This window comes from Lagenorhynchus albirostris, chromosome 5, assembly GCF_949774975.1.
Source record: "Lagenorhynchus albirostris chromosome 5, mLagAlb1.1, whole genome shotgun sequence".
NCBI classification, from domain to species: domain Eukaryota; kingdom Metazoa; phylum Chordata; class Mammalia; order Artiodactyla; family Delphinidae; genus Lagenorhynchus; species Lagenorhynchus albirostris.
The window spans coordinates 117,607,981-117,680,069 of NC_083099.1; the positions used below are offsets into that span (position 1 = coordinate 117,607,981).

The 72,089-nt window shown below is 37.6% G+C and overlaps 1 long non-coding RNA gene across 2 annotated transcripts; it reads right to left on the bottom strand.

Moving 5' to 3' along the window:
* Positions 1-15,337: 15,337 nt before the first annotated feature.
* On the bottom strand, positions 15,338-56,184 carry LOC132520671 (uncharacterized). 2 transcript variants are annotated; one of them, XR_009540595.1, is made up of 5 exons: positions 56,012-56,184; positions 39,859-39,956; positions 33,721-33,878; positions 17,964-18,096; positions 15,338-16,020 (listed from the first exon to the last, which is right to left on the bottom strand). It is a non-coding gene; the product is annotated as an uncharacterized LOC132520671 (long non-coding RNA). The 2 variants fall into 2 exon arrangements; XR_009540596.1 differs by lacking the exons at positions 15,338-16,020; positions 17,964-18,096 and adding an exon at positions 22,260-22,384.
* Positions 56,185-72,089: the final 15,905 nt, after the last annotated feature.

A 72,089-nucleotide genomic window follows, 5' to 3' on the forward strand; every position in this document is an offset into this window, starting at 1 on the left:
CCATGATCAAGTGGGGTTTATTCCAGGAATGCAAGGATTCTTCAATATACGCAAATCTATCAATGTGATAAACCATATTAACAAACTGAAGGAGAAAAGCCATATGATCATCTCAATAGATGCAGAGAAAGCTTTTGACAAAATTCAACACCCATTTATGATAAAAACCCTGCAGAAAGTAGGCATAGAGGGAACTTTCCTCAACATAATAAAGGCCATATATGACAAACCCACAGCAAACATCATCCTCAATGGTGAAAAACTGAAAGCATTTCCACTAAGATCAGGAACAAGACAAGGTTGCCCACTCTCACCACTCTTATTCAACATAGTTTTGGAAGTTTTAGCCACAGCAATCAGAGAAGAAAAGAAAATAAAAGGAATCCAAATCGGAAAAGAAGAAGTAAAGCTGTCACTGTTTGCAGATGACATGATCCTATACATAGAGAAACCTAAAGATGCTAACAGAAAACTACTAGAGCTAATCAATGAATTTGGTAAAGTGGCAGGATACAAAATTAATGCACAGAAATCTCTGGCATTCCTATATACTAATGATGAAAAATCTGAAAGTGAAATCAAGAAAACACTCCCATTTACCATTGCAACAAAAAGAATAAAATATCTAGGAATAAACCTACCTAAGGAGACAAAAGATCTGTATGCAGAAAATTATAAGACACTGATGAAAGAAATTAAAGATGATACAAATAGATGGAGAGATATACCATGTTCTTGAATTGGAAGAACCAACATTGTGAAAATGACTCTACTACCGAAAGCAATCTATAGATTCAATGCAATCCCTATCAAACTACCACTGGCATTTTTCACAGAACTAGAACAAAAAATTTTGCAATTTGTATGGAAACACAAAAGACCCCGAATAGCCAAAGCAATTTTGAGAACGAAAGAAGGAACTGGAGGAATCAGGCTCCCTGACTTCAGACTATACTACAAAGCTACAGTTATCAAGACGGTATGGTACTGGCACAAAAACAGAAAGATAGATCAATGGAACAGGATAGAAAGCCCAGAGATAAACCCACGAACATATGGTCACCTTATCTTTGACAAAGGAGGCAGAAATGTACAGTGGAGAAAGGACAGCCTATTCAATAAGTGGTGCTGGGAAAACTGGACAGCTACATGTAAAGGTATGAAATTAGATCACTCCCTAACACCATACACAAAAATAAGCTCAAAATGGATTAAAGACCTAAATGTAAGGCCAGAAACTATCAAACTCTTAGAGGAAAACATAGGCAGAACACTCTATGACATAAATCACAGCAAGGTCCTTTTTGACCCACCTCCTAGAGAAATGGAAATAAAAACAAGAGTAAACAAATGGGACCTAATGAAACTTAAAAGCTTTTGCGCAGCAAAGGAAACCATAAAGAAGACCAAAAGACAACCCTCAGAATGGGAGAAAATATTTGCAAATGAAGCAACTGACAAAGGATTGATCTCCAAAATTTATAAGCAGCTCATGCAGCTTAATAACAAAAAAACAAACAACCCAATCCAAAAATGGGCAGAAGACCTAAATAGACATTTCTCCAAAGAAGATATACAGAGTGCCAACAAACACATGAAAGAATGCTCAACATCACTAATCATGAGAGAAATGCAAATCAAAACTACAATGAGATATCATCTCACACCAGTCAGAATGGCCATCATCAAAAAATCTAGAAACAATAAATGCTGGAGAGGGTGTGGAGAAAAGGGAACCCTCTTACACTGTTGGTGGGAATGTAAATTGATACAGCCACTGTGGAGAACAGTATGGAGGTTCCTTAAAAAGCTACAAATAGAACTACCATATGACCCAGCCATCCCACTACTGGGCATATACCCTTAGAAAACCATAATTCAAAAAGAGTCATGTACCAAAATGTTCATTGCAGCTCTATTTACAATAGCCCGGAGATGGAAACAACCTAAGTGTCCATCATCGGATGAATGGATAAAGAAGATGTGGCACATATATACAATGGAATATTACTCAGCCATAAAAAGAGACGAAATTGAGCTATTTGTAATGAGGTGGATAGACCTAGAGTCTGTCATACAGAGTGAAGTAAGTCAGAAAGAGAGAGACAAATACCGTATGCTAACACATATATATGGAATTTAAAAAAAAAAAATGTCATGAAAAACCTAGGGGTGAAACAGGAATAAAGACACAGACTTACTAGAGAATGGACTTGAGGCTATGGGGAGGGGGAAGGGTAAACGGTGACAAAGCGATAAAGAGGCATGGACATATATACACTACCAAACGTAAGGTAGATAGCTAGTGGGAAGCAGCCGCATAGCACAGGGAGATCAGCTCGGTGCTTTGTGACCGCCTGGAGGGGTGGGATAGGGAGGGTGGGAGGGAGGGAGATGCAAGCGGGAAGAGATATGGGAATATATGTATGTATATAACTGATTCATTTTGTTGTGAAGCTGAAGCTAACATACCATTGTAAAGCAATTATACTCCAATAAAGATGTTAAAAAAATAAATAAATAAATAAATAAATAAATAAAATAAAATAACATAGAACTGAAAAGAAACCTAAACATTTATCCATAGGAGAATGGTTGAGTAAATTATACAAGTAATGAAATACTTTGCAATCTATAAATATGACTAGCTAAATAGGTATAGTTTTATTACCATAGAAAGAACAAGTTATAAAATATTCATTCATTCAACACCTGAGTATACTTATATCAAAAATTATATAAAGTATACATAAAGTCTCATCCCCACAAGGAGGGCAAAACATGAAAATACTCAGTTTCAAGATCTGAAAACCTTGAATAAGCAAAAATAGACGTGACAAGAAGTGAAAGACTTGTGTCTCTAGTAAGGATGGAAAAGAGGAAGATTTTCCCATAGTCAGACTGTTTTAAATATGTTTTTGTGCTGAAGTTAGAAAATGGAAAGCTTTTACCAAAAGGGCAGGGGGAGGGGGAAGTCTGCCTTCTGTATCCATTCTTCCTTAGGCCCGATATGCGGAGTGAGAGACGCCTCAGTCAGTGGTGCGGCTGTTTTTCAGTACTTTCATATAAGATGAATTAACACCATTTCTCTTCTTGTATCTGTTTAGTTTGTTGAACTAAAATCTGAAGCAAGTTCAGGCAAGGAATTCAGTAATGGGACTCTTAGGGAATAAATAAATATGTATTTTTTAATGCAGTGAAACCTCAATCAGTTTTTCTGGGATAGAGAAAGTTTCACCTAATTGAATATCCAGTATTTATGTTTCATTCACCACCTATTAAAGGCTGCCTATGTGCTAGAATAGATGCCACATCTAGTCTGGTTCCTGCCTTTAAGGAGCTCATAGTTTAGTGTATTTCACTCTACTCTCCAGCAACAGTAAAACTAGTGTATGAAAGATTATTGAAGCTTTCTTTAAAGAATCAGACTTTTGTCGCCATCATTACTATTACTATTAGTTGTCTTTATAATACATAGTATATTTCTTAGTTTGTAGTGTCTCCAGGACATACTCAGTATTACTTTTGGAGGAAAAAAAAAATTGTACTATCAGGTGTCATTTGTCTAATTCTGCTAAAGTGAAAATGTTGAAAAATTCCAGGTAGCAGTTTTGGTTATATAGGCTCCAATTACTATAATTTTTTTTAATGTAGTTGTTTACTTTTCTTTTTGTCTGATTAAAAAAAAATGTCTAAACCTAAAAAAAAAAATCCTGAGTACCTGAATTGGCCAATAAACCAAACACTGACAAGTTCCTTGCCCATAAAAAACCCCCATTTGTGTAAAACTTTGCATATACTCATATGGACACATGCACATATATATACATACACATACACAAATATCAGGCAGGATATCCTTAAAAATATTGAGTCATTAGTTAAAAAAAAAACATGTTTTTCTCTCAGTGGTGGGACTGTAGCTGATTTCTACTTCTGTCTTTGAATTTTTTTGTACTTTAAAAACTCCTACACTTATTCAAAATCTAAGGCACTAAACCTTAGCAGAGTTCTCAGTTGAATGTGATTTCTCTTTAGCTCAGAATTACTTTATCATTCAGTTTGTGTCATTCTTGGGGACCTTGTATTCCATTCTGAATTATAATTAGTTTTGTACTTGTCATCTCTCTTTATAAGATTAAAAGTATCTTGAGCACAGTGACACCACCATGTGTAACTTTCTGTCCCTCATAACATCTAAAATAGAGCTTGGCATTTAGCGTGTGCTCAATAAATATTGTGTTTCATTCCTAATTTCACTCGCCATCAAATTGCACTGGGCATTAATCAGAGTAACTGCTTCACTCATATAGTTTATAGGTAATCAAGCACTACTTATAGCCCATGCTGAGGAACGGCCTTAGCGAGCTATGTTTTGTAATATATAACCTCAATCCTCCAGACACAGCTGACTGTACTAAGGGTGGACAATTGACCCAAAGACAGCCAGTCCAAAGACTGGCCACAGACATGATCTGGAATGAAAACTTGATTAATAGGCTATTCACAAGAGAAAAAAAATCCAATGGTTATAAACATAGAAAATGGTTCTCAGCTTTATTAATAGTCATGAAAATGCACACTAAAACAAAACAGAGACATGATTTCGTTACCACTGGATTATTTAAAATAAGAAGACAATGTCCTGTGTTGAAAAGAATAAAAAGAAATGGTCACTTCCATACACCATGGGTGGCAATGTAAATTTAGCCTTTTTGGAAGGCAATTTGAAGGCAAATTTTGGAAGGCAGCATCTATCAACATTTACATTGTGCTCATCTTTTGATGTGGTTATTCTGCTCCAGGAATACAACTTGCAGAAATATTCCCTTGTGCACGGAGATGAGCAAAGGGTGGTCTTTATAATCTTTTATAAGAAACACTTAAAACATTCCCTTCGTTAGAAAAGAAGAGTTATGTAAGCTATGTTACATCCATACTGTAGTAAAAGAGGCGGGGATTCAGTAAAGTTAATCAAATCCAATTCAATGTCCTTACCAAGACCCACAGTCCTGTGTAATCTGGCCTCTGCCTCTGTGAACTCATCTCCTCCCTCTTCCCTCATCACTTGCCCTGTTTCAAAATCATGGGCATTTGCCCATTCATATTCCTCTACTTGTATTATTCTTTCTCTAGACATTCTCTTGGCTGGTTCATCCTCTTCAAAAGCTCTGCTTGAATGTCACCCTGTATCATCCTCTTCAAAAGCTCTGCTTGAATGTCACCCTGTATCATCCTTCCCTACATTTTATCCCTCTTTATTTTTCTTCATAAAGTGTACCAGCTCCTGACATTAAACACTGAGCTACATATTAATTATCCATCTCCTTCACTAGAACCCAAACATCTATAGGCAAATAATTTATCTATTGGTTACTATCAAATCACTAGTGTCTAGAACAATATCTTGTAATGAATAAATATGTTAGATTAATTAATTAATTAAAAGGTATGTGGTGGAATTATGCATTTTAACATGGAAAGATATCTAAGGTATATTAATGTTGCCAAAAAATACAAATGATATGGTCCCTTTTATGTAAAGAATAAGTGTATATGCATGTATATATATATCAGTTTATATATGGATGTGTTTGTGTGTGTGTGTATTTGATACACAATTGCATGCAGGTATTTAGACAAAGAACTAAAATTATACACATCAAATTGTTATCTCTGTTAAGGAGAGTGTCAGTGGGAGGCAAGGAAAATGCAAAATTGCAAGTTATTTGAAATAGAATGAAAGAAAAGTAAGATATTAGTTCCTGTCCTATGGTGCTCAGCTAGCTCTTCCAGAGTCCCTAAAATTCCTTGGCCAGATTATTCAGCTTTTTCTGGACTTCTATGCATCTATCCAAACACAAACCCTGTGGTACACTGTGACTTGAGTGAGGCTCTATTCTTTGCTTAAATCACGTAAATTCCATATAAGAATGTATGTTCTTGACCTAGAGAAATAGTGCCATGTGTCAGAAAAGTGCCATGTAATGAACTCCATTTGTCTTTTAAAGAGGAGAAATAATCAAATTAAGCTCAATATTGGGCAACAAGGCATGGACGCTTTCCAAGGTGTCATCAAAACAATCTATATGGTTTTCTGTGTATGTTTATTTTTATGTACTAACTTCTTTCTTTCATTCTTTCTTTCTTTCTTTCTTTCTTTCTTTCTTTCTTTCTTTCTTTCTTTCTTTCTTTCTTTCTTTCTTTCTTTTGTTTGCTTATTTGATTAGCCATTTGCTGTTTTTAATCCTGCAGTTAGGTGTAACCTAATTGAGTGAATGTAAGGTGAATTATATTTTTTAAAAGCACAAAGGAACTAGAACAATACAAGAGAAAATGTTATAAAAACAGATGTTTCATGTTAAATTAAAATGCTTCCTCCTTCTGAATTTCCTTACTCAGCATGTCAATGTATCATGACAGATTACATTATGCACTGCATTTTATTCTCTTTAGAGCTTCTCTATGTGATGAAAGAGAGATTATGAATAAGCATTTCAGAGAGACATGGTATTGGTGTCCTTCTATCTCTTTAGTCATTAAAAGAATAGACCATTTATTTTTATTAAAAAAATATGAAATCAGGGCTTCCCTGGTGGCGCAGTGGTTGAGAGCCCGCCTGCCGATGCAGGGGACACGGGTTCGTGCCCCGGTCCGGGAAGATCCCACATGCCGCGGAGCGGCTGGGCCCGTGAGCCATGGCCGCTGAGCCTGCACGTCCGGAGCCTGTGCTCCGCAACGGGAGAGGCCACAACAGCAAGAGGCCCGCATACCGCAAAAAAAAAAAAAAAAAAATCATACCTGTAGTCCTATCATGGGATTTTATCATCTTTAAGGTTTTATGTGGGATCTAAATGAGACTGATCATTGTAGTCACTATAATCTTCTAATTTAAAAAACTGTGTTAAGTATCTATAAATGATCCCTGAATATGTTCACACAGTCCAACCACTGGTGTTACATTACGGAGAATACCAGTTTACTAAAAATTTCCAGATCGCTTTGTGGTTTTTCTCCTTCAGAGCATGAGGTTTATCAGTTGTGAATCAGCATAAATCTGAGCACATATGATTACAAATGCACACATGGCAAATCTTGGCTTTCACAATTCAAAGTGTCTACAGATAAAGAACTGCTCTTTTAAGTGCAAACTGAAAAAACAAAAAAATAAGGTATCACATCTCATTTGTAGATTGTGTTCCTTCCTCTGAAAGACACTGAAAGATGAGGTCACGCTGTTCTATTAAAGCATATTCCCTTTTACACTGAGGCAAAGATATGATTTAAGAGTTTGCTCATCACTATAGCCGTGCCTTTTATGCAGTGAACTATTGAAAAATAAATACACTGCTAATTCTTTGCAACTACTAGACTATAAATCAAACATGCCAATTAGTAAATGACCCTTATTCCTCATTTCTGCTTCTTAGTAAAGATTACTAGCTATTTGTGGCTACTACAAGAAAACATAGGTTTTGGGGAAAATGCTTTCGCCTATCGTTCCCCTAAGGCAGCTTGCGTAGTTTTGAAGCTCTCTCTGTAATTAAACAAACAGCTAGTTGAAAGGTGAAAATTTTAGTCAAACATTTTTTATAGGGTTTGTATTTTTATTCTTTCCATAAGATGCTAAGTGATGTATGTGAATGATTTTTTTTCCTGCTAAATTCACTAATTGTTTTGATGTAGGTAATCAGAGACACAAATTCATGAAGAAAAGAAATGGTCACACAAACTGAGGATTCGTTGAGATAATTCATCTTGGAAAAAAAATTTAGCAGTAACAATTAAAAAATTAATTCAGCCCAAGCATAATAATAACTCCTGTTTACTGACTATTTGCTGTTTACTGGCTACTAACCAGAATTTAGCACCTCTGGCCAGCTCAGAGCTGAGAGCCCACTGGATTTAGCAATAAGCAAGTCACTGTTGTCTTTGCCAAGATCAGTTTCTGAATCAGTTTCAGTGGGGATGGAAGACAGGTTTCAATGGATTAAGGAAGAGTGGGCGAGAAGGAAATAGAAATAACTGCCATGGAAACAAAATTATTCATAATAGGAAAAATAGAGATATAGCCCCAAAAAGCTGGTGGAAACCTAGACTTTAAGAAAAAATTTTTTGATTTTTTTTTTTTAAGATAAAGGCGAACTGAGCAGATGCAAATGAAACCTGGGATAATAGTTTTAAGGTACAGAAGAGAAATGCAGTAATCCACCGAACAAGGCAACTGAGGGATCAGAAAGAGAAGGAGGGTTTCAGGAGACGATATCCCTTCTGTGTTCAGATTCTGTCAGATCCTACTGCACATCTATCCTCGGGTATCCCACGAGCAACTCAAACTCAGCATTTCCATCCCATCCCCAAACTTGTTCATCTGTTTCTGCTTCCTTTCTTAACAAATGGCAACTTTATCCACCTACATTCCCAAACCAAAAATCTGGACATGATGCTGAATCATGCCTTTTCTTTATCCTCTCATCCTATTGCCAAGTTCTGTTTATCTTTTAAAAATAGGAATATTACATTTCTCCTGAGAATCTTTCCCTGAGAACCCAAGTCCAGGTTAGGTGCCCTACTATATCAGTCAGGATCCCATCAGAAAAACAGAAATTACAGCAGATATTACAGGAGAGGGGATTTAACACAAGGAATTAATTACACAGAGAAAGAACTGAGGAGCTGAGGTAACTGAGGACACGGGGAGGGGGTAGGGTAAGCTGGGACGAAGTGAGAGAGTAGCACTGACGTATATACACTACCAAATGTAAAATAGATAGCTAGTGGGAAGCTGCTGCATAGCATAGGGAGATCAGCTTGGTGCTTTGTGACGACCTAGAGGGGTGGGATAGGGAGGGTGGGAGGGAGACGCAAGAGGGAGGAGATATGGGGATATATGTATACATATAGCTGATCCACTTTGTTATAAAGCAGAAACTAACACACCATTGTAAAGCAATTATACTCCAATAAAGATGTTTAAAAAAATTAAAAAAAAAAAAAAGAATAACAGTAGAAAGCCAACTACCACCTCTAGAGATTGAGCAATGACTCAGAAAGATGGCTTTACTAGCACTTTGGTTTCTCCAGTTCTGCCACCTTCCATCCTCTCTTCAGTGCCTCTCTTTGGCCAAACCCAGCCATATTCCAGCTTAGCCTGGGAAATGCAGCCCAAAAGTTCAGATCTCCTCAGATACAGAGCAGAGCTGAGAAAGGCTAGGGATAGATATAAGAAGAGGTGAGTAAAAGACTCCTGGAGCACTTTCACCTTCATTAAATCTGGTCTATAAGCTCTCAGAGGACAGGGACCACTGCATAGTTCAGAGTCTGACATTCCATAAGTATCAAATATTTTACAGAATAAGTGAATGATTGATTAGCAAATGTAATGTCAGCATTTAATAAGCAGAAAATCTGTGCCTCTTTGTGTATATGTAACTTGCTGTCAAATAGTCACATTTATTGGTATAGTGGAGTTATAACTTGGCGAAATAGTATATACAGGGGTTATATTGCTTGACTTTTTAAAAATTCCCATTAGTACCTTAGACCTTTGATTCTATCTCATACAACTTGCTGGAAAACTGAAAGTTTTGCTTGATCTAATGACCCTTGTTGTTTAAAACTCTCCACATTATTTACAAATCTGTGTTTTAGCAATTACCATTAACCTAGTATATTCTACAAGTTTCTCTCTCCATCTAACTCTGGCAACTCCAAAGGCTTTAGTTAAAATCTTCATCTTTATTGCTAGCTCCTGCCAATGGACCAACTGTTTCAATTTCCACCAGTCTTCTGCCTGGTCCAGCTTCTATTTCTAACCACTTTCAACAGAGTCAAATATATCTCATCTGAAGGACTTTCTATAGAAGAATTTTCCTGTGGATCTTATCTCTGTGGTGCCTCTGTTACATGTGGCTACTTTTGTTCAAATATGTATTTAGGATGATTTGTAAGTCTTGTCAAAGTTAAACAAATCTGGACACTAAAGTGTAAAGGACAGAACTTAATTGGTAATGTGCTACTGCAATAGGGAAATGAGTCCGGAGTAAACCGAACTCAGCTCTGATTAGTACAGTGGTGACTGGACATTTTAGAGGAAGAATGAGGGGATAGGGAGAGGAGTGAGCAGGGGCTCAACAGAGTCAGGGAAGAGAAAATTTACAAAAATTAGGAAAAGGAGGTTGGTGCATGTGAAACCCATCTGGGATTATTAACCGGTGCTTATGGAGAAGTTAGGTGCCTATACACCCACAGAGGATGGGAGGCAGAGGCCCTGTCTTCAGGTGTTGGTTGAGACAAATAGTAAAGTCTTAGGGCAGCCTTGAGTTCTCTCCTGCAGGCACTTTAAGGGTGGGGGTGTTGGGGGTGGGTGGGAGAGGGACTAGGGTCATTGCTCTTCAAAACTGTGTTAATGTTTTATTCAAGTCTTCATAGGCCAAGGTTAGGCTTAATCCAGAAGAGTGCTCATAGGAGCCTGGCTCGAGTTTGGCCAAGGAGAACATTTTTGTCAGTCTTATGCCAAAATACATCCTCAGCTATTCACTCTCACCAGACACCCTCTCCACTGGAAAGGCAGGAGGAGGTCATTACAGATGGAGTTACATGCCTCCCCTCCCCATTTCTCACAGCACAAACTTTCTAAGAGCAGGGACTAAGTGAGGTTCCTTTTTGAACTACTTCTCCTGTGAATTTACCCATTTTTCTCCACATTCACTGTCACCCAGGGGTGGACCAAGTGGTCGGTGAGGTCTTCCTCAGGTGCAGTCATTTAAGGGATATATAGTATCTACTGAGAATTTTAAAACCTCTGCTTTTCATTATTGCCATTCTTAATAATGTCAGTGACAAAAGTATTCCTCCTCCCTGGAATCTTTCGTGGATCTAAATTCTAAGTAATTTCTCTGGCCACTGTTAAGTTTTAACAATAATATACATAAGCTTCAAGTTAGCACATTTTTACTACTTATCCTTCAATAAATATTGTAGTTTTACAGGGAAACTAATTTGGAGAATTCCCAGTTGTACACTCAGGTTTTAACACTTGTGGATTCAGCATATGATAAGCTTTCATTTCAAAACAACTTTATAATGGTTCAGAAATCAGTTGAGCTCTCTTTGGATGCTGTAGGTATTCTTTCATTTAAACAGTAGATTCAAAATATATGATGAAAACACATTGACTGTAAAAGATAAAGAAGCAGAACTTGAGTTACTTCAATTCTGTCATTCTGTGTGACCACTTAGAGTCTACATTTGTGTTAAAAACATTAAAAAAGTGAAATAGAAGGTGAACCATGAGGTACAACATTCCATTTGCTAAGTACAATTTTTAATTTATACATATTGAATAGCATCATTAAAATTGAAATGTATTCTTTTTAAATTAGTAATCATTTTAAAACTCAAAAATGGATCAAGAAAACAAAATGTTCCATCAGTTTTGTCACTGAGTTGCTGCCTACATTTTGGTTTTAAGAAAATTCCCTTACTAATTGTCAGGAAATTATTTATATAAGATATTATTATAGAATTATAATCAGATGATTAAAGTTTAAACTGTTAAATAGATATAAAAACAACTGAATGAGTAGCTGTGCATTTATCCATTTTGGTGCAACATTATTTTATCTTTCAATTATTTTTTATTGGTGTGACACAAAGTTCAGTGAAAGAAAGTCTTCCTTGCCTGTATTTCTTTTCTAGCCATTATCATTATAAGCTGTCTGTTTCATTTGATGATTATTTCTGAAAATAATTTTGTCACTTGGGGAGATATTTTAAAAATGAGACATTCCAGCGTTAAATGCACTAGGTCTACCCCTGCTGACACCCACCCTAATCACCCGCTGTCCTCTCTCAAACCACAGTGCCTGATTCCTATCTGCACTTCTTCATACAGGAGTCATAATGACCTTTTCAAAATACAGATCTGATCATACCCGCTCCCTTCTCTTTAAACACTTCCATGGCTGCGAAATGGTCTCAGGATAAAGACACAGATCCTTATCGTGACCCCACAAGTTCTGCCCCTTACCCATTACCTTTACCCTTACATCAATCACCTTACCTTTGCCCTTACTCCAGCCTCTCATCACTCTCTGCTCCACTCACAATGGCCTCACTCTCAGTCTCTTCTACTTCCACACTTGCTCTCTTCACAAGACCTTCGCAGATGCTGTTCCCTTTGGCTAAAAGCCTAGCCCCTCTGCTTTTATTCTGGTTCTTACTGATCCTGCAGAGTTTCATTAATTGTTAGCTCTTCAAAGACATATTCTCTGATCTCCCTTGGCTAGATGAAAACCCAACAGTTACAGCCTCACATAGCATCGTGCGTCTCTCCTTCTAGCACATGTCAGAGTTGCAGTTTTACTGGTGTTCGTATTAATTAATGTTTGTTCTCCTGTTTGCTCATCATAATATATCAAATGAAAGAAGGAAGGCAAATGAAAGAAGGGAAGGAGGGAGGGAAAGAATAAAGGAAGAAGGAAGAAAGGAAGGAAAGAAAAAAGGAAGGAAAAGGAAGGAAAGAAGGGAGGGAGGAAGGGAGGAAGGAAGGGAGAGAGGGAGGGAGGGAAGGAGGGAGAAAGGAAGGGAGGGAGGAAGGAAGGAAGTAGGGAAGAAAGAAAGGAAGGAAGGAAGAAAGAAAGAGAGGACGGGAGGGAGAAATTGAAAAACTCAGAGGAGAGAAAAAGGGAGGAAAGTGTAACAAAGAATAAAAAAAGGACATAGAGAATTAGACAAAACGATAACTGCTCAGTGTTGGAATGATGTGAGATAATTTGCAAACTTGAACATTTTATAGTAAATCTTTCGTAAAGTATATAGGAAAGGTTAATTCATTCAATACTTATTTAGTATAATCTCTCATACAAATCCCTTCTCCAAAATTACTTTGTAGGGTCTTTATTTTATAAAGATATGGTCAGAAGAAATGCATGAGAACACCAAAACAGAATAAAATGACAAAAACTGAAAAAATATATTTTCAAATTATATCACAAAGTGTTAATTTCCCTCATATGAAAGACCTTCTGAAAAATGAAAAGCAAAAGACCCACAGCCCTATAGGAAAGTAGACAAAAGATATGAGGAAAGAATTCACAAATAAACACAAAAACTTGCTCACATAACAGAATGTAATTAAAACTACACAGATGAGATTGGCATAAATCCAAAAGTTTGACAACATACTTTGTTTGGGTGGCTATAGGGAAATGGGATCTCTTATATTTTGTTGGTAAGAAGGATCTACAAGGATATAATCCTGATGAGGGAAATTTAGTATTAACTAGCAAAATTACATATGTATTTACCTTTAGGTCACCCTCCAATAAAAACCTTGTCTAAGCATCTGTTTCAAAAATACTGTGGGGAAAGGCATATGGGGTGAAGGGTTCAAGGCGTTCCATTTTACTCCTCTCTCTACTTTTGTTACTTGTAAATATCCTTAATGGAAAGGTTTTAAAAATTAGTATCTACTGGTGTTTTCTTTTGACTGCAGTATTCTAATGCCTTAGCTTGGGTTTCCCCCAAAAAACAAAGCCTAAAATAAAAGCTGCTGCATGAATGGACTTATTCAGAAATGCGATGGAGTGGGGATGGTAAACAGGGAAGAAGGGAGGGTCCTGACAAAGGTTCATTGTTGAGTTGGCCACCACAAGAGGTTGCTCAAATGGAGGGACTTTGAGAAAGCCTAATGGAATAAACCTCAGGAGCAGATGCTCTCAGCCTCAGGGAGACCCCAGGGCAGAAGGGGAGCAGCAACACACTTGTATTACCTGAGCCCACGCCCTGTTAGGGTATCCCTATAAGAAGTCCAACCTGTGTAGAAACAGTTCCTCATCTGTGATTGGACAAAGAGAATTCAATATGGTGCACAAGAGGTATGCACTACCAGGAAAAGGGATTATTCCCACTGCTAGAGGAGTTTTAAAACTTGACTTTGAATTGGTAGAGTGAAACGAATAATATGATTACTTTTAAAAATTTTGGCATTAAACCATCAAAACCCCAAATAGATCATCTTATTATTTCCAGTTTTACCAAGATATGCAGCTTTCTTAGGAAAGAATAATACATATTAAAGCTAGAGGGGTATATTATAGATGTTAAGAGTTCAAATATGTACCAATCTATAAGAATAAGCCAGCTGTAAATGGTTTTCAGTGAAACAGGCCTAAATATTTAGCATATTTAACATATTAAATATGCTAATGGGGGTGAGAGAGCATTTTATATATATACAATACAATATAACATGTGTACATATATTGATTTTGAAGGGAATGTAAGCTGGCATACCGTATGCTCCATAAGCATTATTGAGGCAATGATAGAACAGCCAAGCGCTCATTTTGAAATGCTGATTATTTCTCTATGCCAGACAGAAGTGGGAATCAAAATGATTTACTCTAAGAACTTTGACTGTATTACTGTGAAATCATTTATACACTATTAAATGATTTGAATACTCACCAAGTCTGTAAGTCCCAAAGCTTGTTCCTTCACATTTCTCTGCATTTCTTCCACCAAAGCCAGATATTATGTGAAATAATGAGTCTGGAATTCATAAGCTGATAAAATTTTTACTGGCTTCAATCATGTGGGCCAGTTAAAAGTTTGCAGTCTTCTCAGTATGGTCTTCCCATCTGTACTAACTTCTCATTGCTGTTGTAACAGGATTACCACAACTTCAGTGGCTTAAAACAACAGAAATTTATGTTCTCAGAGTTCTGAAAGCCAAAGTCCAAAATCGAGGTGTCAGCGGAGTTGTGCTTCCTGCTGAGGCTCTTGGAGAGAATCCATCCCTTGCCTCTTCTGTCTTCTGGTGGCAGCTGACATTCCTTGGCGTTCCTTCATTGTGGGTTCTGTCACTCCAATATCACCTCTGTCTCCACATTGCCTTCTCCTCTGTGCGTATATCAAATCCCCCTCTACCTCTTTTGTATAAGGCCACTCATGACAGTATATAGGGCCCATCAGGATAATCCAGAATTAGCTCTTTATCTTAATTATTCTCAGCTTATTCACATCTGCAAAGACTCTTTTTCCAAACAATGTAACATTTATATGTTCAAGAGATAAAACCTGATGTCTTTGGGGCTGCCATTCAGCCCATTACACCAACCATGAGTTAATCAACTGAAGTAATTTCTGTCTTACTTACGGCTGCTGTAGAATAACAATTGAAAAGGAAATTCTGCTCTCCCCATATTAATCTCCATCCCCGCCCTCAGATTTAGCCATATTTTGTTTCTAAGGTAGAGGTCATCACACTTTCTTTGCAAAGTCTCAGATAATAAATATTTAAGGATTTGCTGGCCATGTGGTTTCTGCTGCAACTATTTAACTTTGCCTTTATAGTATGAAAGCAGCCATAAACAATATGCAAATGAATGTGTTCCAATAAAACTTTATTTTCAAAAACAACCATCAGCCAGATTTGGCCTGTGGACTAAGGTTTGCTGACTCTTACAAGGTCTAAGCTTTTCTTGGGGAAAATGAAAATATTTCTGTATTTCAGGGTCTGTACAGAAATATCCCTGTGTTTCTGGAAGTGCCCTGAAAGAGGGAAGGGTGAATATGTTGAAACTGAGATAAGAGGAAGGCAAAGTGTGTCAGGCATGCAGGTGTGAGTGAAGCAACCCACGTCCAGGGGAAAGAGATGTGGCAGCTCCAGGAGTATATCAGGTTCCTATTGCTGCTGTAGGAAATGACCATGAGCTTATGGTTTAAACCTACAAATATATTATCTTACAGTTCTGTAGGTTAGAAGACCAACAGAGGTCTCACTGGATTAAAATCAAGATTCAGCAGAAATACGCTCTTTCAGGAGGCTCTAGGGGAAAGTCCGTTTCCTTGCTTTAAGCTTCTAGAAGCTGCCCACATGCCATGGTTCATGGTCCTCTTACTCCATCTTCAAAACCAGGAACAGCAGGTTGAGTCTTTCTCACATCAGATCACTCCAATCTTCTTTTCTGCCTCCCTTTTCCACTTTTAAAGATGCTTATGATTACACTGGGCCTACTCAGAAAATCCTAAAGTCAGTTGATTAGAAACATTAATCGTTTCTGGAACCTTAATTCCCCTTTTCCATATAATGTAACAGTCATAAGTTCTGGGAACTAGGATTAACATCTTTGTGGGATGATTATTCTGCCTCTCACAGGGCATGTGCGAAACCTGTATTCTACTCCAAGCAAAGCTCAGGAAGTGGCAAAACTTCTAATGGGGATGACTGTAGAGATACAAAGAGGCTGAAAAACACACTGTGGCCCTGAGAGCAACTACAAATTTCTTGTGTCAAAGAAGACCATGTGAAAAGGCATCTCTGGAACCCAACCAGAGCATCTCTGCAGCTCTCAATAGACTTGCCCAGCATTAAAATGAACAAAACAATGGTGGCCATCATGCACTAAAGACCAGGGACCTCTTCCATTTTCACAGAATAGTGTGAGCCCCAGCTTCTTAGATGAAAGTAAAGAGTAAGTTCTAATAATGACTGTTACTGGATGTCCTGCCAGTCAGATGGTTGGAAACACAGAGCAGGTTAAATCTGGCTAGAAAAATAGAAGAATATGACATCCTTATTATCTCTATTATCTCACAGAACTTACTCATAGTTACTACATTATCTTCCAAAGTATAGATGTTCAATACTTTGTTTGATGTTTCAAACAAAGTATTCAATACTTTGTTTGATGTTTCCCTTCTTTCTTCCTCTAACTTCCTAACATTTCAACCCAGCTACTCAAAAGCCTTTAAAGATTCAGCAATTCTGAGCCTGGCTTTAAAGATTCCTCCACTAATATCTGATACAATGCTACCTTTGCAAATTCATTACCAAATATCAACTTTTACACATCATGATTTCCAACATAATTTTAATATTTTGTGTTTCCTGTTAATGAGTATTTTTATAGTGCTTTCATGCCTTGAAAAGCTTTTTCCATCCCATCTTTACACTTCTAAAGCCATATTCAAGGTCATTTGCAAGTGCTATTTTTAAGCAAAAATCCTTCCTTGATCTTTCCAAAAGAATTATTGGAGACCCCAACTCTATTTGCATAAACCTTTAACTGCTAGAGTCTCCTAGCGGTGTCAGTCAGATGCTATCAGAAAACAATAAGTATTGCAGCAAAAAGATTTAGTATAGAAGCTGGTTATACAGGTTTGAGGGCTGACAGAGCAACAGAAAACACTGAAGATTACCCAGAGATAACATGCAAGCTACTACACATAAAGCTTGGGGAATAAAAAGGAGGAGGTTAAATTATTAGAATTTAGGATCTCAAAGCAGGGGGCTTGCAGATCTGGGACTCAGACCTCTAAGGAGGGGGCAATGCCTGGTTGCACTTGGTACTTATGAAGGAGAGCAATCAACTAGCTTTAGAATTCAAAGAAGCCAGAAATTGAAACCAGAGGCCATTGTTAAGACAGACTGTTACTACTGGGGTGAAATGTCACTGCTGCATGAATTGTCATGCTAAGGTGATAGCAGCTGGAACAGCAAATAGGAATAAGGAAGTCCTTGTCTCCTTCTTGTGTTCCCATCACTCTAGTGCTTCTTGGCAGAACCTAACAGGAAGCCAGCTGGCAAACAAGTCTGGGAAATACAGTTTGCTGTATCTTAACCCCAGATTGGTAAGGCAGATGTACAAATGTGGAATTGAAATCAGACAGGGCAGGCATTCTGGAAGATTAGTGAGGGAGATAATTTGCAGTAACAATTATTTCAGTACCTTTAAATTGTACCATATAAAGGTTGACCATGTGGTCAACACATTGATCTGGTCCAAATTCCAGTAATAACTCTTACTTTTCCACCACGAAGCTTCCTTTTACAATTATCCCTTTCCACCTGTAGCACTAAGAGTATCTCCAGACATGAAAACCAAAGATCTTGTAATCCACCAAAGCTGTCCTCCTTCTCACGTAATACTCATCCACTACCAAATCTTGTTCACCTTCTTTATGATGTCTTTATTGCCATCCTTATTACCATCACTCATTTCCCATCACTTTATATTTGGAAGGCTGCAAATTACCCAGCTGGTCTTGTTTCTTCCAATCTCAACAAGTCTTTGTTGAACAAGCACTCTGCAAAACAATATGGTAGTCACAGAAATAATTATATTGGAGAGATAATACTAGCACATGTTTAAAGATTACATAATCAGTGATATAATACTACCAGTGAATATTTTGGAATTCATAAACAAGAGGAAGCATTGAGACTAAAGGTAACAGAGCAAGACAAGAGATAGACATTGAGGAATTGTATAAATTGGTTAGGCAGAGGAGACAGGAGAAAAACCAAGGGAAGAGGACACTCCAGATTGAAGGACAATGTAAGAAAAAGCAAGAGGCAAAAATGATCATGTTGATAATTGGAAGGACACAAGGAGGTAGGACTAATCAGACCTCAGGATGCATGCAGGCAGTATCAGAAGGTCCTTGCTGGGATGTTAGCCACTTTGTGAATAGGTACAAATGAACTGTTGAGGACACATATCCAAGTTACTCTGGAAGTACTAGTAAATATATTCCTATTTCATAGAGTCTAACCAGGACAGATGCATCAGTGTCTCCAGTGTCTGAGCACTATTCCTGATTCTGAGATCACAGACTGATAGCATTAGTTTCTCTAATGTCCAAACAATTTTGTTTACTTCTGTTGACCCTAGTTTGCTTTACTCTTTGTTAAAACACTAAGTATTTCTATAACAACTTTAAGTCACGTGTTTCTCATTTTGTACAGGACTTTTCTTTTTAAAAGAAAATGATCACTTGAGTGTCAGTTAGGATGTTTTTGTCAGCAAGGAAGAGAAGACTCAAAAGATGACTGGAGGGAATTCCCTGACGGTCCAGTGGTTAAGAATCTGCCTTCCAATGCAGGAGACACAGATTCTATCCCTGGTTGGGGAACTAAGATCTCACATGCCATGGGGCAACTAAGCCTGCGTGCCACAACAAGAGAGCATGCACACCACAACTACTGATCCCCATGCTCTGGAGCCCTAACACCACAACTAGAGAGAAACCTGCACACCACAACTACAGAAGCCTGTGCACCGCAATAAAGAGCCAGTGTGCTGCCACGAAAGGTCCTGTATGCCGCAACTAAGACCCTACGCAGCCATATAAATAGATTAATTAATTAAATTTAATTTTTAAAAAAAGATGACTGGAACAAATAAGGAAAATACGGTCTGCATGACAAGAAGACCCAAGGAGGCATTTCCACAGTTAGTTATTTCAGAGAGCTTTTTATATCACTACAATGATCCCTTTCAGTGTGTCTCTCTTTTTTCCCTCATTGCAATTTCGTGACTATTTTGTCAAAATTTCACTTCTGTGATTCTTCTAGACTTTTAAATCTCTCCATATAAAACTATTAATTTTTTCTCTGAACTTCCTTACATCTGTTTTTCAGAAGTTTATATTATATGACTATCTTCTGTGTTATATTTCTGAGCTATCAGATACTTAACATAGGACACTTTCTTCCAAAATTCTGTTTTTTAACACAGGAAGCTTAAGTAAAAGAAAAAGTATCTGAACTGAGTTAAAATTTTGGCTTTTTTACTTAGTAGTTGAAGAAATGACTTAACTTCCCCAAGTCTGATTCTATGTATGTAAAATGAGAATACAAATATCTCCTTCATAAATTGTGAGAATTAAGTGATGATGTGTGTGTCTGTGTATATGAGTATGTTTGTGTGTGTCTGTGTCTATGTGTGTGTGTCACCTCGCTCTCATTCTTTTCAAATGTCTAAAGTGTTGAAATGTCAAAATGTGAAGTTCTTCAAAACTACCATAAAATAAGAGTTACAAATTCCACAGGAGCTTGTGGCAATTGGCCTTCATGATCTGAACTATCGCTGTCCTTTCTTCAGCCTGTAGCTTTCTTTCTTCAAGATTTCATTGAAGTCCCCTCAAGCAGTTCAAAGCATGTTTATGTGACAGAGTCCATCTCTGCCATATCTCTCTCAGGACCTTGGAAAGGTCGGACTCCCCAGGGGCAGGACCCCTCTGCAGACACTGAAACATTTTTGAAAACTGCAATAGTTAATTTGCAGTCCTGCTTGCCTCTTTCCTGTGTCATTTCAAGTTCACAGTTTATTATACAATTTAGATAGCTGTTTTCCTTTCCAAAGAAGAGAGATCCCTCTAGTGGTTCAAGTGAGCCTCTACTTTTCAGTGACCAAATGAGAACGGGGAGAGAGAGCTCATTTAATTTCTAAGAGAGATGAGAGTTGATGAGCTGGGAGAAGAGAGGTGAGCTGCAACGTTAGTTAGGAGACCCAAAGAAGCATGATTTGATGGGATATCTTTCTTTGCTATGTTGCCAGCAAGCAAGGAGTTTTATGGACCTTTGGAGACTTGTTAGATCCTTGCCACTGATTTTATCATTCTGATTATCATTTGTGATTTATTACCATTTTCTCATTTCTGTTATTTCAGCTCATTTCTCTCCTATCTGCTTCGCTTTTAGAAGATGTAAATTCCTCTCATATAACTGCCAAGCCCATATACTGCACCCCGTGCATAACTAGATGGAATTAGTTGAGGACAAAGAGTTGGTTATCATTCTTATGTTTGCATTAAAAGAAATAGTCGAGAAAATCCATGTGCATTTCCGGTTTTGTGACTTTTACCTCATTAGAAAGAGAGGGGAGGGCCATGGGGTCATTTTTTTCTCCCTTCAGTTCTAGTGAAGCAGTTAGAAAGATTTTTAAAAAAATCATTCTCCATAGTCAAAACCATTTAAAAGAGAAGTGCTAGTAACCTGCACATTACAAAAACAATGCCTGAGATTTAACTGGATCAATAAAATCTTACTATCTTACAATAATATTTTACCCAATTATTCTACTGTGGACATTTTGCCAAAGTAATTCATATGCTTGGTATTCAGCTTTTGAATGGTCTGGTCACTTGATTAAGGCTGAGTGTGCACTTCTGTCTCCTGCAACTATACCTCCCCTCCAACAGTGATCAAGTGGAAGATATAAGAATGAATGACACATCCACCATCCTGGGGTCGGTTCCTGAAGTGACCCTGGCAAGTAAAAAAGAAAAATATCCCATGTTCATGGGGATTTTGTGTCCCAGAGATTAAGGGACTGAGCAGTACTCATGCCAATGATCACTTATCTAAAAACTACTGTCACTGGTTACAGAGCATTGTTTAGATGCTAAGGCAATAAATCTTTTTTTTTTTTTTTTTTTTTTTTTTCGGTACGCGGGCCTCTCACTGCTGTGGCCTCTCCCGTTGCAAAGCACAGGCTCCGGACGCGCAGGCCCAGCGCCCATGGCTCATGGGCCCAGCCGCTCTGCGGCACGTGGGATCCTCCCGGACCGGGGCACGAACCCGTGTCCCCTGCATCGGCAGGCGGACTCCCAACCACTGCGCCACCAGGGAAGCCCAATAAATCATTTTTGAGAGTTAATGTGTTGAAACATATATTGTCCTTCAATGTAGTAATCAACAGCAATGGTGGGTTTTGTTCCACTTCAAACTACTGGTCCCTGGGAAATTGAGAGAACACAATGTTTCAATGTCACAGTATATTAGGTGTTTCAGAAATTCCCACTACTCCCTCTTCAGTTCATGTTGAATGAGTGAAAAAGCAATCAGTAGATGGAAGAGGCAAAATCAAAACCAAAAAAAGTGAACTGGCTAATTTCACAAAGACCACCACTACTTGATATTCTTCTTTGTCAATCTTCTGTATTTTAGCTGCATTATAAATTAACCCTATAGCTAGTGCTCATGATTCAATCTTCTTTTTGAAACATTATATCTCATATGTTTGATTCATCCCTATTATTTTAGTTATAAAATACCAACCTCATGATAAAATTTTAATGCCCTCAAAGTCCACCAGGGAATACTGATACATGAAGCTCCTAGACTAGATGCTAAGTGGGTTCTTTGGGTCCTTTCCATTCTAGGAGAAGGATCATGACACTGTGATGATGTTACTAGCTTTGGTATCACTTATTCAGCAAACCATGTTGAGTGCCTGTAGTGGATTCATATTGTGTCAGTTGAGTTAAGATGGAACCACATTTCCAGGAATTCTCTTCACTGTGTAATTCCAAGTTACTATGGGCCACAAGTGATATCTGCATAATACCTGAGAGGTGGAAGTGAAACAACAGCCTTGTTTTTTCTTTAATACTTGGAAGACCTGTGCAGGTTCTCTGCTAGGCACTATTGCAACTCACACACATGGTGCCCCCTGCTGGCTCGCCTTGATGGTGGAGGGCAGATCCCTGTCCACTGCTCCCCCTGCTCCCCCTCTCAGCTTCTCCAACTCCTGGGACAGGTGAATGCTTAGTTCTGTGACAAAGGACTCAAGCTTCCATTACAGGTCACCTGCAATATTAAAATTGGAGATATGGACAGACCAATAGGAGTTCTAGTCCATTCTTATGAGTTCCAGTCTCATCCCCAGGGGTTCCAGTCCCTCCTTGCTCATCATCTTTTCTTCCCTGGTGCCTTCCTTCCTAACTCAGATATAAAGACAACAGACTTTGATAGGCTCTTTAACAAGCTCCCACAATCATATAAGGTCAACTCCCTACAATAAATTCCTTGTGATATATCATTCCTAGTGGGTCTGTTTCTCTGACTGAACCCTGATGATACAGTGCCCACCATGAACACCACTACAACTGGTAGCAGGGATTTCAAAAATGAATGAGTCATTGTGGTGAAGAAGACTGTTTGTTAGGGCTACCATAGCAAAATACCACAGACTAATTGGCTTAAACAACAAAAATTTATTTTCTCACAGTTCTAGAGGCTAGAAATCCAAGATCAAAATGACAGCAGGTTTAGTTTCTCCTGAGGCTTCTCTCCTTGGCTTGTGGATGGCTGCCTTCTTGCTGTGGCTTCACCTGGTCTTTCCTTTGTATGCATGCATCTCGAGTGTGTCCTCCTCTTATCATAAGGGCACCAGTCCTATTAGATTAGGGCCCCACCCTTATGACCTTGTTAACCTTAATTACCTCTTTAAAGGCCCTATCCCCAGATACAGTCACATTGGGATTTAGGGCTTCAATATATGAATTTGGGAGGAACATTATTCAATCCATAACAAAGATAAACAAGTAAATGGGATACTGTAATTGCATGTGAAAATGTTAGGTGCAGTTACAGAATGCCATGGAAAGCCACAAGAGGGGTATAACACAGTTCTGGAATTGTGGGTTCAGAGATACGAGGATTAAACAATGTATCATCCAAAATGGGACCCTTGTGAGAATGAAAGGAGGCATTAAAAATAGACATTAATTGACAGATCTTCATCAGGCATATTCTAGAACTGTCCCAGGGAAACTAGGAGACATAGGTACCCTGTTCAGGGAAAACCCTGTAGAGAAAATAATATCTAGAGTAAGACCTAAGGAGGAACAGAAGTCAAGGAGACAGAGAGGTGGGCAGTACTCCAGGTGATCAGGCAGAAAGAGCATAATGAGCAAAAAACAATAAGCTGGAGGAACAGTGGCAAGTTTGAGGAACTACAAGATTCCATGTGGCTGAAGTTTAGCAAGAGCAAGGTAAGCAGGATTCAGAAGATAAAGTAGCCCTTTAAGGAGTTTGGAGTTGGTTCTGATGGGAGATATGGGCCATTACAAGTTTCAGTCATAGAAATGACATAATTTTGTTTACATTTTAGACACCTCTTTCAGAAAGTAGATCAATGGAATATTACTCGGCCATAAAAAGAAACGAAATTGAGCTATTTGTAATGAGGTGGATGGACCTAGAGTCTGTCATACAGAGTGAAGTAAGTCAGAAAGAGAAAGACAAATACCGTATGCTAACACATATATATGGAATCTAAGAAAAAAAATGTCATGAAGAACCTAGGGGTAAGACAGGAATAAAGACACAGACCTACTAGAGAATGGACTTGAGGATATGGGGAGGGGGAAAGGTAAGCTGTGACAAAGTGAGAGAGTGACATGGACATATATATATACACACATATATATACACTACCAAACGTAAAATAGATAGCTAGTGGGAAGCAGCTGCATAGCACAGGGAGATCAACTCGGTGCTTTGTGACCACCTAGAGGGGTGGGATAGGGAGGGTGGGAGGGAGGGAGATGCAAGAGGGAAGAGATATGGGAACATATGTATATGTATAACTGATTCACTTTGTTATAAAGCAGAAACTAACACACTATTGTAAAGCAATTATACTCCAATAAAGATGTAAAAAAAAGAAAGACATGGTGACTATAGCTTATAACACTGTATTCTGTAATTAAAATCTGCTAAGAGAGTAAAATTGAAAGGTTCTCACCAAAAAAAAAAAAAAAAGACGAATATGTGAGGTGATAGATGTGTTAATTAACTAGATGAGGGAAATCCCTTCACAATGTTTAGATATTGATTAAATCTCCACAATGCACACTTTAAATATCTTGCAATGTTGTTTGTCAATTATACCTAAATCAAACTGAAATTTTAAGGAAAAAAAGAGAGAAATTAGATTAAGACAGAAAACTCTCGCATTTCTTGACTCTTTTCTCTGATACCTCTTTTCCCCCTAGGACAAAAGGATATTGTTTTAAAGACCAAATAAGTAACAGCCTCAGGAAAAATAAGAACTTCCATCTACAAAACACAAATATGGACGATCTGCAAAAATCAAACAGGATCAGACAGACAAAGAAACCACCGTCCAATATATGAACCCCCAACATCTGGAGAGACTAAGGAGCCAAGTTCAAACGGCTCTCATTCACCAAGGAGGGGACAATTGGAGTGTCAATAATGATAACAACTAAAAGGAGTAAAACACATCAAATAAGTTTCAGTCTATAAGTCTAATGATATTGTAATAAAACTAATTGGTTGCCACTTTAGAGTAACTGTAAATTATTTTGAAAACTGTTAAATAATGAGAAAGAGTAAAGCATTTTTCTTGCCTTTCCTGTATGAACTGTACCAAGAGGTAACCAATACTAAATGAGAAAAAGTTTCTCTTTATAGAAATAAACCAGCTAATAAATGAGGAAGAAATTATTTAATTAGTACCTCACCATTTGAGTTAATGGAGGTAGGTATTGATCAGCAATAGCTGCTAAAACCACAAAGAAAAACAAAAAACCTTTAGGTGCCTCTTGATAGAAGAACAGAACATGCCCTGTGAATTAATTTTGCTAAAAAAGATTGAATTTGAATCTAATTAAGCCTCTAATCAAACCTTCAGAACAATTACTAATGTATAAGATGTTTAGAACAACACAGGTTACAATCAGCAAAATCAACCTACATTAAAAAAGAAATAGAAGAAGACAGTAGATTCGAAGTATGTTCAGCAACATACCTACCAGTCACAATGTGTAGATTTTACTTGTATCCTGATTCAAAGAATAAACTGTAAACCAAAGTTGTGTTATTAATGCCACAATTGCAAATCTAAATATTGACCAAATATGTGATGACTAAACATTTTGAGTTTGGGGATAGATGAGACGATATTTCTAGAGAGCAGTTGCATCCATAAGTCCAAAGCTCTTAATAGACATCTGGACTAAAAACATAAATGTGGGAATTGGAATCATCTATGGGTTTTTGCTGGACACATGGAAGTTTATGAGATATTAGGTTATATATAGAGTAGAGTTTCTCATTTTTGGCACTGTTGAGGTTCGAGGTCAGAGAATTCCTTGTTGTGGAAGGCTATGCTCTGCCTTACAGGATATTTAGCTGCATCCATGGCCTCTACGCAACTAGATGCCAGTAGTTTTCCTCCATCCAGTTGCCATAACCAAAAATGTCTCCAGACGTGGCTCCAAATTGCCTCCCATTGAGAATCACTGATGTAGAGTGAAAAGAGGAAGGATGAAGACTTGAAGAATCAAAAGGACCTGTAATCAAGTTACATCTCCACCATTGCTAATTCTGACCCTCTCTCCAGGCCTTCCTCTTCTCATCCCTAAAATGCAAATGACATCATCTCATCCGCTAAGTAGCTGTGGCAATTATTTAACATGGAGAACACTTACTTCATAATGAGAACACCTGTGACATGCCTCCCTTCAAACCTGCCCATTGCTATTGATTTCCTATTCTTTCCTTTCTCCCTCAAATTTCTTGGTCCAGTTTAGCTCAAAAAAACTCCAGAACACAACTTCTTTTCCTCTTATGGCCAAGAAACCTGAAGTTTGACTTTATAGCTATTGCCAAGCTGCTTAAGGATCCCTCAGAAATTGACTGTAAACATCCACCTTCACCCTCTTCCCAACCCTCCACATGAAGGTCCTTTGCAGGAAGAGAGATAAGTAAATAACCTCAAACAGCAAAGATGAGTTACTGTTGTCTCTGGAGTCCGAGATCAAAGCCCACACGTACACCTCCCAGAGAGCTCCCTAAATTTGACTAAGAGACAGCATAGACTCACTAAAGCTCTTTAGATTAAAAACTAAAGAAAAATATATTTTTTCAGTGAATGAAAAAGATTTCACCAGGGGCAAGTCACTCTGTCATAAATGAGGCTCCATGTCTTACTTGGGCTTTGAGAAAAGGGTCTTATGTTCATGCTTTACCTCTATTTACCCAACATGATTTCCTTTTAGCAGTAATTAGTTCTATTTATTAACAGCTTTACTGGGATATAATTCACATACCATACAATTCACCCATTTAAAGTGTGTAATGCAATGGTTTTTAGCATATTCACAGAGACAGGCAACCACCACCCCAGCAATTTTAGAACATTTTATCACCACAGAGAGAAATCCCATACCACTTAGTTATCAGCTCCCTACCCCCAATTCCCTTAACGCTAAATGACATTTTTCTGTTTTATATTTCAGTAATCCATTTCTGTCTCTATAGATTTGCCTATTCTGGAAATTTCATGTAAATGGAATTATGTAGCCTGTAGTCTTTTGTATCTGGCTTCTTTCACTTATGAAATTATGAAAATACAATATTTTTAAGATTCATCCGTGTGGTAGCTTATATCAGAGTTCCATTCATTCCTTTTTAAGGTGGAATAATATTCCATTGTATAAACATAACACATTTTGTTTTTCTGTTCAATAGCTCATAACCATTTGAGTCATTTCCATCTTTTGGCTATGGTGAATAATGCCGCTATAAACATTCATGTACAAGTTTTTATTTGAGCACCTGTTTGCAATTCTTTTGGGTATATGCCTAAGAGTGGAACTGCTGAGTCATGCGAGGAACAGCCAAACTGATTTCCACATCAGTTAACTCTTACCTGAAAAATAATTTTAGAAAGTAGGATAACATTTCTTATGCCAAAACAAGATATCCCTGCTCAGTTTGGTTGAGTACCTAAGTCAAGTCTCCATAGAGGAGAGATGGTAGACATGTAAGGCAGACATGCCAACATTTTGAACTATTCTGCATTTATGCCAAATATAAATGCATTTACATTTTAAATATAAATGTATTTATTCTGCATTATGGTGTTTTTGTTAAAGAGTTTGTAAGGTGACTTAGTAACCAAAACATTACCTGAAACCTTGTTTCTAGGGAGAAATGTATTATGAGTTAAAATTTGTGTTCTAGGAAAATGCATTTTCCTGGTCACACACGGCACCTGGGGCCACCTGACCAGGAAGGCTCACCCTCCCTATCTCATCCAGCAGCTTCACAGGACATTTAACATCTAACATGGGACTCTACCAATCCTGGAATTTCAAGGCTGACTAGGTAGAAGGGAACTCTTCTTTCCTCATTTTCTTCACAATCTAACAGGCTCTGGCTACCCATCAAGCAGTTATGTGGGAGTTTATACGTGCACATCTGATTCTGGAGGGATTTCCATTTCTCTTTCTTCTCCCTTTTGCCTGGGATCACAGATCTTGCACATATCTAAGATATTCATCGGGCAAGTGTTCAACAATAAGAGAGCATCTTGACTCCAGGTGAATTCCCTGGCTTGAGATTATTCTAGTGGGGAAATTGGCCAAGTACAAGCGGCCAAGTAAAGTCTCCAACCAAAGGAGCCAAGAGCAGCCCAGGCCTTGAGGAATCTCAAGTGGTGACAAAGGAGCTTAAGGCCAAGGATTAGGAGTATAGTGAAATCATAAATAAAATAAGGGTTTTGACTTTGTAAAAATCAAAAATACATTGTGGTTAGAATGCAAAGTGGGTCAGGGTATGTGGATTAAGGCAGAATAAGGCTATAAATACTAGGGTGCCTGTGGCTGGCAGCTTTCTAAGATCGTTACCCCAAATCCCTATACTCTGGTTTACATGCCTTGTATAATTTTCTCCTGGAGTGCCATCAGAATCTGTAATTAGGATGACATATCAATCTTGTGATTAGGTTCCATTGTATGGCAAAGGTGAATGGATTTTACAGATATAATTAAAGTCCCTAATCAGTTGGCTTTGAGTTAATTAACAGGGAAATTATCATGGTTGGGCCTGACCTAATCAAGTGAAGCCTTAAGGCTGGCCTTGAAGAAGTAAGCTGCTGTGTTGTGGAAGCCTATAGAAGGAGCCATTGGGCAATGGAAAGCAGCCTTTAGTTGCTGAGAGTGACCCTGGCCAACAGCTTGAAAGAGAATAGGGATCTCAGTTATACAGCTGCAAGAATGGATTCTACTGAAAACTTAAGGGAGCTTGGAAGTGGATTTTCCCAGTCGAGCCTCCAGATGAGGATGCAGCCAGCAAGACCTTGATTTCACCCATGTGAGGCACTGAGCAAAGAACCAAACTAAAACGTGCCAGATTCCTGACCCATTGGAACTGTGAGATAATAAATCAATTTTGTGGTAAGATGCTCAATCTATGCAATTTTTTATGTGGCAACAGAAAACTAACACAGGGCCAAAGGTCACAGTGTGTGTGTGTGTGTGTGTGTGTGTGTGTGTGTGTGTACATACTGTGTGCCCTAGGAGAGCGCAATGGCTTTGAAACATTGGGCAGATCCTCACATGTATTCTTGCTGTTGTTCTATATGCCTTTTGTGCAGTTATCCTTGACTTTAGTTTTATGTCTAAATTGCTCTTTTCCTACCTATTCTATATGCACACCTTCTATAATTAAATTTAATAAATGGTTTCTGTTCTTGTCTTAATGCAATAAACTACACAAAGGATTTGCATTTAATGTCTTTTGTACTCATAGGTGGAGTTCTAAACCCCTAAACCCCGCAAATGCTTTTCTGCTTTGAATCCCAAGTTGCACTTATAAACAGAATAAGAAGAAGAAGAAATTAGAGGCTGTCTATAGTGAAATTTAAAGTCCCTAGGGGAGTAGTAAACTGAATAGAAAACCTGCAGTTTGTGTGTGTAATCACACAGACCATTGAGATATGGGTGTTATTGTTTAGTTAGCCCAGAATTATATAGAAGCCTTAGCAATTTTATTTGGGTGATTTCAGAGCACAGAGTGGTATATATCTGTATCATGAGATTGCAGTTTGAATAAAAATACACCACAAGATAGACTCAGAACCCTCTATTACATTGCTTGTAGTGCTATCACCAAAGTCTCCCATTTCATACAAAGACAGATGGACAACAAATGTCCTTCTGTTCTTGGTACAGAGCTCAAATTGAATGGGATTTATCAGGATGTCACATCTAATCCCTCTTCTTAAGGTACTCTGACTGTTAGTTTTGGCTGGCAAGAGAAGGGGAACCAAATGATTAAGTGCCGGACGACAGAGTTCCTAGGTTAAAAAAGTTTTAAAATAAGTTCTATTTTCTTGTATTTTCATATGCCTTTCTAAGCATAAACATTTCTAATTGGTATCAGTGGATCTGAATTATGAATTAATCTAAATAGCCAACCCTTTCTCCAAATAAAACCAGAAAGTGTCAACTAAATCTTTAGTAATAGGTGTATCTATGCTTGTTACCCTAGAGAATAAAGCCAGTATTGAAATTTCTAAGTAACACCAATAAAAATGTATTCATGAAGTAGAACACTTTTTATTTTTAAATTCTTATAAAATGCCTTCCCTCCTGGCATGGAACACTCTGCTCATGAAAGTACTTGCAAAGCCTCCAGCTGTTCCTCTTCGTTTTTCTCCCATCAATTCCAAATATCATCTTAGAAAGGCAAATAGAATTTTCCTAAATAATCACCAACACATGATGAAATTACTTCTCCAGATTTAAGAGCTCCAGCAAAGAATTTGTAGGGGATTACTATCTCATTTTCAAATAGTGCCCTATTCAGATGTAGCTACAATCACCCTACAGTTAGAGCAATAATTTCTTGTTGCCACACATCAGGGGGTCGCTAGTTATCTTAACAACTGTCATGAAATTCTAAAAGAAAAATTAATTTACATTTGCTCTCATTAAAAAAAAAGAGACTAAAATGTACTCTGTTAGAATCTCCTAGGTGGAATTTGAATTTGAGAATTCAAATTCAAATGGAATGGAATTTGAGAATTTCCATTCATAAAGCAATCCCCAGGTATTTCCAGGTATTTCCAATGCAGCTAGTCTGTAGACCAGAGTTTAGAATCACAAAAATTAGGAGCTATGTCAACCTCTCATTGATTTGCTAGAGTGTTAATTGTGATATAATTCTTGAAAATAAGCTACTTTAACTAAAAATTAAAAAGACAGTCTTTTGGTCTGAATCCTTGTATTTAACATCTCATTCTCCCAAATTCCTAATGAAATGTCCAAAGGAATTCAGAAATTGTGGAAAATCTGAATCAGCTCTGAAAATCAGGGAAGGAAACGTAACTATTGGGGGAAAAGTCAAGAAATTTCTGCAGAATATATTGCTGTATTGGGACCCTATTGGGAGAATTGCTGGCCAACTCACAATTCATAAACTGACCCTAAGTACAGAGCAGCAGGGCCTGCAGTGAAAATGGACATTATGACAGTGGTAGGAGGCTTGGGGAGGAGGTTGCAAATCTAGAGGTAACAAGAGTGAGATGACTCGGCATAATTTGCTCCCAGTTTACACTTGAACTATAGAGCAAGCCAAGTAGAATGGGGGCAGTGCCACAGCTGGCCTCTAAAGAAAAAGGCCTTACCAGTTAGAGAATAGGGACGTTATCCCAGCAAACAAAGAGGGAATAGACTATCTTTGGCATAGGGGCAAAACTACCTGATGTGGCTGCCCTTGGCTTTAATTCACACCCTACTCATCAGTGGTAATGCCCCTATAATTTGACAATGTAAAACTACAGTAGAGCTAATCCTACCTTCATTTTTTTCTTCTTCTTTCCTTCCTTTTTCTCTCTCTCTTTCCCTTCTTCCCTCTCTCCTCTCTTCCTTGTTCTCCCTTCCTTTTTGGTTAAAATCAAAACAACCTTTCAAAAAAAAAAATCACATAAAACTCCAAATATGGACAAGCTTACAATTTCCATCACCAATTATTTATCCAACCACTGTCTCATTCTCCATCCCTCCCATGTATGCTTACTTGTCAGAATAAGCAAAGAGAAAATTATAAAAATTCAGTAGTTCAAAAAAAGGGAATTAAGCTGAACAGGCAGAAAAAAATATTCCCTTAAAATGGCTTTATTAATAAAAGCCAGGAAAAACTATAGAAAATCTCTAATATGTATTTCCTAAAAGATTCAAGAGGACACTTTTTCTATTAAGTATAAAAGCATGAAGTCATATAAAAGATATAATCTGAGAGCAGGAAAAGTTGCTTTAAGATGAAAAATATGACCATTAAATATTCTAATGCAATGGAATTCATAAAGAGAAGATGAGATTCTGTAGAATTAGAATCAATAGATTAGAAAAATAAGCTAGAGAAATCCTTCCAGAACTTCTAGAGAAAATAGACAATGTTGCCAAAGCAATTTAAAATTTTGTAAGACAAATCCAGTAAATCTAAAATAAGTTTTATAAGAAGTCTAGAAGGAAAGACTCAGCAGATGGAACAGCAAAAAGAAAAGAAAAAATGATGGGTGAAGGTGGTCAAAACAATCTTCCACTTATAAAATAAGTAAATTTGGGGGATGTAATGTACAGCATGGTGACTACAGTAAATAATACTCTACTGTATATTTGAAAGTTGCCAAGAGAGCGGATCTTAAAAGTTCTCATCACGAGAAAAAATTTTGAAATTATGTTATGTAGGCTTATTGTGGTGGTCATTCTGCAATATATTTGTATATCAAATCATTATGTTGTACACCTGAAACCAATATAATGTTATGCGTCAAAAGAAAATCATGTAATTCCAAATATAAAGGACATATTTAATTAAAACAGATTTAAACCTGATATATCCTTGTGAAACATTTAAATTTCAGGACTAGAGAAAAAAATTTACATGCATCAACATGGTGCAGGGGGGTGGATGGCAGGGACTGGGTGGACAAAAACTTGAACAGTCACTTCACAAAATAAGTAATTTACAAAAGGAAAATGTGAACTGTCAAGTTGGCTTCAAGCTTTTCTGCAATACTAAATGTCAGAGGTTCATGGAGCAATGTCTTCAGAGTTTCAGAAAATCATTCTATGATCCAAGAATTCCATATCCAATCAAGCTGATACCCGTACAAGAGAGAAGAAAATACAAAGCATAATACCTCTGTAGACTTCCAGAAAAATTACAAAAAGAAAGTGACAGCTCATGGAGACAAAATCAAGATCAGAAAGCTAAGAAGGGAGAAGACAGAAGAAGGTAATAATCAGAAACAGTGATTTCAGAGTGGTTACCATGTGCCAAATACTTTATATTTGTTTTTACAGGTAAAATCCATAATGAATTTGTGAAAGGTGTGAACTTTTATGTGCTATATACCAAGGCACTACCAAAAACAAAAACACAGCAAAATCTAATGGAAGAATGTAAAATTGACAAAAAGTAATCACAGTAAGAAACATGTAATGTTTTCTCAGTTTTTGGTCATTCAAGACAAAAGTTTAGTATGTAAAACAATTGATATAGTTAATATGTTTATTTAGTAGGTAAAAATATGAAAATAATAATATAGTAATATAGAACTATGTACAAAGGAAAGTGGTTAAGGACATTGCCTAAAGAGCTGTACAACCTGGGTACCAAATGTGTTTCCCCCACTTAGCTAGCTGGATTTGGGGCAATATACTTGCCATCTCTCTGCCTCAGTTTTCTCATTACAAAGTGAAGGATATAATTGTGTGATGATTAAATAAATTTATACATATGAAATACTCAAGACATAATAAGCACCTATTTAGTACTCAGTCAATACTAACTGCTATAATAACAACTAATGATGATATATACAGAATTTTGAACTTTACCTATAGAGAATATTCTTTCTTTTCAAATGTCTTGGGGATATTTACAAGAAAATAATAATATAATATGCCAAAAAATTCAGTAAATTATTGAAGGTAGAAATTGTGTGAATTACATAGATGTGCACAAAAATTTTACTAGTAAAAAGTAAAGATGCAAAAAAAAAAATCAGATTACAGAGAAACTTTAAAACACCCTCCTAATTAACTCCTGAGTTAAAAGAAGAAATTGAAGTGCACCTTTAAATTCTCTAGAATATAACCAAGTATATATCTATATATCAAACCTAAATGATCATGGTAAAACAATAAAACTTTTAGAATAAAACAATGAAGAACATCTTTGTGGCTTTAGAATAAGCAAAGATTTTTAAACAAGAAATAAAAACACCTCTTCAAAGGAAAAAAAGTGACTGGACAATATTCAGATTAAGAACTGTGTGCGTCAAAAAGATACCATTGAGAGAGTGAATAAAAACCTACAGAGAGGGCTTCCCTGGTGGCGCAGTGGTTGAGAGTCTGCCTGCTGATGCAGGGGACACGGGTTCATGTCCCGGTTCAGGAAGATCCCATATGCCACGGAGTGGCTAGGCCCGTGAGCCATGGCCGCTGAGCCTGCGCGTCTGGAGCCTGTGCAAAACCTACAGACAGGGAGAAGATATTCACAATACACATATGTAACAAAAACTTCATATACAGAAAAAACTTTTAAAAATCAGTAAGAGAATACAAACAAAAAAATGGACAAAAACTTGAACAGTCACTTCACAAAAGAAGGTATCTAAATGGCCAAGAATCTATGAAAAAGTACTAACTTCGTTAGTCAACAGAAAAATGCAAATTAAATCTATAATATGAAACCACTGCACCCTTACCAGAATGGCTAAAATTAAAAAGAACAATCAATACCAAATTTGGGCAAGGATATGGAGTAACCAAATATCCCACCCATTGTGGTCAGAGTAAAACTGGTAAAACACGTTTGGATAACTGGCAGTATCTAGTAATGCTGAATATATATATTCCAGGTATATTCCTAACAGACATGCATGCATGCTCACCAAAACATGTCTACTAGAATGTTCATAGCAGCACTATTTATGATACCCTATAATTAGAAATGACCCAAATGTCCCGAATGGATAAACTAATTATGAGGTATTCACAGAATGAAATACTGTATAGCAATAAAAATGAATAAATTATAACTACACATAGCAATACAGCTGAAGCTCATAAATAATGTGGAGCCAAAGATGTCACCTAAAAGACTACAAACTGCATATTCCATTTATATAAAGTACAAGAAAGGAAACTTAATCTATGCTGTTAAGAGTTAAGATTCCAGCTCCTCCTGAGAGGGTTGTGACTAGAAGGGAGGGTTCTGAGAAGCTGGAATAGTCTATTTCTTGATCTGGGCATAGGTCACACAGGTTTACTCAGTTAGGGCTGGTTATATGAGCATATTCAGTTTGTAAAAATTCGTTGAGCTTTATACCCATGCTATGTGCACATTTCTCCAGGTATAATAATTACCCTTCAATAAAATATTTTAAAAATCTTATGGGATCAGGTCAAAAGTATACTCATAGGAAAATACAGAGCATTTTATGCATAACAAAAAATATCACTTGAGTATAAAAAAGAACAAAATGAAACTAGGAAGTAGAAGCAGAAAGAAGAATTAATAGAGATGAAGAACCTTATTTAAATTAATTATAAAATATTAAAATGGAAAATTGATAAATAAATCCAAGCATTAGTTCTTTGAAAAGACCAACAAGATACGCAAAGTTCTGGACAAGTTAAATGGAGGGGAAAAAGAAAGAAAAAGAGGCAAAACCTAAATTTGAAACACACCAAAGGAGACTGTGGGTATTTTACAGATAAGTTTTCTCAACTTTGGCACTGTTTACATTAGGGCCAGATAATTTGTCTCTATATAGCCAAGAGTTTTTTGAAAATGAAGTGTGCTTTGCTCTATTAGATAATAGAAATAATAGAAAAATAATTTAAATAGTGTAGAATGAGTACAGGAAGAGCAGGCAGATCAAACAACATAAAATCCAGAAAAAGACTCAAATATTTATAGAAATTTAATACATGGTAAAAGTTACCTTTCAATTCCAGTAGAGCAAAGAAGGATTCTTCGATAAATATTTGAAGATTTAGGTACAAGAAATATTTGTTGAAATACTATTCACACATGAAAAATAGGAAGCAAGTAAAGTGCCTAAGATTTTAAAATTTGTTCTATAAATTATGATACATTTATGCAATTAATATGTTCAGCCGTTTAATGTTACTGTAGAAGAGTATTTAAATCTACAGCAAAATGATTGTTATATAATGTTAATCAAAAATGAAACATTTTACCCAATAATAAGTACTGTGAGGTTTTATTTTTGTATTCTGTCTGGCATGTGAGTAAGAGTGGAGAGAAGGCCAGAAGGATATACAGTAACTGAAATATTAAGATTAGTTATCTCTAAATAGTAGAATTTCCATTGATTTTTATTTTCTTCTGTGAATTCTCCATATTTTCTAACTGTTCAATATAAAAATGTATCATTTTCTTAATAACCAAAAACAAAGAAATAGAGAAAGCAAAGCATACACAAAAAATTAATCTGTAACACTAAACCTCCTGAAAAACATTGATGAGTGCCTTCTGATGACCATTTTCATCAGTAGCACTAGCCAACTTACCCACCTGGACAAAAGCTCTGTTTTCTGACTAGTGTTGATCCCTGTATATGGAACCTTCCCTCCACCCCTAAGCACCAGCTGTCAACATCCCATTCAAAAACTCAAAAGCCAGTGAAAAGGAAGATACATCAGTAGTTGATAAGTACATGAAAAAGATATAACTTAAAACATAGTAAACCATAATTCAAAAAGAGTCATGTACCAAAATGTTCATTGCAGCTCTATTTACAATAGCCTGGAGATGGAAACAACCTAAGTGTCCATCATTGGATGAATGGATAAAGAAGATGTGGCACATATATACAATGGAATATTACTCAGCCATTAAAAGAAACGAAATTGAGCTATTTGTAATGAGGTGGATAGACCTAGAGTCTGTCATACAGAGTGAAGTAAGTCAGAAAGAAAAAGACAAATACCGTATGCTAACACATATATATGGAATCTAAAAAATAAATAAATAAATAAATAAAAAGGTCATGAAGAACCTAGAGGCAAGACGGGAATAAAGACATAGACCTACTAGAGAATGGACTTGAGGATATGGGGAGGGGGAAAGGTAAGCTGTGACAAAGCGAGAGAGAGACATGGACATATATACACTACCAAATGTAAGGTAGATAGCTAGTGGGAAGCAGCCGCATAGCACAGGGAGATCAGCTCGGTGCTTTGTGACCACCTAGAGGGGTGGGATAGGGAGGGTGGGAGGGAGGGAGACGCAAGAGGGAAGAGATATGGGAACATATATATATGTATAACTGATTCACTCTGTTATAAAGCAGAAACTAACACACCATTGTAAAACAATTATACTCCAATAAAGATGTAAAAAAAAAAAAAGATAAAAAAACACAGCAAAATAATGCAATATACAAACTAGGATATTTAAAATTAATAAAACTGGCAGCACCAAAAACTGGTGAGGATATAGGGCCTCCAGAATCCTTATATACTGCTGATGGTGGGATAAAATGGTACTTTAGGAAAATATTTGGCAATTTCTGATAAAGTCAACACGTCTGACCTATGACCCAACAGTTCCACCAGGTATTACCCAAAAGAATTGAAAGCATACTGTTTGATTCCACTTATACAAGGTATCTAGAATAGTCAAATTCATAGAGTCAGAAAGTACATTGGTAGATGTCAGGGGCCGGGGGTGGGGAGCTGAGGAGGGGGAATGGGGAGTTAGTGTTTAATGGGGACAGTTTCAGTTTAGGAAGGTGAAAAATTTGGGAGATGGATGATAGTGAGAGTTGCACAACAATGTGAATGTACTTAGTGCCACTGAACTGTACAGTTAAATATGGTTAAAATAGTATGTTTTATATTATGTGACTTTTACCACACACAAAAAATTTTTAAAGCATATTGTACAAAAGGATTTGTACAAGAAAGCTTACAGCACCTAGATTCATTCATGTTAAAAATCAGAAACCATTAAACATCCATCAACAAGATAATAGATAAATAAATTGTGATACATTAATAAAACGGAATACTATTCAGGAATAAAAAGGAATGAACTATTGATATACACAACAATGTGGATGAACTTCAAGAACATTCTGCTGAGCAAAAGAAGACAGACACAAGAGAGTATTGGCTGTATTGTTCCATTCAGGTGAAGTTCAAGACCAGACAAAACTCATCTACAGTGAAAGAAATTGAAAGAGCAGTTTCTTCTGGTAGGAGGTACGAAGGTGGCCTGGGAAGGAGCACAAGAACTTCCTGGGTGACGGCAGCATTCTATAAGTGTGTGGGTTACATAATGTGATTGTCAAAATACATTGAACTGTAACACTTAAGCTCTTCTTATTTATCTTTATGTAAAATACACCTCAATAAAAATAAATATTAAGAGGTAAAGAGAAAAAGGCCAATAACATCCTGATACCTTTCCTGATTCCCATTTGGGATTTGATCTTTCTCCTGTGAGGCTCCGTATCTAAGCTCTTCCCTTGTCCTTCTCTCCCACATTAGTTTAAATGCTTTCTTCAGGCAGGAACTGGGTCTTGATTCTTTTTTTTTTTAATCCAATGTATGTCTAGCATGGTATTTTACACAATGGAACTTAATAAATATTTTTGGATGATCTCAGTGATCCAATGAAGAGAAGAATGTGACAGCACTTACTAGTAGTGGCTCAAACATGTCTCAGCTTTCACCGTTCAAAGTGAATACATTCATACCAGTCCTGAGCTACAAGCATCCTCAAGATCGCATTGCATTCCAGGGATCTACAGGTTTTTCTGGAGACTGTGCTTTTGGACGGACAAAGCCACTGTTGTTCAGACACACACACACACACCAAATGATTCTCTTCCACGTTGCAGTCTGCTGAACCCATGAAAAATCCTCTAACTATTACCCTGTGAATTCCCTTATCTCCTAGACTGATGGTGGACAGCAGAGCATATTCACCAAACTGGGGCAGGGGCGAGGCACTGAAGCAGTTCAGAACATGACCCCCCAAATATGCTGCTCTGTCACATTGATTATTTTGAGTTAAAGACACTTGAAAAAACAGCAAATACAAGAATAATTATCTGACTTTTAAGAAAAAAAGCAGGAGATGTAATCCTCATGTGAAAGATGTCCTCCTGGTACCAGAAAGAAAGTAACGTTCTTATCATCAAGGATAAGAAGTTGAGACCTGGAGAGTTCTATACAAATAGACTTTGTTAAAATACTTCTCTTCCTTTAGTTTCCCCACATAATTCAGTCACTTTTCCACAATTGCCTCTCTTTGTTCAACCTAATACAAAAGCAAGCAGCAAACACCCATTTCTTCGTGTTTTCATTCCTTATGAAGGCTGCCACGTCATGTAAAACTTGCATTAAATAAATTTGTACACATTTCTCCTGTTGATCTATCTTATGTCAATTTAACTCTCGGGACCAGCCAAAAAAAACCCAAGAGTGTAAGAGTGTAGAGATAAAAGTTCACCTATCCTACAGCGCTATTATTCCTGCCCTTCCCACCCCTAGATGCTGGCATATACTACTGCAGGCCCAGGCGACACCCAACTGGTAGAGTAAACACACTGTTCACAACATGTGGATCTGATAGGTTCTGTAAATGCTACCATACGGTGAATTTTTATATTGGAACTTCTTAAATTATTTCCCAGTAAAATTTGGAGAAATAGTTTTATTTGAAAACATTCAGCTCCCAAACAAATATACAATCAACAATTTCTACTAAAGCATGTAACTGAAGAAAAATAACCACTCTATTAATGATATGTCATTAATATTAAAAATAGCTTCAAAATAGAAACTTAAATGTAAACATAATAGGAACTAATGTCAATTTTGAGAGATAGTTCTGTGGAAAAAGCAGAGGTAAGCCTCAAATCTTTCACCCTTTGGATGCTTATACTAACCTTCTAATGCCCTAATACTTCTAAATTTTTGTCCCACATCATTGTTTTAAAGGATCTTACTGTATTCCACTTAGTAAAGTTTCCTTTCATTGTCAAATCTCTGATATAATGAGATCAAACTCAAAATGTTTACATAATCTATTACTCCAATCAAATTTTGATGTTTTTATTTCCCATCACTTCCTTCACTTCTGCTTTGTGGCCCTGTAGCCTCAATGAGTTTTAATTAGCCTTTCTTGTTTTTTCCTATTTTCATTCACTAAATTAGAAACAATTCTGAAAAGTATTTTAGAAGTTATTGCTTATGAAAAGAAACTATTAGAACATGACCCCCATTTTTATTGCTATTGGTACCAAGAGCCAGAAAATTCTTTTGACTCTCTCCGCTGCCTCAACACCCATGTCCCAACTTGGCAGCCCTAATTCTGCAATGTGTTCAGGATCCACTACTTGCTCTGCTCTAACCCTGCTGGGATTGCTACTCAGGCCTTCATTGCTCTTTGCAGGGGCTTCTATAACTTACCCATGGACCTCCTTGCTAGTAGGCTCCTTCTCAGTCCAATCCAAACCTCAGCCTGAATGACCTTTCTAGAACACTCATCGATCATCCCATTCATCCACCTACAGAAGAAAGTTAGAAATCCTGAGAATCACCTTCAAAGCCTGTGACCCCAGCCTAACCTTCCAACCTTACTTGACTTTGCCACTCCCTGCCTGCCACACCAAACCCCATCCATCTCAGAAAATAGAGGACATTTTGAAGAAGTGCTTCTGATGAAACCACTTAAGCACCCGGGACATTTGTCCACTGTTGTTTTGATACTACTGCAAATTTTACAATGATACCACATTTTCCACCCATTTGTTTTTCATCCCAATATCTCTGACCTTTTTAAGTAATAGCAAATCTTTCAACTGTAATTTCTTTTTAAACACCAAGGAGTATTAAACCTCCTTCAAGCAAACACATTATCACCCTTGAAACTTGTGTGGCCCGCATCCCATCCTTATCCTTTTGAAGAGAAACATGTGGTTTCACTCTTATTTCATCTGTTTAATATGTCCTACACTGTTAAATAGAGTTCTTCTTCCAAATGACCTATATGCTTTCATACATTTCTCTTTTTTTGCTTATGATATTATCTCTGCTTGAGAATTCCTTGATAGTCTTCTCCACCTAACTGAATCCTATAGTTTATTCAAGATGAAGAATACCATTATATTCTATCTCTTTGGCATATGGATTATCTGGAACTAAAGACAGTTGAGAACCAGCAGACACAGAGAAAGCTCTTTGCCTCCCCCTAACTTCCAGAAAAAATAAAGTATGAACTTCCCCTTTTGTAAAGGAAATTTACATTTATAAAGGAAATTTCTATTTGTAGAGATGTCTCCAAACCAGAAAGAGAGCTACTTCCAGGAGACAACTCACCACCCCAGAGACTCTTATCTGCATAACAATAGGCCCCTTATTTACCAGACATCTCCCCCTCTCCCCTCCTCATAACTTGCCTCCCTCACCAGCAGCCCCAAACCCTTCTTCCTTTGTTTAACCTAAGTTGGTATATAAGCCTCAAGCATCTGACAGCCTCCTAGAGCCAAATTTGTCTTTGTGAATTCTCATGCACCTACAGGTATTTAAAACTATTTTTTCTTGTTAGTCTGTGTTTATCTTTGCCTCCCGGTATACACAGGAGTATTGTTTTCCTCTCCCGCTGCGGAGCACAGGCTCCAGACGCGCAGGCCCAGCGGCCATGGCTCACGGGCTCAGCCTCTCCGCGGCATGTGGGATCTTCCCGGACCGGGGCACGAACCAACGTGCCCTGCATCAGCAGGTGGACTCTCAGCCACTGCGCCACCAGGGAAGCCCGTTAGTCTGTATTTAATCAGTTTGCTCTTTTGGGCCCCAGCCCTGAACCTAGGAAGGTGGAAGAAGAGGGATTTTTCTCCCCACGAAGGCCCACCCCAAACATGTCTTCTTCAAAATGCTTTCCTCTTGATGTTCCTAGCACATCACTTCACACATGAGTAGGAAGTTGAATATACTTAATCTGTTCACAATTACCACTAATAGAGGTTCAAAAGTGAAGCTATATCAAGACTCTAGAAGTAAAAGTTTTAAGGTTAAATAGTCCACTTTTGTTCCCAATTTGTAAAGTACTCAAGTTTTCATCCGCTCTTTCTTTACATCCCTATTGCCCTTAGTGACTGCTCCCTTGAAACATCTAACATACATCTCGTCTCTCACCCTACACAAAAGCAGATATAATCCATTTGTGACTTTTCAGGCCCTGGATAATAATCATTAAGGGTTGTTGAACAGTGAAGGAAGGAAGGAAGCATAACCCAGCAGGACCCTATGGGGCCTTTCCAGGACAGACCCCTCCCCCATATCCTCTGCTTTAGCTCTGCTCTGAAGTACCTAGATAATAGTATCTGATACACATTTTCTGAGTCGTTTTACAGGTGCTAAAACCCCCACTAAATGGAAGAAATTAACAACTTGAAAACGGAGAGCAAGTAGCCCCCCGACCTACTGGAGCCTACGGATTGATCATGTTAACCCCTGTGACACTGCCCTGTTACCTCACCATCAACCAATCAGAGAACTGTGTGAGCGGATCTCACACCCTGGGACCCCACTCCCTCACCTTGCCCTTAAAAATGTTTTCCTGAAACCCATCAGGGAATTTGGGTTTTTGGAGCACTAGCTGTTCTGACTCCTTATAGGCACCAAAGCTGCACTTTCCTTCATCACCACCCGGTGTATTGGCTTTACTGCGAGCTGGTGAGCTGACCTGACCCAAGTTTGGTTCAGTAACAGAAGGAAGGGAGGAAGGAAGGAAGGGAGGAATGGAGGGAGGGAGGGAGGGAGGGAGGGAGGAAGAAAGAAAGAAATTGTAAATGAAAAATGGAGAAACTGTTGGGGAGGAGAAAGTGTCCCTACACCCTCTCAGGGTCTCTGGCTGGGTCTGAAAATTAAACTGACAAAGACAGATTAACAGGAGAAAAAGATACAGATATATTTAATCTAAGTTTGACATCACATGGGATCCTTCATGACAAGAAGAAGACTCAAAGAAACAGACCTGAGTATTTCATGCTAGGTTTTACCAAGAGTAGACAGTCATAGAGGAGTATGATGGGTTAGGGGAGGTCAGATGACCTTCCTGCTTCTCCTGTTTTCTCAAACTCCTTAGGCTTGAAATATTCACTATTCCAATAGGCTTCTGTTGGTTACATTGCAGCAAGCATTTGTATATGGAATTGCTCTTTAAAAGCAGGAAATCTGCTTCTTTACCAACACAGGTTTGTAGATTCTCTTTCATTTTCTTGCCTAAAACGTCAGCTCTGTAAATTGTTGTAGCAGCTTAATAAACAAATACTAAGTTGTGATCTCCCTGAGGACACCTATGTCTTATTCGGTGATATTTCTCAAGAACTTCATGACTACTGGGTAGGCAAGCTGGCCTACATTTAATTGAGAATGTATTGTGATTAATTCTCTTTGGACCAGTGGAGCCCTTGCTCTCTTTGTCCATCCACATGGCAAAACTGTGGAGAGATCTGAAAATTGCTCATTTGATGTATTTTACTGGTACATGAAAGGACAAAAGCCTAGGAAATCACTCTCTGCATTGAATGCCATTTGCCTCAGATCAATAATATTCAGAAAATGCGTTCACAGGATAAATGAGAATCGTCTTGCCTCCAAACCACAGCACAAAAGGAAAAAAGATATACTGTAATAAGATAACTTTTGTCAGTCACAATGCACTGCTTTCAGAAGGCTGTTTTCCATGCCTCCTTAGTTGTTCCTATTACATTCTAGTAACTGCTAAGATTGAGATGTACCAAAGTTAGGTTGAATGTTTAGGAAACACGGACTTAGGTGGTCTTATGATTTGTTAACTTATTAAAAGGCATGTTATTTCCTGGACAAACTAAATGAGAACACTGACATCTCCTTATATTTTTAAAGTTCTGTGGTTCATTTGTCAAACTGTAGTACATACCAGACTCAAAACCTCCCTCACTTCTTTCTTACCCCATGCCTGGTTTTAATCTCAGATTTAAGTTTAGATGGTGAATTGCCTTAGAAGGCTGGTAAATTAGTTTTAATGTTTCTTAAACACCAAATACGAGTGGATCATTCTGCTAGATGCTTTACGTATTCTACCCAATTTAGCCCTTAAACAACCATTCTGAGGCCTATGTTTTTGTTTCTATTTATACTTGAGGAAACTAAATATTAAGCAACCCAGTAACCACGGGCCCACCTCACTTACCCCCATCAACCCCGCCAAACAAATCTGAGGTTGCCTATTAGAAGCCCCATCAGAGTTCATGATCTTTCCATTGTTCCAGACCTTTCCATTATATCCAACCCATGGCAGTTTTAAATGGCATCCTCTTTATAAAACAGGGTCAGACTAGGTTTTCTCCACCTACCCGCCCCATCTCCCCAAAAATTGTACAATCTGAAAGCAATTTTTCTTATTCCTTCAATCTCCCAGATGAACCAACCTCAAAATAGGTCCAACCAAGAGCCACTTGGTCTAGTGAAAAGTTTGGTACCAGCTGAGGAATTACAGGATCTGAGTTCCCGCCACCCCTGACTAACTGGCCGTGTAACCTGTGCCCAATTAGTCAACTCCTCTAAGCCTCACATTCCTCATCTTTAAATAAGAAGGTTAACCATCCAGTTCCACAGGATATTTTTGTCTGATTTATAATGGAATTTCTAAGAGAGTAGGTATATTTTATGTTTCTTTTAAATTAGCATTTAATCAGTAAACTGCAAAGTAGGGACGTTGCCCACAACCTTAAAAAATGACAGCACAGTCTCTCAACCACACTCTAATGTCATTTGGATTTTGTCCTCCCACAAATCCCTTTTTTTAAAAAGAACGAAATAGAGACACAGATGTAGAGAACAAACATATGGACACCAAAGGGGGAAAGCGGTGGGTGGTGATGGGATGAAATTGGGAAATTGGGATTGACATATATACACTAATATGTATAAAATACGTAACTAATAAGAACCTGCTGTATAAAAATAAATAAATAAATTTTTTTAAAAAAAGAATACAATGATTTAAAAAACTCATTAATGTGTTTTTGTTTATTATTTGGCATTTCAAATGTGCTGTTCCTATATTGAAATACCAATATCCAAAGCCTACTGAAAGAGAGTGGATTCTTTGAGATGTTCCAAGTCGAGCAGCACCTTAATGATCAGACAGTAATAAGTCGGGATGACAGCGCTGCCCATGGTGCATTTCATGGTGCGAATGGTACGGACTTAGCAGAGTCCCATTAAATTAATGAGAAGCCCTGGCCTTTTTGGCCAGCAGGAGTGAGCAACATAATGGAGCCATCCAAACACCTTTCCATCCCTAGGAATGAAAGGCGAGATTGAAAGGACAACCAGTTCAGTTACGTGTTTGGCTTTCCACACAATTTATCCCCAAGATCAGGCTGTTACTCCATTTTTCCCTCAGTTGGGTTTTCAAGATCAGCAGCTGCTAAAATAGCTTTTTTAAGGTATTTTAGGTTGTTGACACCCTTGTCTCCTGAATACATAATAAATAAAAGGACCAGGAATCCCTCCAGAACTCTAGCACTGTCCAGTGAAGGTGTCCTTTGAATTGGGATTCATAAAGTGGGCTTTCACTTGATGTTCTGCTTGTTTTTACCATCAGCCAACAAAGGGTCTGCTATAAAAAGGGAGGCATCTCGATTAGTTAAAGGTAAATAAATGAAATGGGAATCTAATTTTTCTTGAGGCAGAATGCCAAAATGGGAGAAATGTTGGATTAGGAATTAGGCGAGTTGTGCTACCAAGAACCTGCGCAGCCAGGAACAACTGATGGCCTCTCTCAAGACCTCAGTCTCTTCGTTCATAAGAGAATTGGTTTGACAATATGATCCATAAATTTTTCCAACATTTTGAAATATATGGCTATCTTTGAAAATCAAGAGAAATATGGTCAATGAGTAGGTAGCAGATGCTGTGGTTGAAAATAAATATCCCAGGATTTATCTTTTCTTGGGAATAGATCTTCTTCTGTAAATGGGAATAGTATTCTACACTATTTTCCTCTCAGTGAACACACAGACTCGAATCCGTGGAAATTTTATTTATGTATTAAGGGTAGGCACACAGAACATTTTTCATATTGCCACTGTTAGTATTCTTTACCATGACTCATATCACCTGTTAGACAACATTGATCAACTAGTCTTGACACAATTTGTTTTTCTACTTTCTTTAGTCCATAATTTAATTCTCTTAACCACCAGGAACAAATCGTCAGACATCACTTTGAAAGAGTTCATGTCTTATCATCTTTTTCAACATAGATCATGCAGTGACTGCATTTCCATTTAGTGAATTAATCCTCTATGTCTTTTCTGATTCCTAATACTGCCTTGCCTCATCATCCCAATACTCATTAACATCTTACCCAGAGAATGGAAGTTTAAAGAAAACTGTTGAAGATCAAAGATAATTTATGGGTTTGAATAGAAGTTTTAAATTACAGAAACCAGTAACATTAACATTTACATGAAGAAACATATAAGGGATTTCTGGATCTGTATGTTCTACAGACTTCTGACAGAGCTAAAGCCCCAGGAAAATAATAAGATCAAAATTTAATATGCAGTTTCTTTGTAGGTTTTTATAAAAGTCTGCTAAGAAGAGAAATAACAGACTTGAATATGTATTATCTGTTGAGCACTTTACCGTATTAGCTTGTTTTATCTCATATTAGCCCTAAAAGTATTATATTATGAGTTCTGATTTACAAATAACAAAACTGAGACTAAGTGAGGTAAAGTAATGAATGCATAGTCTTATAGTTAGGAAACAGCAGAATCAGTATTCCAACTCTGGTCTTGAGGACTCTAAAAATGATATGTTTTTTTTTCACAGTATGTCACTGCAAGAGCATTTATGTGTGTGTGTGTGTGTTCTGTATTTTTCAAGAGAATTGCAAAAACCTATTGGATTGTCCCTTTTTTCTCTTTGGTCTTCTTACTTTTCTTTCTCTCTTCCTCCTTAAGTTCAAAGTGAAGGCTTTTTATTTCAATTCTTTCCAAACTGCCAAGATTCTGAACCTAATAATAAAATATTATTTATATATTCATATTAAAGTGTAGTTGATTTATTACCAATAATAATAAACAATTATCTTATTCCATTATTATAGCTAGCATATATTGAGAACAATATAGCCTAAACCCTTGGCAAGCATCCTCTCACTTAATGCATGATAAGGATAGGTGCTATAATAAACGTTTACACTTGAAAACAAAAGTTTAAGGAGACTTAGAAACTTATCTAAAATAAAAATTCTTGGTTGTTTCTAAAGAAAAAAAAAATCTCATATCTGTTTAATTATAAAGCTTGTATTCTTGACCACTATGAAGAAATCTAGAACTGAGAAAGGAAATATATGGTAATTTTTTAATTGCAAGTAGATGGGATTTAATTATATTCATTTATATTTTTAAAAAAATTTTGGTTGTTGATCTTTATTCTAAAAAGTCCCTTTAACTTTTTGCTCTTCAAAAAACTGCTTGTTCTACACTTAGGAAAGACAAAAACAGAAAGAATAACCAACCCAACCGAACAAAATGTTGCTGATATTATGTTATAGCACTGCCATCCAGTGGCCATTAAGGGAAACACATAGCAAATGCTTCATGGCTGCAAATGATCATTAGTGCAATTATTTAAATATAAAATAAAATGCTGAGTTGAAAAGAAATATTTGAGTAGTAAAGTTCAATTTTATTATTTACCCTGGACCTGAGGCATCTCAAAGTGAATAAACTAACCCTGTCTGTGTCATGATGTAATTGTTAGTGCTAGAGGTCTTTAAACAATTTTAAAACGCAAATAAAAGAAAATGAAGACATTTGTGCAATTGGGAATTTCTCTTTAAATTTTGTAAATGTTTTAGTTCAACACAATTTTTATTAGCATATATGTTGCAAAACCATGTTGAAATTGCCCATGTAAATGCAGTGCTGGGCTTGGTGATTGATGTGTACAAAGAGCAAAACCAACTGGTTTTCGGTTCTTAGGGCGTGGATGCTACTATTAAACACAGCCTCTTGAATTTGTTTTATTGCATGTAGATTAATGTGAATACTTCATTTTTCATTATTTGTTGGTTTTGTTTTGTTTGTTTCTATGTTTGTTCAAACATTTTTTTCTTTATTTATTGGTTTATTTAAACCACTGGCGCTAAAGACATCTGTCCATAATGAAAGGCAAAATCCAGAGCTCTTGAATTCAAAACTGTTTCAAATCATGAATTGGAAGAAGCTTTGATTACTCATTTAGAAAATATTTATTAAGATTTGGTGAGGTGCTACACATATAGTAAATACGGCATAGTCTTGCCTTCAAAGTAATTACTGTTCACTTCAGAAAACAAAAACACAAATATACAAAGCAACATTCACAATGTGAGGAACAGGCATGGAATCCAGTCTTCTTGTTCATAGGAATTATCTCAAGAAGCCAGCAAGTGCTTCACACATGGTAAAGACCCAATTGTTGCTGGATGAATGAATGGAGCAGTATAATTGAGGTAAGTATGAGGTGTAACATAACACCCACTCACAATCTGAGAGGTTGCAGTAGGTTGTCTAGAGCAGGAAACTAGGCTAAGTTGTGATTGGGGGTAAGTAGTCAAGAGTCATACTAAGCGAGGTGAGTCAGAAAAAGAAAGACAAATACCATATGATATCACTCACATGTGGAATCTAAAATATGACACTAATGAACATATCTATGAAACAGAAACAGATAGACATAAAGAACAGACTTGTGGTTGCCAAGGGTAGGTGGAGGGGGGAGGGAAGGATTGGGAGTTTGAGGTAAGCAGATGCAAACTAGTGTATACAGAATGGATAAACAACAGGGTCTTACTGTATAGCACAGGGAACCATATTTAATACCCTGTGATAAGCCATAATGGAAAAGAATATATATGTATAACTGAATCACTCTGCCGTACAGCAGAAATTAACACAACATTGTAAATCAACTATACTTCAAATAAAATTTAAAAATAAACAAGATAAAATACAGGAATGAGAAAACAGGGGAGTGTACAAACTAAAAAAGAAAGAAAAGAGAGAGAGAGACAGAGGGAGAGAGAGAGACAGAAAGATGTGTTTCAGGCAGAGATCAGTAGGTGGAAAGGTCTGGGGGTGACCCTAGAATTATTTAATTCAGGTCATTTGAATAGTAAAGAAACTGTAAGTAAATGACTTGCTGAAAGTCACATCATGAGCAGTGTCACAATCAAGTTTAGACTGGGTCTTCCGATTCCCTCTCTAATCTACTTTGATTTATTAGTGCAACAGTGAATGAACTTTTCTAAGGGGAAAAAAAGAATGGGCTTCAAATGTGATGGTAGTGAAAACGGGATTAAAGGAGCCAATGAGAAAGACAATGTAGGGAACGGCACCAAAGACGGAGGAGAGCTTAAACAAGCTTTATTTGGGAACGCTCCCGGGCGAGGTTCACTGGTCGGAGAGAAAGGGGCCAGAGAAGTCGCGCCCGGGCGAGGGTTTGGGCAGAATTTATAGGGGAAGAAGGGAAAGGGGTGTGGTGAAACTGGGAGGGCGCAGGGTAGTCCTTATTTGGTGGTCTCTTCGGGTATCGTGGCAATATCTGGTGCCGGTTGCATCAATCTTGGGACGGATGGTCAGCTTACAAGGGACAAAACATGAGAAGCAAAAGCAAACCATCTGCTGAACCTTGAGAGCATTTCCTCTGTTAACTACATACCCATTCATTAATGCTGCTACTGTTAATAAGAATAAGAACCATGCAGGAAGGGAACAGCCCTGGAGGGCAATGTTGCCAAATGGTTGAGGAACAGCCTCTGAGGCCTAATAACATTGTAGGCAGTATATACACAAGACACATTTACTGAGGGCTGACAGCATAATGCCACTATGGGGAAGCCAAAGAAAATGGAAGAAATGATTCCCTTTCACTAGTAACTTACACTCAGTTGGAGGGCTTTTTACAAAACTTTGCAGAAATGGGCAATTAAAAACATCCCAGGGCAGCAATAGCACAATGGGGAGACATCATGGTGCACGTGCAGTGGTCTGAATCTAAAAAAGCCCATGTTCTCACCCCAGCTCTGCAGATCAGGGCTGTTGCAGACTCCATGCTGGTCATGCTGTGCTGTGAACTGTTGTCATACATTTCCATAGTTGTGGTGAAAATGTCTGGCTAGGGGAAGTAAAGTATCCTGAATAAGATAGGTCTTATCTTATCTTATCTTATCTTAAAATTCTCACAAAATAGTCGGTTTGGCCAGTGGGAGGGCTGCCATCACTTGACCTCTTTGTGTTTCATGTTCCTTGCATCTAAAATTGAGTGAGTTGGTCTTTCAAGGACCCCTGTCAGTCCTCTTCCTACTCACTATGTTAGTGTAGTGCAGGCTTTACTTGGCTGTTGAGAGAAGGTCAAATGGAGAAGCAGAACAGCATGCTTTTTGTAGCCCCTTCATCAGGCCATATGCTGGTCTTTGAAGCCACACCCTCAGTCAGATGCGGCCACTCATCATCCACACTGAGCTCTCCTAGCCAGCCTCTGCCTTGAGCCCTGGTAACTGGTTAAACAAAGCACTTCAGAGGCTACTCCTCCCTGATCCATGACTTATAACTAGCATCTGAAATCCTAACTTGTGATTTGGCTTTTACTTTATGTGTCCTTCCTCTGAAATTGCTAGCCTGCTCTCCTAAGGAAAATACACTATGAAGTCACTAGCCTTCTTTGAAAACTTGATGTTGGAGAAGACTTAAAGGGACTGGAGTTGGGCCCAGAAGAAACTATTGGACTAAACTGGTTGAGAGAATATCTTGTTCACAGATGGCATAAGGGGCTCTTCTTGGCTGAATGAAGGGAATTTTAAGAAAAAAATAATGTGGATATTAAGTATAGGACAAAGAGTTAAAATTTACTTAATATACAGTTTTGACCCTCAGTAGATATTTTTAGTGCAGTCAAACCTCAGAGAGATTGCAGGTTTTGTTCCAGACCACCGCAGTAAGCAAATATGGCAAGAAAATGAGTCACACATTTTTGGGCTATAAATGCGTATAAAAGTTATGTTTACACTATACTGTAGTCTATTAAGTGTGCCATAGCATTATGTCTAAAAAAACAATGTACAGACCTTAATTTAAAAATACTTTATTATTAAACAATGCTAAGCATCATCTGAGCCTTCCGCAAGTCACAGTCTTTTGGCTGGTGGAGGGTCTTGCCTCAGTGTTCATGCTGCTGACTGATCATCGTGGTAGCTGCTGAAGATTGGGGTGGCCTGTGGCGATTTCTTAAAAGAAGACAATAATGACGTTTGCCTCACTGATTGGCTCTTCCTTTTAGGAATGATTTCTCTGTAGCATGCAACGCTGTTTGATAGCATTTTACCCACAGTAGAACTTCTTTCAAAGTTGGGGTCAATACTCTCAAATGCAGCCTTTGCTTTATCAACTAAGTTTATGTAATATTCTAAATCCTTTGTTGTCATTTTGACAATCAATGAAGTCCGCCCTCTCACATGGGCACGGTTCATGGAGCCCCAAAACAATTACAATAGTAACAACAAAGATCAATGATCACAGATCACCATAACGAATATCATAATGATGAAAAAGTTTGAATTTTTGCTAAAATTACCAAAATGTGACACAGAGACACAAAGCGAGAAAATGCTTTTCAAAAAATGGTACCAATAGGCTTGCTTGACACAGGGTTGCCACAAACCTTCAATTTGTAAAAATGCAATTATCTGTGAAGTGCAATAAAGCAAAGTGCAGTAAAACAAGGTATGCCTGTAATGACTAAAGGATTTTGTGATGATCACACACCCCAATCAAGATGGTGTATGCAAGATGTGCTAAAATTTAAGAATGCTATACAACAGAACAACAAGTTGAAGGGTTTTGCCCTGAAGAAGTTTTACAATATGACAGTCAGTAACAACCGAAAATTAGGAGAGCTCTATACAGTAAGCAGTAAGCCAGACTTGGTGACTTTACATAGACAAGAATTCAAAACAACCCCAAAATTGCAAATCTGAACACTTGTAAATGATGGTATGAATAACAGAAGCAAAAGGGGATCTTTTAGAAATGATGATGATTATCTCAGTTTTAGACTTTAGAAAGTTTCAGGTGAGAGAAAGGCAATATCCTGTCCTGGAATCTGAGCTCAGAAAGGCATTAGGTGTCAAATATAGCAAGAGGTAGAAGATTCAAGACAAATACATATATATATATATATTCTTGTGTATAACTTTAGAGAGAAGTCCATTGTTGGTGACCATGCATAGTAAGTCTTCTACATAGTGGAGCATTCCAGAGACTAACTCAAGACTAAGTATTATAAGAAAGTCCACATGGTGGGACTTGAAAGGTAAAACAGGGATTAGTTTGGAGGTGTCAATGAAAGAAATGTTGTCTGCCATATCAGTAAACAAAGGATGTTGCAGCCATCAAGCCATCACATTACGGCCACCCTGACCGTGAGCCCTGAGGAAACTCAGGATGGAAACAGGATGCCTGCCATCAAGCCAGCAGCCTCTGCAGTTACCCCCAATGATGCACCCTGAGGAGACTCAGGATGAGAAAGCATAGGTTACTGGCCCCAGAGAGCCAAGGTGCATATCAAAGGAATGATTTTAGTGAGCCCAGACTCTTGCATCTTCCCATACATAGAAAAGCACTAAATCCCTTAACTTGAGATGTCTGGTTTTCTTTAACAGTAATCTTTTGATGTTCTGACTACCTGGTCTTTGTTGCAAAAACTCCTATATATCCTGGCTCCCCTCCCTTGTCTCTTCAGAGCAGTCTCTCAGAGCTATCTGAGATGCTGTGTCCCAGGCTTAAGTCCTCAGTTTTGTCCGCTGAATAAAACATAGCTATCAACTTTTAGGTTGTGCATTTCTTTCAGATGACAGAGGGTAGAAATCACTACCATCCTCATCAAATACTTAAAGAGAACCTTCTGTGTGCTGGACAATGTAGTGAACACTGGGAAGAGAAAAGGATTAACCATGATCCACTCTCAACTGCTAACATCTGGTTCTGGTGTCTGGGTGTCTTCTTCAACACAAATTATATCAACTTTAGCTAACATTTATTAAAGGATCATTCTGAGTCAGTCAGAGTTCTACATGTTTTACATAGATTATCTCATTTAATCTTTATAACAACCATATAAAATAGGTCCTCATTACCATTTTACAGATAAAGGAAACAGAAAGGAGGTGTAGGAAACAGCTGACATAACAGGCCTGACTGTTACCCTTTGAATTGCATGCTTACACAGTCGGCCCTTAGCTGGCATCTGAAACTTGAATTTGGGGAGTGTTCCCACCATTCCCCAAACTGATAAGAGTGGCCCATTATGCCTAACTGCTTATACAAACAATGGTTTATTATGAGCACCTGATTTCTTTCTGGGAGTCTGGAATTTTGGTAGATGCTAGACAGAGGGTGCCTACATGATCAGCCCCCAATAAAAACCCTGAGCAATGAGTCTCTAATGAGCTTCCCTGGTTGACAACACTTCACTTGTATTGTTGCAACTAGTTGCTGCCAGAATTAAGTGCATCCTGGGTGGTTCCCCTGGGAGAGGACTTTGGAAGTTTGTACCTGGTTTCCTCCATACTTTGCTCCAGATGCCTTTTCTCTTTGCTGATTGTGCTTTGCATCCTTTCACTGCAATAAATCATAACTGTGAGTACAATTATTTGCTGAATCCTGTAAGCCCTTCGGGAGAAATGACATCACAGTAGTTCATCATCCTTCAAGTCTGGGGTGCTTAGAATGACTTGTTTGGTTGGAAGAGAGAAAGAGCAAGTGGTAAGGGATTAGGTGAAGGTATATAACCTAACTCCTCACTGAAACAGAACTCTTCTTCCCTCACAAATGCAGTTTTGCTCTCAGTATTGCCTTTTGAGAGGGGAATGAGAAACTGGTTGCTCTAGGGCATTGGTCTTACAAAGGAAAAGTATCATCTAGTGCAGTGATTCTCAAACTTTATCATGCATATAAATCACCTGAAGGGCTTAAGTCACCGCTGGGTCCCACCCCCTGGTTTCTGATTCAGTAGGTCTTAGGTGGGCCCACAAATTCACAGATCTAACAAGAATTTGCTGATAATGATGTTGGTAGAGCCACAGATCTACTAATTCACTAGCATCTCTAAGCACATATGGGCAAGGAGATAATACTCTGCTTTGGGAGAAGAAATGTTCAAATCACAGGATGCTTCTTGGAATACAAACACAGAACAACTGATTCTATGACAGTTACATAAGAAGTTGTTTATCTGTTTTTTTTTTAATCAAACTTCTAGCTCTTTTAACTCAAAAAACTTTTCCAGAATCATTTCCAGATTGCAACATTTGTATGTGGGGAGAACTTCTAGGGACAAGAATAGTTCAAGAAAATTCTGTGATTCTTTATTTGATGTGGATTACTATAAATTTTGTATATGAAAATTTGCATGTGTGGGCTATTTAATCATTTAAATTTCAAGCATCAATAGAACTGGTTCTCAAATCTGTAACATTCATTCTCACTTTCAGTATGAAATCTAATGATTTAGAATTTGAGCAAAGGCACTTTAAAGTAGAATGTTTAAAATTGGAATACTTTTCCCAGTTTTTAGTTCTAATGTCTTAAAATTTATAATTAAAAGTAAACTGTTTTGTGCCTATTTCCCTAATAGTAAATTCAGAGGTCATGACAGCTGGCTTGCCTACCTTAAAGAAGCTGCTTAGGCCCAATTTCCAGGGCCCATGAACCAACCTGGATTCTATCTGATTGAATCTGGGGTGAGTGATATGTTAAGTCACACTTACTGAGACTAAAGTTGTTTCTTATTTTAAAAAAAATTGTTTAATGAGAAAACTTTGATGTATTTTGTAAGTTGAACTGACCCCAATTCTTCTAACAGTAAGAATTATCCAACTGGATTCCTATCTCTGATTTGAGGTCTTAATGTCAGACCCCTTAAACATTGAAGTGATGTAGTTTATCACTTAATGCAGGCTGAGTAAATGACTTCAGACATAGCCTTTTCTTTTTTTTGTTCCCTAGGTGCAGGAAGTTGCTTTGATTACATTGCTCAGTTCAGGGCACATTTCATTTTTGCAAAACTCCTCTTGCTTTTTATTCTTTTTTCCTTCCCATCACTATTCTCATTTCCACCATGGATATTAGTAAGTGCTACACCCAAATCTTTTTTTCCTATCTTTTTTCTCTTTTGGAGATCTGATTTGTAAACATTTATCAGCACATCACTGGTTCCAATTTTATGTGTGGTTACTTGTACCTTTAGAAGAACTCTATAGTTCACCAGGTCTCAAATCTTCATTTGAAGAATGAGAAATGTGAGGAGTAATTTTGTGTATCAACTTGACGGGCCACAGGGGCCCCAATATTTTGTCAAACATTATTCTAGGTGTTTTGGTAAGGGTGATTTAGGTGAGGTTAACATTTAAATTCATAGACTGAGTAAAGTAGATTGCTCTTCATAAAGTAGGTGGGCCTCATACAGTCAACCGAAAGCCTGAACAAAACAAAATGCTGACCCTTCCCCCAGTAAGAGAGAATTCTCCTGCCTACGAGCCTTCAAATTGGCCCATCGACTCTTCCTGCCTGATGGTCTTTGAACTGGACATTACTTTTGAAGATTTTGGACACATCAGCTTCCATAATCATGTGAGCCAATTCCATATAATACATTCATTTATATTGGTTTTGTTTCTCTGGAGAATGCTGATGAATACAAGGAATATGAACTTAGGTGGTCCAAATCTTTGAAGGATGTGGTTCTAAATAATTCTGACCAGAGAAGAATGTACTAATTTTCTTTTAAAGATCCCTTCCAGTCTTGAGGTTCTAGTTTATATTGATATTCAAATTTGCAGTCTCAAAAAGCAACATACATCTAAGAAAACTTCGGTTAATAGGAACACAGGATAGTTCTGGAAAGATATATCTGCAATTAAAAAAAAAGATAAAACAGAAGCAATTATTTTAAAAATTAAGAGGAAAAGGATAACCATCTTGGGAAGGTTACTATGTTTAACCTAGTTTCAACACAGATGGAAATATTTAAAAAATGGAAAAATTCAACAAAATGAATACTACAGAGCAGTTGAACCTGGCTCAACAAGTGTAAATTGTTGTAGCTGTAGTCAAAGTCAAATCTCTGTCCCTATTTTCATAGAAGTGACTTTGGACCCCACATACAAAGACAAAGGAGAAGCTGCAATGAGATGGTAGGAGGGGTGCAATCATAATAAAATCAAATCCCATAACATCTGGGTGGATGACTCACAAACTAGAGAACAATTATACCACAGAAGTCCACACACTGGAGTGAAGGTTCTGAGCCCCACATCAGGCTTCCAAACCTGGGGTCCAGCAATGGGAGGAGGAATTCCCAGAGAATCAGACTTTGAAGGCTAGCAGGATTTGACTGCAGGACTTTGACAGGACTGAGAGAAACAGAGACTCCACTCCTGGAGGACACATATAAAGTGATGTGTGCATCAGGACCCAGAGGGAAGGAGCATTGACTCCATAGGAGACTGAACCAGACTTACCTGCTAGTGTTGGAAGGTCTCCTACAGAGGTAGGAGACGGCTGTGGCTCACCGTGAGGACAAGGACACTGACAGCAGAAGCTCTGGTAAATACTCCTTGGCATGAGCCCTCCTGGAGTCTGCCATTAGCCCCACCAAAGAACCTGTAGCCTCCAGTACTGGGTCTCTTCAGGCCAAACAAGCAACAGGGAGGGAACTCAGCCCCACCCATCAGGATACAAGCAGATTAAAATTTTACTGAGCTCTGCCCACCAGAACAACACCCAGCTTTACTCATCACCAGTTCCTCCCATCAGGAAGTTGGCACAAGCCTCTTAGATAACCTCATCCACCAGAGAGAAGACAGCAGAAGCAAGAAGATTTACAATCCTGCAGCCTGTGGAACGAAAACCACATTCACAGAAAGATAGACAAAATGAAAAGGCAGAGGACTATGTACCAGATGAAGGAAAAAGGTAAAACCCCAGAAAAACAAGTAAATGAAGTGGAGATAGGCAACCTCCCAGAAAAAGAATTGAGAATAATGATAGTGAAGATGATCCAGGACCTCAGAAGAAGAATGGAGGAAAAGATTGAGAAGGTGTGAGAAATGTTTAACAAAGATTTAGAAGAATTAAAGAACAAACAAACAGAGATGCATAATACAATAACTAAAATGAAAAATACTCTAGAAGGAATCAATAACAGAATAACTAAGGCAGAAGAACAGATAGGTGACCTGGAAGACAGAATGGTGAAAATCACAGCTGAGGAACAGAATAAGGAAATAAAATGAAAAGAAATGAAGACAGCCTAAGAGACCTCTGGAACAACATTAAATGCACCAAAATTCACATTATAGGGGTCCCAAAAGGAGAAGAAAGAGAGAAAGGACCCAAGAAAATATTTGAAGAAATTATAGTTGAAAAATTCCTTAACATGGGAAAGGAAATAGCTACCCAAGTCCAGGAAGCACAGAGAGTCCCAGGCAGGATAAACCCAAGGAGAAACACACAGTAATCAAACTGACAAAAATTAAAGACAAAGAAAAGTTATTAAAAGCAAGAAGGGAAATGTGACAAATAACATACAAGGGAACTCTCATAAGGTTAACAGCTGATTTCACAGCAGAAACTCTAAAAGCCAGAAGGGAGTGGCATGATATATTTAAAGTGATAAAAGCAAAGAACTGACAACCAAGATTACTCCACCTGGCAAGGATCTCATTCAGATTCAACAGAGAAATCAAAAGCTTTACAGAAAATCAGAAGCTTTACACACAAGCAAAAGCTAAGGGAATTCAGCACCAACAAACCAGGTCTACAACAAATGCTAAAGGAACTTCTCTAAGTGGGAAACAAAAGAGAAGAAAACGACCTACAAAAACAAACTCAAAACAATTAAGAAAATAGTAATAGGAACACACATAGTGATAATTACCTTAAATGTGAATGGATTAAATGCTCCAACCAAAAGACACAGGCTTGCTAAATGGATACAAAAACTAGACCCATCTATATGCTGTCTACAAGACACCCACTTCAGACCTAGGGACACATACAGACTGAAAGTGCGGGGATGGAAAAAGATATTCCATGCAAATGGAAATCAAAGGAAAGCTGGAGTAGCAATACTCATATCAGATAAAATAGACTTTAAAATAAAGAATGTTACAAGAGACAAGGAAGGACACTACATAATGGTCAAGGGACCAATCCAAGAAGAAGATATAACAATTATAAATATATATATGCACCCGACATAGGAGCACCTAAATACATAAGGCAAATACAGCTATAAAAGAGGAAATTGACAGTAACACAATAATAGTGAGGGACTTTAACACCTCACTTACACCAATGGAAAGATCATCCAGACAGAAAATTAATAAGGAAACAAAAGCTTTAAATGACACATTAAACAAGATGGACTTAATTGATATTTATAGGACAATCCATCCAAAAACAGAAGATTACACTTTCTTCTCATGTGCACATGGAATATTCTCCAGGATACATCACATCTTGTGTCACAAATCAAGCCTTGGTAAATTTAAGAAAACTGAAATCATATCAAGCATCTTTTCCGAACACAGTGCTATGAGATTACAAACCAATTACAGGGGAAAAAAATGTAAAAAACACAAACACATAGAGACTAAACAATACATTACTAAATAACCAAGAGATCACAGAAGAAATCAAAGAGGAAATCAGAAAATACCTAGAGACAAATGACAATGAAAACACAATGATCTAATACCTATGGGATGCAGCAAAAGCAGTTCTAAGATGGAAGTTTATAACAATAAAATCCTACCTCAAGAAATAAGAAAAATCTCAAATAAACAATATAATGTTACACCTAAAGGAGCTAGAGAAAGAAGAACAAACAAAACCCAAATTAATAAAAGGAAAGGAATCATAAAGATCAGAGCAGAAATAAATGAAATAGAAACAAAGAAAACAATAACAAAGATCAATAAAACTAAAGCTGGTTCTCTGAAAAATAAACAAAACTGATAAACCTTTAGCCAGATTCATCAAGAAAAAGAGGGAGAGGATTCAAATCAATAAAATTAGAAATGAAAAGGGGGAAGTTACAACAGACCCCACAGAAATTCAAAGCATCATAAGAGACTACTACAAGTAACTCTATGTCAATAAAATGGACAACCTGGAAGAAATGGACAAATTCTTAGAAAGGTATAACTTTCCAAGACTGAACCAGGAAGAAATAGAAAATATGAATGGACCAATCATAAGTACTGAAACTGAAACTGATTAAAAATCTTCCAACAGGGCTTCCCTGGTGGTGCAGTTGTTGAGAGTCCACCGGCTGATGCAGGGGACGCGGGTTCGTGCCCTGGTCCAGGAAGATCCCACATGCCGCGGAGTGGCTGGGCCCGTGAGCCACGGCCGCTGAGCCTGCGTGTCCGGAACCTGTGCTCTGCAACAGGAGAGACCACAACAGTGAGAGACCCGTGTACCGCAAAAAAAAAAAATCTTCTAACAAACAAAAGTCCAGGACCAGATGGCTTCACAGGTGAATTCTATCAAACATTTAGAAAAGAGATAACACCCATCCTTCTAAAACTCTTCCAAAAAACTGCAGAGGAAGGAACACTCCCAAACTCATTCTACGAGGCCACCATCACCCTGATACCAAAACCACACAAAGATACAACAAAAAAAGAAAATTACAGACCAAACTCACTGATGAATATAGATGCAAAAATCTTCAACAAAATACTAGCAAACAGAATCTAACAACACGTTAAAAGGATCATACACCATGATCACGTGGAATTTATCTCAGGGATGCAAGGATTCTTCAATATACACAAATCAATCAATGTGATACACCATATTAACAAACTGAAGAATAAAAACCATATGATCATCTCAATAGATGCAGAAAAAGGTTTTGACAAAATTCAACACCCATTTATGATAAAAACTCTCCAGAAAGTGGGCATTGAGGGGACCTACTTCAACATAATAAAGGCCATATATGACAAACCCACAGCAAATATCATTATTGATGGTGAAAAATTGAAAGCATTTTGTCTAAGATCAGGAACAAGACGAGGTTGCCCACTTTCACCACTATTATTCAACATAGTTTTCAAAGTCCTAGCCATGGCAATTAGAGAAGAAAAAGAAATAAAAGGAATACAAATTGGAAAAGAAGAAGTAACACAGTCACTGTTTGCAGATGACATGATACTATACATAGAGAATCCTAAAGATGCCACCAGAAAATTACTAGAGCTAATCAATGAATTTAGTAAAGTTGCAGGATACAAAATTAATGCACAGAAATCTCTTGCATTGCTATACACTAACAACAGAAGATCAGAAAGAGAAATTAAGGAAACAATTCCATTCACCATTGCAACCAAGTAATAAAATACCTTGGAATAAACTTACCTAAGGAGATAAAAGTCCTGTACTTAGAAAGCTACAAGACACTGATGAAAGAAATCAAAGATGACACAAACTAATGGAGAGATATACCGTGTTCTTGGATTGAAATAATCAATATTGTGAAAATGACTATAATACCCAAAGCAATCTACAGATACAATGCAATCCCTATAAAATTACCAGTGGCATTTTTTACAGAACTAGAACAAAAAATCTTAAAATTTGTATGGAGACACAAAAGACCCCGAATAGCCAAAGCAATCTTGAGGGAAAAAAAACGAGCTGGAGGAATCAGACACCCTGACTTCAGACTACACTACAAAGCTGCAGTAATCAAGACAATGGTATGGTACTGATACAAAAACAGAAATATAGTTCAATGGAACAGGATAGAAAGCCCAGAGATAAACCCACACACCTATGGTCACCTTATTTTTAATAACGGAGGCAAGAATATACAATGGAGAAAAGACAGTCTCTTCAATAAGTGGTGCTGGGAAAACTGGACAGTTACATGTAAAAGAATGAAATTAGAACACTCCTTAACACCATACACAAAAGTAAACTCAAAATGGATTAAAGACCTAAATGTAAGACCAGACACTCTAAAATGCTTAGAGGAAAACATAGGAAGAACGCTCTTTGCCGTAAATCACAGTAGGATTTTTTTTGACCCACCACCCAGGAAATAAAAACAAAAATAAACAAATGGAACCTAATGAAACTTAAAAGCTTTTGCACAGCAAAGGAAACCATAAGCAAGATGAAAAGACAACCCTCAGAATGGGAGAAAATATTTTCAAACAAATCAACAGACAAAGGATTAATCTCCAAAATATATAAACAGCTCATGCAGCTCAATATTAAAAAAACAAACAACCCAATCAAAAAATGCGCAGACCTAGATAGACATTTCTCCAAAGAAGACATACAGATGGCCAAGAAGCACATGAAAAGATGCTCAACATCACTAAGTTTTATAGAAATGCAAACCAAAACTACAATGAGATATCACCTCACACCAGTTAGAATGGGCATCATTAGAAAATCTACAAAAAACAAATGCTGGAGAGGGTGTGGAGAAAAGGGAATCCTCTTGCAGTGTTGGTGGGAATGTAAATTGATACAGCCACTATGGAGAACAGTACGGAGGTTCCTTTAAAACCTAAAAATATAATTACCATATGACCCAGCAATACCACTACTGGGCGTATACCCAGAGAAAACCATAACTCAAAAAGAGACATGTACCACAATGTTCATTGCAGCACTATATACAATAGCCAGGACATGGAAGCAACCTAAATGCCCATCAACAGACAAATGTATAAAGATGCGGTACATGTATACAATGGAATATTACTCCATCATAAAAATTAATGAAATTGGGTCATTTGTAGAGACGTGGATGGAGGTAGAGACTGTCATACAGAGTGAAGTAAGTCAGAAAGAGAAAAACAAATATCGATTATTAACGCATATATGTGGAATCTAGAAAAATGGTACAGGTGAACCTGTTTGCAAGACAGAAAGAGAGACACAGATATATAAAATAAACGTATGGACACCAAGGGAGAAAGCAGGAGTGGTGGTGGTGGTGGAATGAATTGGGAGATTGGGATTGATATATATACACTAATACGTATAAAATAGTTAACTAATAACCTGCTGTATAAAATAAATAAATAAAATAAAATTCAAGAAAAAAAAAGAAGTGATATTGGAAGAAGAGAGTTCAGATCAGTTTAATGTCATTGTGTTTTGGGGTATATTATAGACTGAATGATTTGTGTCCTCCAAGTGCATATGTTGAAATCCTAACCCCCCATGTAATGATGTTAGGAGGTGGGCATTGAGAGCTAAGTAGATTATAAGGGTGGAGCCCTCATGAATGGGATGAGTGCTCTTACAAAGGAGATCCCAGAGAGCTCTCCAGCCCTCTTTCCACCATGTGAGGACACAGCAAGAGAACAGTCTGCAATCAGAAAAAGGAACTTCAGCAGAACCTGACCATGCTGGCAACCTAATCTCAGACTTCCAGTCCCTAGAACAGTGAGAAATAAATTTCTGTTGTTTATAAGCCACCCATTCTATGGTATTTTGTTACAGCAACCCAAATGGACTATGACAGGATGGTTGGAGAAATGTGTCAACCAGTCAAGAGTATGAGTACCTGCAGGTGCTCAGTGTCTAAGAAGCAACAAGCTGCCTGGGAGGAAGTAACTACTATTTTTTGTATAAGTATTGATACCAGATACTTTATGTATAATATCTTAAATCTCTTTTAAAAATGATATCATTCTCATTTATAAAGGAAGAAACTGAGACTCATAGATAGAGTTACTCACCTAAGGCCGCAGAGGAAATAATGAAGCCAGGTCACCAACCAGAACCATCTGGCTCCAAACTCAATCCTCCTCCCTTTCCACATCATTCTGAAAAATAGATGTAGGACCTCCTTCAAGAAATAGTTGAAATAGTTCAAATCTTTAAAAGCAGAAGGTATTGGGCTACTGACCAATCATAGTTGGATTTAAAACTTTTAAGCAATTAAAGAGGTTAGCGAATATTTATTAAGGCAATTTTGACTGGAATGCTTCCCTCCCTTTGATGATCTCTTTTACACCTCATTCATTTTCCTTCCCTACCTATCCACTGCTTTAGAATCTAGAGTAACGGTAAGAAAAGGTATTTGGAAGAGGATTCCACAAGGAAAAAAAGCAGAAGAAATAGACTCTGAGGTTTACTTATTTGAATTACAATGGAAAGAAAGAATGTCTCAATCTGTTGTTCTCCCACAGACTGTTCTGGAAATGATTCTGAATCATGCTCTATTATGAAATACATATCAAAAGATCAAAGACTATAATTTGTAAAGTACATAAATCAGTGTTTCTCAAATTTTGGTCATGCTCTGAATTCATTATCCATTGTCACAATAATACCTCTTAACAAAACCTCAGTAGCATACGATAATAATTTTTTTTCCTGCTCCTGAGTCTGTGGGTCAGCTGGATGATTTTGTTGATTTGAGCCAGTTGCAGCTGATCTTGGCTGGCTCACTTATGCATTTGTAGCTGACTAGGCAATGCCTGGGAGCTGGTTGACTTAGGAGGTCCACAGCTGTGAAGACCCAACTCTGCTTCATTTGTTCCCATATCATCTAACACACTAGCCTCTGCTTGTTCTAATTGCTCAGCAAGGTTGCAAGGCAGCAACAATGTACAAGGCTTCTGAAGCCTAGGCTTGGAACTAGCATCTTGTCATCCCTGCCACATTCTGTTGGCCCAAACAAGTTGAAAGGCCAACCCAGAGTCAAAAGGTGGGGAAAAGAACACCCTGGGAGGAGCTGCCAACTCACACTGTGAGCAGATGGGAATTATTTTTGCAATCAGCCTACCACATTTACCTACCATCTTTAGGAATTTTGCAAGTTCCCTTTATGTGCTCATTAACATGCCTGTTATTTAAGATGTCCATATTACCACACCATATTTGTGAAATCATAGATTTCAAGTTTTATTTTGTATATGCATTAAAAGTCATAACTAATAAAACCTGGAAAAAATACCACATACCAGTTGATATTCTCTCAGTGAGACACACTGAATTAAGGTAATGTTCAGAAGCTTCTATGAGACCCAAAGAGATGGAAAATCTCTAACTTGCAGTGAGATAGTCAAAGTGTCTCTCTAACAAATGCTGGACTCCCTATTGTATCTGAAGTACTCAAATAAATTCAGAAGAAGATACTAAGAGCTTAAACCCTGTCTCTGGAAAGTTTGCAATCCAGGGTGGCAAACAAGATCATCTTGTCCAGCAAACTTGCTAACCCTTCGTGAGCAGAAACACTACGTGTATCACACAGAGAATAAGTAAAATAGTATTTCAAATTAGGAGGTGATCGAGGAGAGAGGAGAGGTAGAAGAAGGCATGGATGGAATTGATTTTGAGCTGGACTTTCTCATATAGGGAGGAGAAGAATAGGCAACCTTGAGGTAGGGAGGCTTTTTAAATTGAAAGAAAGCCCCAGCCAGAGGCTCAAAGGCAATCAATAAACAAGCACAATTAGGGCTCAGCAAAATTAGATAAAGTTAAAACCAACATTATCCACATTACAGTAAATAAATTAGATTATGTACACTTTGGCTTTGGAATTCCATATGGTGGTCATTGTGCACATCTGAATTTAAGAGAGACAAGGAAGAGTATTAAAGACTTGAGAAACGGGACGGACTCTACTTCTGGTAAATAGGGCTGCAAATTTTGAACCCACATTGCTACTAAAGGAGAAAAGCTGGACATAATATAAAAACCATTAGCTAGATTGCACTGGAAAGCTCACAAGATAGTGAAGAATTATCAGGTCAATATCCAGGAGAAGATAAAAGTCTAGAAAGGTGACCCCAGATTTGGGGACAGATTTTCCTCTGGAGACGTTAGCTTCTGAGAGCCTGACCAGCACTTTTGACAGCCTCTCAGGCATAAAGTCATCGAAGGTGGAGTCCAGGCTCATGCTTTAGTTTGGGGCCCTAATAGCTACATCTGGAGTCAAGTTCAGGTAAAACTGCCCATCCGCAGACTACAGCTCAGCTTCAGAGCAGCTAAATCTCTGAAATAGATATGTGTCCCAGGGCTACTACCATTTTAGAAATTTTGTTTTCTAAGTCTGTTTCATTTTCATTTAGCTGAGTGTTCCTTCTACTGGACACAGACAGAATCTCAAAGAGAAAAGACATTCATGAAACTACTAAGAAAATATAAAATGATGTGTGATGCAAAAGGGAATTTTAGTTATCACACTAAAGAATTCAGAGCAAAATATTGCATCTTTATTCATTATCAAAACAAAAGCAAACAAAAGTAAAACTTTTTTATTGGAACCCAAACATGGGTTATTCATATATTTGGCTTTCTATTGCTACCTTCTTTACTTGGTATCTGTTGAGACGACTTTTTTTCATTGTACGTGGAGATTGATTGCAAGATGTAGAACAAAAATAATTCTGAGTGGCACATGAATTATCAAGTCATATAGGAGAGAAGCAGACCCAATTTCTGAAGGTACAATACAGGTAGCCTTTGCCATTAGTTTTGGTGGAGTTTTTTTTTTATGATGCTTTCAGAAATTCTTAACATATAATCTCCAGATATAACTAAGAGTAGGCTCTGCTAAGCAACAGAAGTGGATTGTAACACATGACAGTTAGTATGTAGGCTTATAATCTGCTACTCTACTTAAAATATCCTGGTATGTCTTCCTATTTAATTCATTTTTCTGATTCTCAATGTGTCAGAACAAAATGTTCTCATTCTTTCATTTTTGAAGACACAATTGTTATTTGTATAATTTTAATTAGCACTTGTCTACTCTGTTCTTTACACTGTTTTATATGTGGGCGGCTGTGTTAAATGAGTAAGCAAAGCATGAGCCACCAGATGCTGACTTGCAGAAATGAATAGGCCTAATGTATCCAAGTATGTTCAGTGGTAAAATTTGCCATGGCTGAACATTTTAGTACAATGTACTAAACAGGAGTCTTTATCTAAGATATTCAAAATCATTTCAAATATTTAGTAAAATCAATTGCAAACAATGGCCCTAAAAGAAACTACTGCAAGCAATTATAACCAGATTAGATACAAGTGTTCTTCCCCTCCAAAGCTTCTATGATGATTAATTTTAAGTGTCAACTTGGCTAGACTATGGTGTCCAGTTGATTGGTCCAGCAGAAGTCTAGATGTTGCTGTGAAGGTACGTTTTAAATGTAATTAACATTTGAGTCAGTAGACTTTGAGTAAACTTTGAGTTTATCCTCCAGAATGTGGGTGAACCTCATCCAATTAGTTGAAGACCTTAAAAGCGAAGACTGAGGTTTCCCAAAGTAGAAGGAATTCTGTCTCTGAACAGCAATATAGAACTTCTACCTGAATTTCCAATCTTTAGACTCAAGATTGCGACATCAACTCTTAGCTGAATTTCCAGCTTTTCAGTCCGCCCTATGGATTTCGGACTTGCTAGCTCCCACGATCATATGAGTCAATTCCTGAAAATAAATCTTTTCCTCTATATACATATATATATATATATATATATATATATCCTACTAATTCTGTTTCTCTGGACATCTCTGATAAATACAGCTTCCAAATTATAGAATGAAGGTGCATGCAATAAATTTCCCATAGTCATTTGTAATACTTTGTATAAATTTATCAGATGTATCTGGCATGCATTCTTAGAATGATATTTTAATATTGTGTCTTGTATTTTTTAAAACAAGTGAATAGTAGCCATGAACCACAACCCATTTATCATGTATAATTTTTTTAGATTGTCCAGGAGAATATGTTCTATTGACCCTCTCCTAGGTTTCCTTTCTCAGACTTATCGTACTGTTGCTTCCATACTAATTCTTAAAGAACATTAAAATTTATATTTTCCACCCTGAGTAAATTTTAAAATTGTAATTGTATACCTTATGGCCCTCTATAGATTTCATGCCAATGTTTTTTCTTTTTTTCTTTCATGAAAACAACTAATGCTATTACTTTTTTCTATTTTGAAAAAAATTAAATTGCCATCTATTAAAATCTATGGAAAGAAATGCTGCTGTCCTCTAAAACGGTTCCCAGAGAATTATTATCAAGGGCAGTTTATCTAAAGTATGAGTGTTAGGGCCATTGCAAGGGCAACTTTTAGTGGTGGGAAGGAACAAAAATAATTTATTGGAAAAGAAAAGTGAGTTAGGAACGGAGAAGTCTAGAAGTGTTTAATGAGTATATGAAGGCAGGTTTTGATATTTTCATTCTCAACTCTCTCTTCTTGCTGTGGCCAGGTGGAAGGAAAGACTTGGGTTTCAGAGAAGAGGATGGAAGAATTCTAAAAGGTACATATAAGACTGTTCCTTAATCTTTTCTCATGACCTAGTGAGACTGAATATATCACTTTTAGTTGGGATGGAAAATAAAACCAAGTGTAGGCAGCTAAGGGGAGGAGACGGAGGGACTGAAAAGAGAACAGTTGACAAAATGTCCAAAATTACAAAATCCATTAAACTGGTAATTTTTCAAATATGCTTCTTTATATAGTCACTTGGAGACAATGATTAACTATATTAGTTTCTTCAAAATATGCCTGAGTAAGTTTTAACAAAGTTATGTAAGAACCCATGTTCACAGGATGGCAAGAGAGAATTTTATCTTAGCAACTGGTACCAGTGATCTAAAAATGTTTCAGTCTTATATGAGCACCCTAAAATCTGTTTTTATACGTCCTCCAGATTTTTTCCAATATAAATTGGCAAGTCTTTGATTCCTTGTCATGTATATGACCCCAAGCTAACTTACAAGGTTTTATTTGTAATTTATTTCCTTTGCTATACTGACACCTAACTCTAGTAGCAGGTTTGAATGAGGTAGGGATAGGGAGAGACATGAGGGACTTCCTCTTCAAGGAAATCTCTAAGGTGACATGGTAAGAGAATAATCTTATTCTGATGGGAATCAGGCAAGCAGAGGGAATCTGTTTCTGAGGGCAAGGGATGCTTAGTGGAAGGTGGGGAAAAAAACACCTAAATATCCTATTTCTAGTTCTCAAATTTAGATATTTGAATTTGTAATTCCCTTTCTTCAAATCATCTAATTCTACCAAAAAGATCCATGCCACCCTGCAGCCTTGAATTCCTGCTACCATACTTTGGTGGCAGCAATGCTGTCTCCCAGAGCTTGTTCCCAAGTGAACACAGAGGATGATGGAATTAGCAGTTTCACAACTTTTTGCGTGGATGACTAAATTCCCATGCTAGAATATTATAGGACTTTTAACTGCATACATCTAGACAAGATTATCAATCCCATTTCTCCATATTTCCCCTGGGATATTTTGCATGTGCTGATCTACACTCTTCATCAATTAGGACATTGTTTTACAGTAGGTAACAGAAATATCTAGTGGCTAGCTTAAGGCAATAGATTGATTGATAGGTATTTAAGGATAGAGACATATTTAAGAATGCATATGTATTTAAGGATACATATATATTTAAGGATATATATATTGAAGGATATGTATATTTAAGAATACCTATATCTATCTAAATATATGATATCAGGAGCTAACTACATTGATAGAAGGCTCTTCTGAAAGGGCATCTCTTAGCATCTCACTCATCTGGCTCAGATGTGGACACTAATGATCTGAATAAATTGCTTCTTCCTGTTTGAATCACAAAATACAGAGACCAGGTCACATATGAAAAATCCAACTGAAGGGATTAAATCATTATCACTACTGACAATCAGGGTGTACCCTGTTCTCTTTGATCTATAGAGCAGGAAATAAGACATTGTCTACCAACAAGATCAAACATTGTGGGAAATTATCCCCAGATAGGATACTAGACAGCCTTAAAATGCAAGTGGGTACTAAAACTTTTGGTATCTTTTCTGCCCAGCGTAGTGCCCACATTGAGTAAAACTCACTGTCGTGTTGCTAACTTGTACATGTTTCTGAGACAACTCTGAATTACTTCCACCCGGACATGTCTTGGCCTTTTTTTCCCCACTAGCAAGGACTGAAAGCAAGTTTTTTTTCACTGTAATTATTCAGTCATCATGAACATATTAACTTGTGTTGATTTGCAAGGGAGCAGTCAAATGGCTGTTACAATAGCAAAGCCAAGTGTCCTTTGATCATAGGAACATCAGTAATATTCATTCACTGTCTCTGGCACATGACAATTACTTTTCTACCAGAGAAAGGCCATATCAGTTGAACTTGTATTTCCTGTTTCCCAGGCATTTTAAGTAGGAGGAGAGCAGACCTTCTCCACCATCTAATGCAATGGTTTGCATCCACTTAATTTGGTTGGAGTCTTAAACATCCTAAATCCTGATTGCCTACATTCCAAGCTGTGGGGTGTGGCAGACAGCCCAGTTGTTTTAATTCCAGAAACTGCTCGATGAAGTTTGGTTAAACCTCTCTAATGTATACACCCTCATGAAAGGTGGGAAAAGTTTGAACTCTGGGCTTCCATTCATGTGTTATATTTATTGAACATGTAAGTGATTGAAGCACGTTTATTTTCTTGGTTTTGACGTTTCCAGCCACTTAGTGATAGTTTTCTCAGTACGCCTAGAGAGAATACCAAGCAAATCTTATTCATCACTTGTTCCCAATAAAGTCGAAAAAACAAATGTTTGAGATATTAAGGGATAATAAAAGATCATTTGGTGAGTAGCAAATGAGCAGTACAGGCAGCAATAGGAGTAAGAAAGAATTTTGTTGCTGTTGGTGGTGGTAATGGTGAACTAGTCCCCTCCGCCAAGTTCTGCTTCAGAGAGAACAGCTTTTATTTTCTTTCTTATGTGTTCAGGTATAAATTAACTCCAAATTATTTTGATTTGTGATACTTTCAGATAAATGTTTCTGCCTTCATTACCAAAGAGGAAGATACTGTTGTTACCAGAAACATCTGTTCAAATCTGTTCAAATGTATTCAAATCCAACTTTGAATAAAGACAGCCCTGAAGCTGTTGCAAGTGGTCCCTTGGTTATCAGCCTTCAATATGTATAACTTGGCATTGAATCCCAGGTTAAGACCTTGAGAAAGAAAAATCCCTGAATTGCTGTATCCAGAGGAAAATGTCTGATAATGTGACATGGAGCATTAAGACTTTTGGACCAAAGACTGAGAGGAAGTGTTTGCAGATCATACCTCCATCTGCAAGTTAATAATCCTTATAAAATAGATTATGTTGTGGGACTATCTGTGTCCATGGCTTAAGCAGAACTGTAGAGTGATACAAATAGGAAAATAAGTATTTTTAATAAACCGGTGTTACAGAATTCTCCAGTATGAACTCCAGGATACCCACCCTCCCTATAGCCCTCTGGGTCAGTTTTACAAGTGTAAAAGAATGAACAAGATAGTCTTGCTGGACTGGTTCAAGGTTCTTCTCTAGCACCTAATATGTTGTTTGGTATACACTAACATTTGAGGATTCCTAAGTGTCAAGCACCACACTAAACAGATTATGAGCATATGGGTATGGAAAGAAAGGGAATTCTTCAACATATTTTTTGCAAACCCTGCATGCCTCTAACGGGTTTAGGAACTCTCTTCTTAAATTACAACTTTACCAAAAGCTTCTGGAATCCTACAATACAGTGCCACCACTGCATTTTTTTTTCTTTTAAGTCCATAATACAACGAAGACTTGCCCTTAAACTATAAAATATCAGATGAGTAACAAAGTGGAGAAAACTAAATTCCGCAGAGTTTCTGGTGCTATTTCCTGATGGAGACAGCAGTAAGAAGAGAAGCCTACACTATATTTCCATTGTCCTTGATTGTCATGGGAAAGGCCGCCAGATAGTAATGTGATCTTTTGGAAGAATATGAAGGGAGGGGTCAGTAACAACAATAAAAGAGGCATGATTCATGGTGTGACCTCACCCCTCTCAGATAATTAGGTATTTGAAGGGGCTCAGGAATGCCAAATGACACTGAATCACCCAGATATTTCTAGTTACTTACTCCTAATACACTGCTTAATAAAATTAATAGATAAAAAAAATCTGTTGTCGGAGGCTTCTGGTTCTGGTCTGGCATGTAAGAAGCTTAGAAGTTGCCACTCCATCCTAACAAGTAAAAGCTGAGGGCTTCCCTGGTGGCGCAGTGGTTGGGAGTCCGCCTGCCGATGCAGGGGACACGGGTTCGTGCCCCGGTCTGGGAGGATCCCACATGCAGCGAAGCGGCTGGGCCCGTGAGCCATGGCCACTGGGCCTGCGCATCCAGAGCCTGTGCTCCGCAACGGGAGAGGCCACAGCAGTGAGAGGCCCTTGTACTGCAAAAAAGAAAAAAAAAAAAAGTAAAAGCTGAATAAACTGAAAAATCAGCAACTCTTCTTAGATCCCTAAGAGAAGTAAGGCCACAGAGCAAACTGCTGACTCCAAAACTGGAGAGACAGACAAACAAATACAAAGAATCACAACTTACCAGAGCAGAACCCTCCATGGGAATCAGTGCTCCAGGGTAGGAAAACCTGGACTATAACTGATGAATTGCTGGAAGGTTAATGTGGACAATTCTGGGAGATAAAAATTCCAGAGGGACCCAATCATCAGTGGGCCCCTACAATCTTGTGAGTTTTATCTCCTGGAGCTCCACCAGGTTCTCACAGTAAGTAGAGAAAAATCTCCTTGTGCTGCCAGGGGGGTAAGGGAAAAAGGAGCCATCATGAAATGAAGCACATCATTCTTTTCTTCTTAATAAGGTTTGCCCTCCGGAAGAACTATTTAACCAGAGCCCACCTGCTTTGGTTTTATAAGGGCGTAACTGACCTAGGGGAAGGGAAATACCCAATTCCAGTCTACCCTAGCTATCCTGTCGTACACAAGGGGTGGGTGGGGTGTGACTTCTGAGAAGTGCTTACGAAGTTCACAGTCCAGTACATAGTCTCACTAAAAGACTGAGACCTAATCATATGACTATAGAACATTTCCACTCTCCCCACACTTTCCCATCACATTACTAAAGTCTGGTTCACTGCAGTTTCTTTAACCTCGTACATCATATCCAGCTATTGAGAAAAATTACAAGGCATATCAAAAGATTAAAAAAAACATAGTTTTAGGGAATTTCCTGGAGGTCCAGTAGTAAGGACCCTGCATTTCCATTGCAGGGGGCACAGGTTTGATCCCTGGTGGGGGAACTAAGATCCCACAAGCTACGTGGCATGGCATAGAATAGAATAGAATAGAATAGAATAGAATAGAATAGAATAGAATAGAATAGAATAGAATAGAATAGAATAGAATAAATAAAATAAAATAAATGCCTTCCTGGAACCCACTGGGGAGTTCAGATTTAAAAACCAAACAAACAAAAAACAACACAAGCAAACAAACTCCACAGTTTTAAAAGGCAGAACAAGCATCAGAACCAGACTCAGATATGGCAGAAATGTTGGAATTATCAGACCAAGAATTTAAAACAACTATGATTAATATTAAAGGCTTTAATGGATAAAGTAGACAGCATTCAGTGGTACACCCTGACAATGGAATACTATTCTGGGCTAAAAAGAAATGAGTTATCAAGTCATGAAAGGACATGGAAGAATCTGATGAAAACTACTGACCATCTCTCCAGAACAAATGCATTT